At 35.5% G+C, this 72,089-nt stretch overlaps 4 protein-coding genes across 8 annotated transcripts; 1 reads left to right on the plus strand and 3 right to left on the minus strand.

Annotated features, from left to right (window-relative positions):
• The first annotated feature begins 10,056 nt into the window (after positions 1 to 10,056).
• LOC110704086 (MRN complex-interacting protein-like) lies at positions 10,057 to 11,716 on the plus strand. Its single transcript, XM_021881867.1, has 4 exons — positions 10,057 to 10,332; positions 10,424 to 10,730; positions 10,810 to 10,959; positions 11,106 to 11,716. The coding sequence occupies exons 1-4, from the start codon at positions 10,276 to 10,278 to the stop codon at positions 11,474 to 11,476; spliced, it is 885 nt and encodes a 294-aa protein (XP_021737559.1). The 5' UTR covers positions 10,057 to 10,275; the 3' UTR covers positions 11,477 to 11,716.
• Positions 11,717 to 12,078: 362 nt separating this feature from the next.
• Positions 12,079 to 18,253, minus strand: LOC110704177 (polyadenylate-binding protein 5-like). The gene is made up of 7 exons (XM_021881962.1): positions 16,343 to 18,253; positions 14,650 to 15,422; positions 14,468 to 14,545; positions 14,265 to 14,354; positions 13,502 to 13,801; positions 13,181 to 13,405; positions 12,079 to 13,013 (listed from the first exon to the last, which is right to left on the minus strand). Exons 1-7 carry the CDS (start codon positions 16,611 to 16,613, stop codon positions 12,789 to 12,791), a joined length of 1,962 nt encoding a protein of 653 aa, XP_021737654.1. The 5' UTR covers positions 16,614 to 18,253; the 3' UTR covers positions 12,079 to 12,788.
• Positions 18,254 to 20,332: 2,079 nt separating this feature from the next.
• Positions 20,333 to 20,959, minus strand: LOC110704065. The gene is made up of 2 exons (XM_021881851.1): positions 20,525 to 20,959; positions 20,333 to 20,428 (listed from the first exon to the last, which is right to left on the minus strand). Exons 1-2 carry the CDS (start codon positions 20,957 to 20,959, stop codon positions 20,333 to 20,335), a joined length of 531 nt encoding a protein of 176 aa, XP_021737543.1.
• Positions 20,960 to 24,432: 3,473 nt separating this feature from the next.
• Positions 24,433 to 35,154, minus strand: LOC110704178. Of its 5 annotated transcripts, none has more exons than XM_021881965.1 (10): positions 34,805 to 35,139; positions 33,511 to 33,562; positions 32,406 to 32,479; positions 31,266 to 31,367; positions 30,475 to 30,615; positions 28,807 to 28,858; positions 28,241 to 28,314; positions 27,199 to 27,288; positions 25,671 to 25,710; positions 24,433 to 24,717 (listed from the first exon to the last, which is right to left on the minus strand). In XM_021881965.1, exons 1-9 carry the CDS (start codon positions 34,927 to 34,929, stop codon positions 25,692 to 25,694), a joined length of 729 nt encoding a protein of 242 aa, XP_021737657.1. In that variant the 5' UTR covers positions 34,930 to 35,139; the 3' UTR covers positions 24,433 to 24,717; positions 25,671 to 25,691. The 5 variants fall into 5 exon arrangements, with proteins under 5 accessions (XP_021737657.1, XP_021737656.1, XP_021737658.1 ...); XM_021881964.1 differs by having other exon boundaries at positions 24,433 to 24,722; XM_021881966.1 differs by lacking the exon at positions 25,671 to 25,710 and having other exon boundaries at positions 34,805 to 35,138.
• Between the last annotated feature and the right edge of the window lie 36,935 nt (positions 35,155 to 72,089).

Below are 72,089 nucleotides of genomic sequence, written 5' to 3' on the forward strand. Positions count from 1 at the left end.
AAAAGGAAGTGATGAGGAAGCCAATGGGGTGAAAGAGTGAATAAAAAGGCATTAACCTTTCCAAAAATCGCGCAATTGTCAGTGTAATGATGGCTTTTCACTTCCCAAAGTACAGTTGAGTGGACAATTAAGCTTTTCTTTTATTTTTTTAAAAAGGGAAATAAGAAGTAACCAGTTATAAGCAATTGCAACCGGATTGTTAACCTGGAATAGTGGGTTCATTACCATCTTTGCAACTTTTGAAATGTAGTACTCTCTTTGCAACTTTTGGCAAACGTTAGTACCTTCAATTATATATTACTCGGAGCTATGCGTTAAGGGTTAATCCAGCACTGAATACCATAAACTTTGTGACCAATACTTTGGTCATGAGGAGAGAGAATAAAAGATTAGCATAAAAATATTGAAAACAAATATTAAAAAAAATGGGGGTTTTGGGTGATGACCAAGGCTTCCCCAGGACCATAACTGAATTGTTGGGCAAAGCATGGAAGAGTGCCACGTGGTAAAATAATTTCCATTGTGATGAGATTGAAGAGAGAGAATGTATGGTGGGATATGGTAAAAGTAGGAGAGAGAAAGTTCATGACCAAACTTTCTTGGGCAATCATTGGGATATTAAAATGTGTGTGGTCAGGAAATTTGGTCATTGATGAAATAGAATAGAGAATAATAATAAATAATTTGATGACCAAAATTTTTTTGTCATCCAATGACCTTGCTCTTAGGGGTGTAATTTGCTTGGTTACAATTAGGGTTGTTCATCGGTCCAAGACCAAATCGGATCGACCCAGATTGGACCAAAGATTGAAATTGGAATTTTAAATCAGATCGATTAAGTTAGGATCGAACCCGGACCAGACCGAAAGAATCCGTCCAAAACCCAGACCGGACCGTTTGGAATGATTTAAGATTTTCTTAAAAAAGAATACTAAATTTTTTTTAATAAAGTTATGGAAAACACGAAAAAACTATATTTTAACGTTATTTTTACTTTTTTTTTTGTATGTTTGGTAAAAAAAAACTTATGAAGTTAAAGTTTTCTAACCTTATATTTTAACCATTATTTAAAGTTTTACGCATATTTTTAGAAAAAAATTGGCCCGGTCCAAGACCAATTTTTATAGGGTTTTGGACCGACCCGGAAAAAGAATTTCAAGACCCGAAGACCGGACCGATTGTCCGGTATGGGTTCGGTCCAAGGTGGTCTGGTCCATTTTTTTGGTCCAAACCGATTTATGAACACCCTAGTTACAATATTTATGTTAGCTCAAAAAAAAAATGATAGGTGTTACTATTAATGAACGAACAAACCTTACAAAAATGTAGAGTAATATAGAACAATAGGTATCAAATAAAAAATACATGACTAAGGGGCTATTCTGATATACTAAATTGAGCCAAACTAAACTAAACTGAATTGAACTGAATTGATTGGAGCTGAACTGAATTGAACTGACTGAGCTGAATGAATTTTTTATAAGAGAAGGAAATTGGGAACTGAAATGAAATGAGCTGAAATGAATTGTTTACAAGAGAAGGAAATTAGGAACTGAATTGATCTGATTGGAGGTGAAATGAACAAAAATTAAGCTGAAGAGAATAGAGCTTAACATATATAGAAAGATATTTGGTTCATAGAAAGTGACTGTACATTATAGTTTTAACAGATTTTTTTACAATAAGAAAAATATTATCATTAATAAATAGTCATACGACATCTACAATAATAGTAAAGATTTGTAAACCACATATTTAGAGAAAATAACATAACTTTTACAATCAAATCATAACTATTTTGCATATCGGGCATAGCTCACACTCCACTACTTTAAACTTGACGCGAGTAGTGATTTTTGATGTCTTTGCATCTTTCCAATTAGAGACCTTCGTAGTCTACATTGATGTTTTGATCGTAGAGTTGATGACGAATCCTAAACCCATATGAATCCAAATCACCTTTTCAATTATTCCATCCGTCCTATAATACTTGGGACGTTGGGGTGGACACGCAGTTTAAGAAAATTACAAATGAGTCCATTTAAAACACTCGTTTTTATTATAAATGATTCTCTTTTTATATTTTAATATTATAAGAAAACAAAAAGTGGGAACGATGGGACCGTAGGGATAGTGAGGAGAGAAAATATGAGATTTAATTAGGTTTTGGGGTTTGTGGTCCCAAAAGAGAGTATAAGATTTTATTTATTTATTATTTATTAGTGGTCTCTTTCCAAATTTAATAACATGCCAAGTATGTTGGGATGTATAAAAATGAAAACTATGTCAAGTATTATGAGACGGAGGGAGTAAAATGGAAGGAGTACATTTGGTCATTTTGGATTTTGGGGTATTGCTAAGGCTACACATTAGTTTATTGAGTAAAATGGAAGGAGTACATTTGGCCATTTTGGATTTTGGGGTATTGCTAAGGCTACACATTAGTTTATTTTTTTTTTAATTTATTAATTTTTTTGGTGTGGATTAGAGTCGTTAGACTATCAGGATTCTGCAAATTTTAAAATGAACCATGGTGTACCTAGCATCACGCCTATGCTTTTGAACATTTAGTAAAAAAATCTAAACAATTGCAAATTTTGAACAAGTAGTAAAAACATACGAACATCGGAATTTTTGAACATTTAGTTTAAAAATCTGAACAATCGCAATGCATCACGCCTATACTTTTGAACATTTAGTAAAAAAATATGAATAATTGCGAATTTTGAACATTTTAGTAAAAAAAAATATGAACATTGCAAATTCCGAACACTTAGTATAAAATATTTGAACAATCGCAATGCACCACGCCTATACTTTTGAACATTTAGTACAAAAATATGAACAATAAATTTTTTTTAACATTTAATAAAAAAAATCTCAACAATTGCAAACTTTGAATTATTACGATGAGTAAGAAAAATTTTGAAAGAAGTTTGTCTTACTTGTAATAATTCAATTGTTTTGTAATATAAACTGAACATTTACTGTATATAAAATGAACATTTCCTTATAAAATAGGAAAAATACACTTTAATAATCCCAACTATGGGCGATTTACCTACATTAATCCCAACTAACGTTTAATAGGAAAAATACACTTTAATAATCCCAACTATGGGCGATTTACCTACATTAATCCCAACTAACGTTTATTCTACAATAATCCTAACTACTCCGTATTAGGCAAGTTTTCCTCCAACAGTCCCAAAAACCGGTTACCTACTGAAAAGGTAAACTTTTTTTTTGTTTTTTAAATGCCACATGTCAACACATGATTGGCTTAATTTAAAAAAAACAAAAGAAAAAAAAAAAGAAATCGATCCTCAGATTCAACCAACCCAGCCAACCGTTGCCGTTCCCAGCCACCCACAGCTGATCGACACCGGCCGACCACCTCCCTAACCTACCAAAAATGGTTGGCCGACACTCCCTCCCCTCGAAACACACACACCCGATCGACCCCAACCCCCTAAACCACTCTCCTCCCTTCCCTCCGCTTCGTCGGAAAATCGATTCAAACAAAAACACAAAACACTGCCCATTCCTCCACCACCAAAAATGTCCCTTCTCTGTTTCCCCACTCTCAAATTCGCCCGTTTCGGTGGTGAGAGAAGGGAGGAGGGGCAGTTATAGCAGCGGATTCAAGTAGGGGGCAGGTTTCGAGGGTTGTTGTAGCTTAGGTTGGTGGTTTTCGGGGTTGGTGTGAGCTAGGTTGGTGGTTTCGGAGGTCGGGGCTGGGGTGGGTTAGATGGGTGGTAGAGGGTTTCACGAGCAAGGGTTTCAGGGGTGCTGCGATGCGATTTGGGTGGTTTGGCCGGTTTCAGGGGTGTGGCTGGTCGTGGGAGACGTTTCCGGCTTGGGTGGCTGGAGAAGGTGGTGTTTTAGGGTTGGGCGGTAGGAGGTGGAGGTGGTGGTTAGGGTTGGCTGCCAGATTTTTTTTTTGTTTTATTTTTAAATTTTTTTTGAAACCACTCACACGCTGACACGTGTCAAACAACCTACAATAATAGGTTGTTGACTTTTGTTGACCGGTTTGGGACTACTGGAGGAAACTGACCTAATAGTTGTGATTATTGTAGAATAAACATTAGTTGGGATTATTGTAGGTTAATCGCCTATAGTTGGGATTATTAAAATGTATTTTTCCTATAAAATATGAACATAAAAATTACATGTTTGTATTCAATTTTTGTGACGTGTTCATATTTTTTTTTTTTACTAAATGTTCGTTTTTTGTAAAATGTTCAATTTTTTTACATAATGTTCAAAAGTATTAGATGTGGTGCACATAATACTAATTGATCAAGATTTGTTATAAAATAAAGGGGAAAGATGAGAGATTGAGAAAGAATTAATCTGTTCATATTATTCCATATGATAGGGGTATATATATACATAGAATATTATAAGTAGGGTTTGCTTAGATAAGAATAAACCCTAGATCTAGAATATTCTGGAAACATACAAAGAGGATAATGGATATCCATATAATATTTTCATAACACTCCCCCGTGAATGTCCATTATCGAAGATTGTGCCTCGTTAAAACCTTATTAGGAAAAACCCTGTGGGATAAAAACCTAATGAAGGAAAAAGATTACAACATTCTTCGTAACACGCTCGAAATGCTGCCTCGTTAAAACCCTTACCAGGAAAACCCAATATGGGACAAAAACCATGGTTAAGGGAAAAAGAGTGCAGCGCGTAGTTTCTCCCCCTGATGAATACATAGCTTGAGGTCTTCTAATGCAATGAATCCAATATAGTTGAGTGTCTTTACACATGACGCAGAATAGTATCATTCCTTGATTTTAATTTCGAGTCTTCCAAATCTTCAAATTTTTACTCAAACAAGTGAGTGTTCATATCACCAAACCTATAACAATAATACATGTGTTTGTCCACGTTTCATTCAAAATCTTTGTACAAAGTTGCCTTAGCTATTATACTTATGCCTTCTTCTGGAGGTCGTGAATAATCGAAATTGATGATCATATTTATAATTTGATTAAACATTCCTTAATAATAATATGGCAACCCATGATATTATTAATGTTGATTTTTCAATCTTGTATGAAATAATAATATAGCACATGTAATTATATACATTGATCATGGTTCTTCTAGACCATGATAAAACAGTCTCACACATAAGTATCTTGTTGATTCTTTAGAATATTTATAATTAACACGATAGTTCTCTTTCATATACAAATAGTAATTCTCATTACTAACACTTATATGCTCAAACTTCAGGTTGAGATGTCAATGATTTGGTCACATAGACTTTTCAAGAGTTTGATAGTAATTGCATTATTTAGGAGATAAACTTTGTAGGGCTTGATATTTAAATACGTCGTATATAAGTTATCAGCACCATACCTCTGATTTAAGCTCTAAACGACGTATCAATTAAGATTAAAATTTAATTTTAATCAAAATCAAAGGTGATTTTACCAAACGATTCAGAAGGAAAATAGTATCATATAATATACAATTGTTTCCATTAATTATGCCGATTTGGAGTATAAAGAATATTTCCAATGTATCTGTTTCGATGTTTTGCTAAGTGTTGAAACACACAAAAAAAAAATATATATATATATTTATATATATATATATGGATTTGGGGACCGCCAATGAATGTTATTATGCAAATCGTCAAGTCCTCTATAATACCCACCTATTGGGTTAGGTTTTAGTATGCAAATAACAATTGTGGGAGGCTGAATGATTAAATGGAGGAAATCAGGGAAGTTTTCCTATTGATGGAGGGCTCTAAAGGAGTAATCAAGTTCATGCAATAAATGATTAAATGGAGGAAATCAGGGAAGTTTTCCTTTAAATTTATATCATTGCTAATTTTCTTTTTATTTACATAATACGTTTATCCAATTAGTTGTGTGCCCCTAGTTAATTGTGCTTTATTATTAATTTGATGTTTTGTTCAGCAATGTGGGTATTAAGTTGAGTTAGTAGTTGTTGAGGTTAACTAGTATGTTAGTTTGACTTTCATGAGTTGCAAGTTAATCTGGAACATGCATATGCTAGTCCAATAATTAATTAGTCATGTTCTATATGAAATTATGAATTAATATGTATTATATTCAGTTTGATCATTGCTTGAGAACATGATTATAGTAAATTGTGAATAGGTCAGCTAGTCAGAGCCTCATAATTTTTGTTGAAGCTAGCTTACCGGTAATATGTTTATGACCATTTCTATATTACTTTAACCTTAAAAAAAAAAAAAAAAAAATCTCACTAATTATAGTAATTTGTGAATATGTACTCTAAATGTATTCTCATTTTGTTACTATCTACAACTGCATACCGTAATACCATGTCTAGCTTCAACCTACTTCTTCCATTTTATTGTTCCATTGATACATCGTATTTTATTATGGAATTTGTTATATGTACTACCGTTCATAACATATGGAGCTGGTTTTTGAAGTGATCAATTTACAAATTATATCTTCTGCACTAGTAAAGGTATGTCCAATATTATTACGGATTCAATAGTAATGCCAAATAATTATTTCCTATAATTTATAATAAATTTGAGTTTGATAAATGATAACATATTATTACTTTATTTTATTAATTTACCATGTGAATTTCTTTCAAACAAAGCATTAAGTTGATTGTTTATCGTATCTGACAATGGTTTGGCTTTAGATCCCACTTGGTCACTTGGCTTTAGTGAGTATAGTATGTAGTAGGCACTTTGTTACAATCGTGAAAGCAATTTTATATTTTGTTGATCAATTACCCTTCGTATACATCATATTTGGTTTTATGATTGAGGTTGTTTATGTTTTATTGATTAGCCAAGGGCAATTTTGTTTCAAGTACATAACATATATTGCTTTAAAGTGCTAAATGGTACAACTCTCAATTCATTATACCTTATTGTATTAATGCATTATTTGTATTGTATATGGTATGCATACATACATATTTTTTATTGTGTCAAATCTCGATTAACTTGACATTGAAAGCGAATTTAGAATTATGAATCAATGTTAATTTTGTTTACTTATTAATTTTAATTTGGCTAGTATAGCTGAGTGGATCGAATAAGGTATATTTTGATTAAAGCTCGAACTGATTATGTCATGTCTTATTTTTACCTTCTCTTTCTGAAAAATGTAGATGGATTGGTATATATTTTCGTACATATGAACTTGAAGTTCCTTAATTAATTAAATATATAGCAAAAAGTGTGTTATGAGTTCAAATAATTAAACATGACATTGGGAGAAACTATACATAATCAACGTTTTCTTATGCCCATAAATATAATAGGTTTTGTTTTTTTTAAGATGAATGTAATGGGGCATGAGGAACATGATAAGTGTTCTATAAGTATAATTTTATATAAGCATGTTTTTACTAAAAGGAACACGTTACTTGATACATGACATTGCCAAAAAGATTTATGGCTTAAAAGTTGCAAGGATTTTAAAGGTTGTTGGATTGATTCATTCCATACCCCCATATGCAAGGATTAGGGGGGGATTGTATGTAATCCTTGCATATAAATAATAAAATATATTGATGGTCAGTTTGATACATACAATAACTTAAATATCAACGATTTATTCAAAAGAAATGGCCACATGTTAATTAAATATTTTCAAATGATACCACCCTGAAGATGGATATAAACAAATGACATTTATCATATACTAGTTGTAAATGCTCTAATTTAAAATTGATGCCCTAAAAGTACAACATCAATTGTAGACGAACCTATAACATGCCTGAAGCGTGATAAATCAACAGGTTCTAAAGATAATTAAGTATATTTGAAAAGGAAAGGAGTCATTATTGACAATGACAAATTTGAGGAAGTGGTATATAACATTACATTTCTAGAATAAATCACTTTTAGTAAAGTTCATATGTTTCATGATTATATAAAAGACTCCAGAAGAGTATGAAATATCCAACAAGATTAACATGTATCAAGTTTATAGTTTAAACTCCAGTAGAGTATGAGTAATTATTGGATAAAATATTAATTGATTGTCTTGCCAATTGTATAAAGAAACACATGTTGGTGTTCTAAAATCACATGACATTCATGGCCATGCATATAGTAAGTTTAATAAAGTGATCACTAGTGTTGAAAACTGACCAGAGTTCAAATTTAGAGAAGTGATTGGATGTGATAATTAAATTAGGCCATCCGAGTTTAATAATAATTACCCGTATGGAAACCTGAAGTTTCATTTGATAATGTGCTGACGCTTTCTCAATGTTAAATATATTGAATGGCAGGACGTAACATTGAGATTGAGTTATATTTGGATTGTGAGTTATAATAATTTAAATTGATGAAATTTCAAGATTTAATATGCTTTGATTTTTTTTTATTTTTTTTATATAAAGGAATAATGGTTGATAAAGGAGTAATGGTTGACTAGAAGTTCACCAAAATAACTTATATATTATTGTCAACTATTAAGTGATCAGAAGCTCACCAAATACATTATTTAAGTTTTTAAAGATTCAAAAGATCATCACCTACTAGAATTACGAGCAAATGATTTATGTTTGTATAACAATTCTTTTGATTAGGGCTATTATATGTCAGCACATATGAAATAGGAGAAGAAAGAAAAACGTACAACTGCACAACATATGTCTCCCCATTGACATTGATCTCCAGAAGAGAAAATATTATTGAAAATTTAATAATAAATACATATGAAATATAAAGTTAATGAATAAATAATTCTTCATTGAAATTGTTCTCCAGAAGAGATAAATTTTGATTGTGATCCTCTGAATTTTATTAATGCAAATTTGTCTACTAAGTTGGTATATAATAAGATGACCCTATAAATGAGATATTTTACCAACTTAGGAGGAGAAGAACTAATTAGCAAAAGTTGAAAAAATTAATTAAAATAAATAAATAATAAATATGATCCCTATAATGGTAGTTTAAAAAGTTATATATATGCCAACTTTTGTATATACATTATCAAGATATGTTGCACATTTATAATTTGATTTGTATTCAGTATGACACATGTTGCATAGCGTTGAAGATACATTTTGGTCAGATTAATTATGTGTATACATTGAGATAAAATCTTGCCAATTGTACTTGAATCACTACACCTGAAGTGTAGGTTGTATATGATCGGTTCCAAAATAAAGATATGTTTAATAGATATGATATTTGGCAAGATAGTGCAGTTGACACTAATAGTGTAATAGTATATAAATACCATAGTGTATGAAATACCCTAAAAGTGGTATAGATATCTGAATTATTATAATAAATGGCCTATGATGTAAGAAAAATTATGATGGTACCAATGAGAAATGTATTCAGATATCATAGTAAAATAGCATGCGGAATGTAAGTTAAAGGAATTTTATGATACCGGTACATAATGAAACCGATGAATAATATGCATATGCATAATGGAATGGACTAATAAGTAAGGGATCTGAAATATATGTATATTTTGATGTCGACATAATGATAATGATCATAAGTTTATCATGGACCCGAAGCCTACTCATTGTATAATTTGTTTAATATGTTATTATGTTTTATATAACTCATATTGCATGAATTAATTTCTTACAATGTGGTGCTGATAACGTGTTATAAAATAAGGGGGAAAGATGAGAGATTGAGAGAGAATTAATCTGTTCATATTATTCCATATGATAGGGGTATTATTGAACTCTGCCATTTTCAGAACAGAGAAAAATAGAGAGATTTTAGAAAGAAGAGAGGAGAGCTTTCATTATGATTGAATAATGAAGATGAATACAGGAGCAGCTTATATACTACTGTTAGAAGATTCTTAGTAACAACTAACAAACTTATTACATGTCAGCATAGAGCTTATAACAAACTCTAACAACCTGTAACAAACTAATCCAGCGTGGCATTAGTTGTATTAGCAGCAATTACTCAGCAGTAGTAGCAACAGGTATATATATATACATAGAATATTAGAAGTAGAGTTTGCTTAGATAAGAATAAACCCTAGATCTAGAATATTGTGGAAACATACAAAGAGAATAATGGATATCCACACAATATTTTCATAACAAGATTCTAGATGTTAAATTATCAAAGCTGGCCAGGCCCCTTATAAAGTCCATTTTTCCCCAAACACCATTTTAAAAAAGGCGCCAAAAAATCTTCAAATAATCAGAGAAATTTCAAAAAACAACTCAATTATAAATTTCAATTTCAAAACTCCTCCAATCTTTGGCTTTGCCGCTGCCGCGATGTTCAAGTTGACGCTATTCATCGCCGTCAAATGCTGCCAATGCTCCACAATGCAGGTACTCTCTTGCTGTATTCTACATTTTTTTTAGATTATCAAATGCAGTCGACCCCACTTATGGGATTACGGCTTTGATTGATTGAAATTAGGTGAAACAGCAGAAGAAGAGCAGCAATAAATGGAATTGTGTGGTCTGCAATCAAAAGCAATCGGTAACGAAGATCTATGCTCAAAGTCACCAAGCCAAAGATGTTCGTAATGTTGTTCAATCATTCAATATGTCTCGTAAATTGGAGGATGAACTACAAGAAGTTCCTTCTTTGGGGCATTTCGTCGAACAGTTGGATGGTGTTCAGGAGGCGGGGCAGAATAAGGGGAAGCGTCGTACTGATTGGACAGAGTATATTGAAGATAAAGAGAATGTTGAACCTGCTTACTTGAGATCAAAATTAAGTGGTGAGAATAATTTGGATTTGGATTTTTATTTGGGTTATTAGATTTAATGTTTGAATTAATTGTTTGGTTGATCATGCAGAGGAAGGAATGGCAACTGAAGCGATAGTTGTGACTGAGTTTTCTGAGGATTTGATGTTCAAGAAGCCAAAACTGAAGGGTAAATTTGGTTCGAATACTTCGATTGGTTTAAACAAAAATCAATCTTTGAAGCCTAATTTTACTAAGAGAGGTATTGGAATTTAGAATTTAATTAAATTTGGATTTGATTAGTTGTTTGTTTGTCAGACTTGCATATTCTGAGATCAGGATATTTTCATTGTTTATTGTAATGCCTGTTTTAAACTCAATTACGCTCTTTAAATGTCGTTGAAGCAGTGCAGGATGAATGCATTTCTGATGGTAGTGGTCTGATCAACAATGTCAGAAGGTACAGTGAGGAACCGGAGCAAAACAAGGTCTTGGGAAAGATGAAGACAGGTTCTTCAAAGTGGCCTCGATACACAGCAAAAGATGATTTCACTGAAGGCATCGGAAGGAAGCAGCAGCAACCAAACAAGAGCAAGGGAATGATGAAAGCGAATTCTTCCAAATGGAGTGAGTATATGACAGAAGATGATGATGGCTGTGATGACAAAGAAGTGAGAGCAGGCTTTGCTGATGATATGAGACTGATGTGTGGGTATAAACTGGAGAATGATGGTTTCGATCAGCTGATTGAAGAAGACATCCACCCCGACTTCATGTAGTTCTTCAGTCGGTTTTAGGTGTATTAATGAAGATGCAGTATATAGTATGCTTGTTTCAGATGGTGAAGGTAACTTTCCAGATTTCAGAAATATGTTTATTTGGCTGTTACAGTTATATGCTGATAGATAATTTCCTGATTCAAGTATTTGTAGATAGGTATTTTGAAAAGTTTATAGAAAGAAATGTTATTGGGAGGTTTTTGAACTGTAAAACTTCCTGGTAGATCTAATTTCTGCTCGAAAATTTAGAGACTGCAGATATAATCAGCATTTTTGGCAAAAAAATTGCTTCTAAGCAACATGTGATTTTGATTGACAAATTTGTGCTTGAGTGCAAAGAATCATGCATCATGAAATAGGTGGATTGTTTACGAGTAAACTAGCAACATTTTTCCATAACCTAAAAACATGATATGAGCCTGCCCAATTAGAACCCTAAGCACAATTGTTTGATCCAATATCTGAAATAACTCAGAAAAGTGACAAAAAAAATGGATACATGTGACTTTTTTTGTGTCAAGTATGGCTAGAAAATGAGACGGAGGATATATTAAGAGTTTGGAATTAGGCAGCCCTTTTACCAATCAATGTTACCTTTGCTGCTTTGCATAGAAAGCGTCTTGTCAAAATGCTTTGACTGTGACAAATACGAGTTTTTTGCACATTCCTTGTCAACATAATCTAATTGCATATAACGAAGAAAGCGCATATTCAACGACAATTGATTAAATAATTCCATCCCCTTCCTCTTCTTAGAAAACACATAGGCCTGATCAACCTATACAAACTCATCATCAGATCATAAAGGCCTTATGCCTCCATGGAGAAATTATAAGGCTCTCAAGTCACAACCATGCATAAAGCAGAGGGTATTAGCAAACTTCACACGAAAGCGTCAAAATTAAAAAAATATTGCAACTCTTAAACAGCATTTAGTAAAATCCTGAAATCCCATCACTAAAATGAATCAATAAAAATAATCCAAAACCCCAATAATGATATCCTTATATCAAACATTCAAAATGACCATGAGGAAACCTAAACTGATATGCCCATGAAACTAAAATAACAATATCCAAAAATCCCAAAGTATAATAACTAGAATAACCTTCTGTCAACTGTTGTCTGAAAATAACAGTTTAAAAGAAGCAAATCCTGCGCTATAATGATTTAAGCAACCTAAATGAAATCCTAATTAATCTAACATCTCAAAGATATTCTTAAAGTACAGCCCATGAATGACAGTTGAACCTGCCCTCAAAAATATGGGCCTTCCCAGCAAAAGAGTATCAATGAGAAGATTATGAATGGATCAATCAGTAAGTGAAAGTGAGCCAAGCTGTTCACCGGCTTCAGAACCTAAGGTAGATGAGTGGAGAACATCCATGGCCTCAGAAACTTTCTTCTTGAGAGCATCAGGAGACTCAATAAGGTGCAGTACTTCTGTCTGGTCCATCTCTAACAGCATGCCAGTGACTTTTCCTGCATTATCATGCTCAAGACGATCCACCAATGGATACAGTTGTTCCCCTAGCATCTGTGACGATGTTAAAGCAACTTTATAAACAAAGAATACAATGTAAAAGTTTGAAGCAAACTCATGTAAAAGTTCAATGGAAGAAAGTGATAATGACTTTAGGAGGAAAGATGTGCCAATAGAAAATATCATTAAACTCGAACATTAGCAGTTATTTAGAAGCATACCATGCGCTGACTGTCAGGAGATGCAGCAGCCAGGGCAGAAGCAAGTGTTGGCACTGACAGTGGGCCAGATCTTGCAACATCAGCAGCAGTCAAGGGCACTCCAGAAACATCCAAGGTCATTGGCACCAATGGCCTTCCCAGACCTTGAGGAGCCACAGGCGAATCAAGGCCATTTCGTCCATTAGCCATATATCTGAAACTCTGACCACCATTGCGATTTGCAGTCTACATTCACCCAGATATAATGGGGTAAACTAATGCCTTCCAAAAGACTGAAGAATGACATGATTAAAGTGAGAAAGAAAGAAGGGATAAAAGCACCTGTTGCTCTTGCCGCAACTGATGAGCATTACCGCCTCTCCTTCCACCTACACGTCCAGGTTGCCCATGTCTCTGGACGGGGAAAGGCATCACAAAGTTTGGGGGAACTCCTGGACGGATCCCTGACAAGATTTGCTGCTGGAAGCCATATCCTGCAGGGTGAGGGGAAAGCATACCTGGAGCACCTTGGCCAAAATAAAGCTGTTGAGGAGCAAGTCTAGGTGACCCAGGATAGAATCCATGCATCCCAGTCGGCAGGGGTGCCATTCCTCCGTGCAGGTGAGCTTGAGCAAAGTGAGCCTGAAAAAGGACAGGTGAGTTAATTCTGATGCCAATTTAAAGGGATATATATTGAACTAATTTTAGTATAAACATAATAACTTAATAAGCGGGTCAACTAAAAATGCTTAACTTAAACAGAGAATAGGGAGAACGGCCAGAGAAGTATATGCAAATCCAAGATAATTACTAAGCTCATTTAAAGTATAAGCAACTGCTGCACTAGCAGTAATTCTAGCTAACGGGAATACAGTACTTGTGTACAAAAAAGTATTGCCTTTCTATAAGCTCTAAACAGTTTGTCTCAAACCATCTCTCCTAAGAATAAAGAAATTTCAGCATCCTCGAGCACAGATCAAATAATGTATGGGCTAGAGTCACAGAATCTCAAAAACGAGATAATATGTTAATTTAAAACGATTTTGGACCAAAAACAAAGATGTTCATTGAAAATTTCAAGCAAGGATTCATGCAAAAGATTTACCTGCAACCTTGCTTTCCGTTCTTCTTTGCGTTGGGCAATAGCAACAAATATAGGCTTCTTTCCTATCATCTTACCATTCATTTCATTTAACTGAAAAGATTAGAAAAAACATGTTAAATATCCGGAGCCTTGGGTAGAGAACTGAGTTTAAATATCCAAACTCCTAAAATCAAACTGAGTGAAATGAAAGATGAGATGAATACTGCTTTTGTTGCTTCCTCTGGGGTTGAGAACGAAATAAAACCAGAGCCCTTGCTAACACCATGAGGATTAAGCATGATCTACAGCAATAACAGTATAAAACTGAAAATTAGCAAACTCATACTTTATAAAACATAAACAAAAGGAGAAATATTAACAATATATAACTATAGCTTAGAGATACCTTGCATGATGTTATAGTTCCAAATTCAGAAAACAATTCCTTCAGGTTTTCTTCATTTATGCTATCATCAAGATTTTTCAAATACAAATTAGCAGCCTGCAGCTTTTCATAGCGACTGATTCTTTCTTGTTCGAATTTAGCTTTCAAGTCTGCTTCCCTCTCTGATTTCCTTTGAGCTCTCCCTACATACCAAGTCTTGTCATCCTGAACTGTTCCATTCAACTTTTCAACAGCAGTTGCTGCAGATTCAGGACTTTGGAAGTTGACAAAACCGAAACATCTGGATTTTCCACTCGAATCCTTCATCACAACAGCACTTGTGATGGAACCAAATGGGCTGAAAGCTTTCATAAGGTCCTCATCAGTATAATTTTCAGATAAATTCTTCACATAAACATTAGTAAATTTTTGTGATCCATCTCCGTTTCTTTCCTGACGCCGAACAAAAGATCCAACATACACTTGTTTGTCATTCAACAACATGCCATTCAAACTATTGATTGCCTTCTGTGCAGCTTCCTCTCGGTCAAATTGTACAAATCCATATCCTCTAGATTGACCACTGCTATCAATAGCTACCTTGCAGGAAAGTATGGCACCAAAAGCAGCAAATGTGTCATGCAGTGCTTTGTTATCAATAGAAGAATCCAAATTCTTGATAAAAACATTAGCAAATCCACTCTTTCGCAGGCTAGGATCTCGATGAGAATACATAATCCGAATAGGCCTGCCATTTACAGGCGTGAAATTCAAAATCTCCATTGCACTTGCAGCTGCAAAAAGAAATTCCAAATGAAGCAACAGAGAAGAAAAAATAGCAACATCATTTTGTTTATTTTGTTCATCAACATTATATTTTTGTCTTGAGGAGGGGGGAAAGGGAGGGATATAAGTACATAACATAATAAAGTAGCTCAATTTAATAACAATGATTTGAAGCATCTACAAGACTACAATACACTTTCCTACTGCCTTTTCTGGCTTTCTACATAGCATATAGTTTCACATAGTTTATTATAATAAGAATCGCGGAAGTGAGTTAAAGTAAAGGAATGTCAGGCTTGATTTGGGCAGTGATGATAAACAATGATACGGCCGCATTGTTGGAGAAAGACAAATCAGGGACAGGACAGGACCACAGGAAAAGTTAGATGGGCATAAGGAGAATTGGAAAACTTTAGAAATAGACATTTCTTATAAACAATATAATTCTCTTTAAAAAAAAAAAAGTAATGAGAATGATAATCATACAAATCATCTAATTTTCTCCTCTACTAAATGTTTACAATAGTACATTATAAAATTTGGTCTTTTTGATTTGGATCCCTTATCATCTAATCTAGTTTTTGTCACTTTTCGGATGCCATGATCTACATTCAACAAGTATACTGTGAAATTAAAGAAACAACATTAAAGCTAGAGCTAACAGAATGAATAAAGGAATTCGATTTAACTTTTATACTTACCCTTAAAAGGATAAAATTTTAATCAATCCAACAAAATCAAAACAGAGAATTTTATCACATTGTATCAATAATCCTTACTAACACAATTTATATAATCCAAATCATAAATTCATGATAAAAATCAAAATTCAATCAACCACAAGATAATTAAAAAACACACAATTTAAAAAAAAAAAAAAATTGGTAAAATTAAGGCCAATGTAAACAAGAGATTAAGATAAACAAACCATCTTGAGGCGAAGCGAAATTGACATAAGCATAACCAAGTGATGATCGTTTGTTCTGATCCCTACAAACCCTTACAGACACAATAGGAGCAACATGATTAAACAGTTCATACAACTGACTTTCATTCACAGTTGCATCCAAGTCACCTACATACAATGACAGATTCCCAAACACTCCCCCAACCTCGGTATTTGCTACCGGGGTTGTTCCCTGACCGGCTACGACCACAGGTGATGAGGGTTGGTTTTGGGTTCCTACTGCCGTCTCCATCAAAATTATATAAAATCACTTACAATACAAAAAAAATATAATGATCAAATAAAATTTAACAAGAATTTTAGAACTATGAGTCAGGGTTTTCTGATATATGGCTGAAAATTTTTCTGGGGTTTGGATCAGTTAATTAAGGAATGATGGAAGATTAAAGAAAGAATTTTTCTTCCATCAATTTTTTTGGTTTTTTTTATTAAAAAAAAAAAGGAAAAAAAAGGAGGAAGAAATAAAACAGAAGGTGGAATTAGTCAGGAAAACTTGAGTCTAATTTATAGTATTGAGCTTTACCATACGAAACGTGGGCGTTTCGAATTAGGGGATATATTTTTTTAAAAAGAAAAAGTAATTTTTTGTTTTTTTTTCTAATAATCATTTGATTATTTTTTGAGATTTTAAGAATGATGACGTGGCGTATCTTTGCGTTTTGTTTGGTCTCTTGACTGAAAATAATGTTAAAAAGTGTGTGAGAGAGAGAAAGAGAGAGAGAGTGTGACGTACACTCAACAAGTAACGAACAGAAATGGCAGTTACAATCCGTTTTGTTGGGAAATTTTGGATCTGTTTCCTTTTTTATTGCTGCTTTCTCTTTTCAATTTAATTGAGGTAACAAATCAACGAATTTATTTTTAATTTGATTCTGATTTTTTTCCTTTCTTTCTTAATTATTTTTTAATTTGTTAAGGTTGACATGTTTTGGTGTTAGTAAAAAAGGTCACGATTTTTGTTATTGTTCTTATATGATTTGTTTTTTTGATATCTTTGTGGATTCTATTACAATTTACAATTCTTTTTTTCTTACAATTTACAAATTTACAATAAAGTCTAATACTATCTTGATATGAGATCTTGTTTGATTTGAACACCTAATACTTCGTATTATCTTGACATGAGTTATTGTTTGATTAGAAAGTTGTAATCTCTCTTTTACCATAATACCTTTAAACTCATAATAATTATGGAGTACTGTACATCTTTTTAAAATATAAACCCAACATTTTAACATTCAAAAAAAAAAAAAAAAAAAAAAAAAATTGTGTATTGCATGGGCATTAATCTAGTATTGAAATTACCAAGCTAAGTTTGGTCTAGTGATATTGATTGAACCTTCCAACATTGAAATTGGGGGTTTAATCTCCATTAGAGACACTTTTAGGGTGGGGATCTCTTACCCTTCCCCACCACTCTCAAACTATTTTACCCGCAAATATCGGATCAAAAAAATCGTGAGGGTTAAAGTATGGTTAGGGTCCTCCAACATTATAAAATTAATCACACTTATGCAGTTAATATCTAGTAAGATTGAGTATAAGACAAGAGAAAAAATAAAATTTTGAAACGAAGTATTGAATAAGTCTTGTGTACATTGGGTGTACATTAATTTTATTGTGAAACAGCCAGTCTGAGCGTAAATTTAACTATTTTTATGGCAAATTTAGTTTTTTTTTTTGTTGAAAGAAAGACAATGTATTAATTAATGGACAAATTAAAGCGTCCGAGAGTACATAAGGAGACACTTCCTACGGACAATGGTTCATCCATAATTGTTCTACACCAAATTTAACCACTTAAAGGACAACTTTTAATTTATCGTTGGTTTGAATTATATTTTAATGTTTAATTTCTTATAGATACTTGATTACATAATATAAAGACTAATATGATTAATCTAATACATTATAAGTTTTTTGTAAGATAAAATTTATTAGTTGAAAAATAATAATATTTGCAGTATAAACAGTAACTTTAAATACTTTTAGCATAACTTTAATCCATAAATACTTTTAACATAATTTTAACCCATTTAACTGTAAATTTACGTACACCCGCCTTTTTGAAGAATTTGTGCGAAGTATTTGGTACACTAATCCATCATAATGACTAGTGTAAAGTTTTCCAACCTTGAGATTAAGAGTTCAATTTCCACTACACTTTGAGGACAGGGATTTCCCTTATCTTTCTGACTTTCTCCCTTACTAACTCTCAAATAGCGGAGAAGAGTCTGTTAAAAAAAATTTTTTGGGGGGGGGGGGAGGGAAGGGTAAAGAAAATCCCTACCATCAAAGTGTCAGATTGACATGTGAGAGATTTAAGTCTTATAGAGAAAGTGAATTTATGATGAAATATTCATGATATTAATTAAAAATTCTCCTTCTATTTTTAAGTAAAATGTTTCTTTTGTGCTTGTATGCCAATGCAAAACTTTGAGAACAATAATATCTTTAATTATCAATAAATAAAATTATAACAATTAAATATTAATAAACTATTAATTAAGATAATTCCAACAAGTACTTACGATACTCTGTAACATTTTTTAAATCATAACATTACATTAGTCAAATACAAGTAGATTAGATGAATAATGCAAAAAGTTAAAATAGTTCACTTAAAAAATCGAGGAGAGTATTGTACTTTATTCTTTTTTAACTTGCAACATTTTTACCTTTACATTATTCTTATACTTTTTTTTAAGGAAACTGAGCTAATGCATTAATTAATGGACAAAGTATTCGAGAGTACATAAGGGGAAACCGTTGCCGGAGAATGGTTGACCCAAACCTGTTCTACACCAAAAGGCATTAGCTTAGCAAGGTGATGAGTAACAAAATTGCCATCCCTTTTAACATGAGACCAAGAGCAAGACATAAAATTACTACACAACGTTAAAATATTATCAAGAACTCCATCTAAATCAGACAGGAACACAACATGCTTTGCGAGGTGATTAATAAGGACTTGGCTATCCGACTCTAGGTTCACATTGTCGAGCCCATACTTATGCGCAAGTTTCACAGCTAGCAAGAGAGCCTTCCCTTCTGCAATCTCAGGGCACCACCAAGCTCGGACTCTTCGTGTCGCAGCAAACAAAACCTTCCCCTCATGGTTGCGAGCAACCACACCCAAACCCACCCATCCTTCATCATCAAAGAGGTGTCGGAGTTAATTTTAATTACTCCTACAGGTGGAGCAACCCACGTTTTGTTACTGGGTTTCGGTTTTCTAGCGCCAATCGCATAAACCTTTTTATTATAAAGTCCAAACTCTTCCACAACTTTGTATACTCTCATAAGCAGAATTTCGTTTGGGATAATTTTGTTAGAGAAAACTTTGTCATTCCTCTTTGCCCAAATTACCCAAGCAAGTATTGAAGCTCGTTCCTAGATCTTCCTTCCAAGTGTCCCCCACCTCACCAACAAGTCGCACATCTCCTCGTTCTCCAATGGTTTGGCAGCATCACACTCACTATCCAACCAAAGATCATGTACACGAGTGCACTCAAACAGGGCATGAGAAGCATTTCCGTCTTTCACTCCACACAATCAAGTGCCGAGCAACAAGTCCCTCACAGCCTCACAGGTAAGGTGTTTGTACAGCAGCGCCACACAAAGTGCTTCACCTTCGGTGAGACATCTAGGCCCCATAATTCGACCCAAGCTTTATGAAGTAGATCGAAATTACACCCTTTACCAAGCATGTAGGCGATTTTCGTTGAGTACATCCCATCTTTCGAGAAAGCCCAAGTAATAACATCCTTCGAAGCATATTCATTAAGAGGAATAGAAAGGATACATTTTCTATCTTTCTCATTAAAAATCGGAGTTATCACCTCCTCCTTCCATTCCATTTTCCCGAAATCCAACAAATCACTCACATTGGTTAATCCCTCAACCTCCATACTCGTAATGAACCTACCTTCCTCATCCGCCACCCAAGGGTCACTCCAAATGTTCACCATTGTGCCATTGCCAATTCGCCAAATCAATCCTTCTTTCAACAATGTTTTTGCACTCCAAATACTCCTCCACAAATAGCTGCTCGCCAAACCCAAAGAAGAATCAAGAAAATTACAATTAGGGAAATACTTAGCTTTCATGACTCAGACTATAGAGAGAATTCTCCTTATAAACCAATATCCAAGCTTGTTTGCCCAACAAAGCAACATTGAAAACCTCCAAATCTTTAAACCCCATACCCTCAAGACACTTGGGCGTACTCATAGCTTCCCACGATTTCCAATGAATTTTCCTTTGGGAGCCAGTGTGACCCCAAAAGAATTTTTCCATGGCCAATTGAATACTCCGTATCATCGAGCTTGGAAATTTGTACATTCCCATCAAGTAAGTCGGGATGGCTTGAATCACCGCTTTTAAAAGTACCTCTTTCCCGGCTCTCGAAAGCAATTTTTCTTTCCAACCTTGGAACTTCTTCCATACCCTGTCTAATATAGCTCTAAAAATGTCTTTCTTCGATCTCCTCGCTATCGTGGGAATTCCCAAATATTTGCAGTGATTGTCAACAGTGCGCATATGAAGGAAATCCACCAACTCCTCTTGTTGCTCCATGCTCACTCCCTTGCTAAACGACACCTCCGACTTCTCATAATTAATTTTCTATCTGGATGTTACTTCATATTTGTTGAGTATATCAACTATGACTTCACAATCCTGTTGAGTCACTCTAGTAAAAAGTAAGTTGTCATCTGCAAATAAGAGATGAGAGATAACGGGACCACTTCTACTTGCTTTTTCCCCATGAAGTTCACCAGCTTGAAAAAAGCATCAGCCACCAGAATAAAGAGATAAGGGGAGAGTGGGTCTCCTTGTCTCAAGCCCCTAGAAGGAACCACCTTACCACATACATTCCCATTTATGATAAAGGAATATGTGACCGAAGACACGCAATGCATCACCAAATTAACCCACCTTCCATCAAAACTCATCGTCAGAAGCAATATTCTCAGAAAAACCCCATTCAACTCTGTCATAAGCCTTACTCATGTCAAGTTTCAAAGCAATTGTGCCCTTTTTACCCCGACTCCTATTATTCATCGTATGAAACACTTCTAGAGCAATAAGAGCATTATCAGTTATGAAACGACCCGGCACAAAAGCACTATGATTTTCTGTAATAACTCCCAGCAGAATAGATTTCAATCCGAGCACAATCACTTTAGAAACAAGTTTGTACAAAACACATTACAAAGGTTAATAGGTCGGAACTCTGACATACTAGTAGTTGACTTAACTTTCGGAATAAGAGCGATGTTAGTATTATTTATGTGGTTTAGCGGGGTGATTCCACATAAAATATTACTAACAAAATTAAACACATCATCACCAACAATATGCCAATATTTTTGGTAAAAGATAGCATCATACCATCCATCCCGGGGGATTTACAAGGGTGCATTTGTTGAAGAGCCATAAACACTACTTGTTTTGTGTAGGGACGGAGAAGAGCATCATTGTTTTCCTTCCCTATAATCGGTTTCACATGCTTTTAAACCTCCTGAATACTATCACTTTGTGGGTCAGAGGTAGAAAATAAGGTGGAATAAAATCCACTCACAATATGCTCAAAGAGATCAAACCCCATCTTCGTCATATAACCCTTCGATAGCATTTCTTTTCCTTCGATGAGAAGCTTTATGGTGGTAGTAGCTCGTATTCTTATCTCCATCTCGAACCTCAAGAACCCGAGATCTTAAGTACCAATAGGCTTCATGTTTTCGGTGCAAATCATCCAAAGTCTGCTCAAGCTGTGCATTTTTCTCACAAGTTGCGGTTGTGATTCTCTCTTCTTGTAGCAGCTTTAATGCCCACTCCACCTCTTCAATTTGCTGGCCCAACTTATCAAACTTCTCCTTAATCCAAGTCTTCAAGTTACCGCTTGTCGCCCCAAGCTTCCCAAAAACATCCTGATCACAAGCTGACTGCCAAGCATTCCTTACCACCATTTCACATGACTCGTCAAATAGCCATGCTGTCTCAAACTTAAAGCTCTTGGACCTCTTGCGCCGCTTCCTTGATTTTGGGAATAATCTCAAGACAATATGAGCGTGATCGGAGCAGATTTTCAACAAATGTTCAACCGAGGCACTTGGATAGATTCGGCTCCAAGAGGAAGAAGCAGTAAATCTGTCAAGTCTTTCTCGCACCCTCGTTCGCACCGTGTTTCCTTGCTCTTGAGTCCACCATTGAACTTTAAAACCAAGGTCTTGATGGTCACAAACATCCAACACATCTCTAAATCCCCCTATTTCCCTCCTATCTCTGTCCACAACCCCTTCTATCTCATTGTAAGGTAAAATTTCGTTAAAATGACCACCAAAAACAATCGGAACATCTGTCTAATCACATAGATGTTGAATTAGCTTCCAAGTTTGGTGCTTGTTACCCGCCTCCGGCCATCCATACATACCTACAAATCTCCATCTCACATCCCCTTTCACTACATCACCGCAAATATGATTTTGGGAAAAGGATACAAGTGAGAAATCATCATCCTCTTTATTCCAAAACACGCATAAACCTCCAGCTTTGCCTCTACTAGCCACTTCAAATGCATTAGAGTAGCCAATTCTTTCTTTAATATTTTCTACAGCATCTTTACTTATTTTAGTTTGCGAAATGAAAACTAAGTCCGGCTCACCGCTCTACTCCATTTACGGAGCCTTCGAACTGTCCAAGGGTTGCCCACACCCCGACAATTCCAACATAGGAGACTCACTGTAGCGACAGGGTTGGAACTCGCCAACCTCCGTCAAGAAATCAGATGACATCGGTGTTTCGGAACTACTCCTCCTTCGTTTCTCAACTCCTGCATTGTCTTCTGCAATATTATCATAAATCACATCCCCACTCCTTTTCTGTCCCCCATTAATACACTGCCCCCCCTCATCCACCTCCATAGCTCCCTCCCCTTCCCCTCTAACTACTCTTTTCCAACCTTTTTTGCCCCTCTTTTTCCCCTCCACACCAAAAGTAAAAGGATCTCTAAGAATTCGCCAAGGTTCGCTGTTAGGGCTTTAACATAGGCATTAGTCCTACAATTAAAAGGCAAATTAAGGACTCTAATCTAGAACAGGGATCGGGTTAAATCAACATTGTCAGGCTGTTCATTCCCCTCAATCTCATTCAGCACAATAAAGTTATTCTCCCAACACCAAGGCCTTCCCTTCCACACTTTCTCTTTGTCCTTCCAATGAAAGAATTGGAATGCGTACAAATTCAGGCTAATCACCCTAATCATCAAATCATTAGTCGGGCCCACACCTTCAGCATAGTTCTTTTGAAGGCTTCGACATTATAGGATCTAGACGTACACAAACACCCAGTCAGCAAAAGGTCGATGTTTTCATTGGATTCTGCACATTCTACATCACCTAAATCGATTAACCCTCCTTCATCATCAGTAATCCGGAGGGTCGAGCACTTCTCAGCCAAGTCATCGGTCATCACCAGAGTCAACGCAACCATAACGGAGGAAAGCCGCTCGCAGCAGAGATACGTTTTCTTTCGAGGAGGGAAACCTTTTCTTTCGAGGGAGTTTTTATGACTTAATTGTCTTTAGCATATTTGAGTTCTTTTTTACATTATTCTTATACTTTATTTTGACCAGATTGGATAATTTTATAAAAAAAAAAAGTCATATATTTTGCTAGATCCATCTCGATTTGTTCTATCTTAATATCAAATGCTTACAATTTTACAAATTGGTAGTTATAGTTATAAACACTTGAAATTATGCGTTGCAGAAACCAACGTGAAATAAAAAGTTTTTTATATAAAAAAAACCGCCAAAGAAATTATTTCTTGTGTAGGACTGTAGGGGATAATATGGTACAAGGTTAATTTACACTTGAGCTATTATTTTAAATATTTGATCAATTTTATTTCAAGTTATTAGGTGTTAGGTCATCACATATTTGAACAAATTTAGAATCAACTCAAATTCAGATCGGGCCAACTTCGTGTTGAGTTGATTTCAAGTTTTTGACTGAGTTGGATTCAACCTAAGTTAGGTTAATTCAAGGTTTAGATTGAATTCAAGTTATCATTTTTGGGTGAAAATCAAATCTCGAGTTAAGTCATACAGGCTGGCTCTATATTTTGGAACCAACTTTTCACTCCAACATCCCCTTCACTAATATAATAGAGATACATATTTAAAATTTGAGTATCACACTTTGGAATACAAATGAAAATCTGAGAGAATTCAAAGTCTTTCAGAATATTGGTGCTCCGTAGCAGTTAAGGTGGGTAGAAAAGCTTGCCTGTAACTTTGATTTACCATACTGTTGTCGTCTCATATCTGCTTTCTGCCCTGCCACAAATAACTTCAACACAGTAAGGAGTTCTGTTTATTGTTGGTTAAAGTGAAGATGAATAACATTACTGAAAATTTGACAGGAAGAAATCATGGGAAAGACACAGACGCGAGCAATACATCAAGAGGAGTATCAATAGTATTGTTCAAATACTAGTTATAGCTGATTTATGGATAAAGGAAACAGAAGGCTGGGAGCGATTTGCTCAAGACCACATACTTAGCTGTAATTTAAATAATTTCCTGTATTTCATGTCTTGTTACTTGTTAGGCAACATAAGGGATCAGTTTTCATCAAAGGATGCCTAAAAAATTTCTGTTTCTTGATTCTCATCGAATTGAAATCCCTTCTGACTTCTTGCAGCAAATCTTCATGAAAGAACCTAATGACAGTAGCGTACATATTTTCCTTTCAATCTTCAACCCTCTTCACCTTGAACCATGCAGAGAGCTTAATTTACCTTGTATTTCCCTACTTGGCTACTTATGATCAAGTTTGCATAAATCACCAATTTACAGCTAACCAAGTTACATCATAGTTCATACAATGAAACAGTAATAACGTCTGTAGCCAGATTTTACCAGGCATGAAAACAAGCAGTTTGTTCAGATCATAGTTATCTAATTCAATACTATCCACCAGAAAACAGCTTGTTTGAGTTTTCATGTAGTTTTTGCTTTTTAGAAATCCCCAATTGGATAAAGATCATAGGCAGGGCATGCACCTAACCACCTATGCTGTTACCTTACATCCCCTTCCATGTTCTCTAGAACTTTAACCTTTTTCAATTTGTTCTGTATAGTTGATGTTATAGAGTGCATTACACAGACATAGCTCTTAGCTTTCCATAACTACTTCAATCTCCCACCAGTGAGAAACAAAGTAAAAAGGAGAGTTTGAAACTAGTATCTGCTTTTGGGATTAATACGTGAGTAAAAATATACCTCAGAAAAATACAAGAACCCTTATTCCTTGCGCAAAAGCCTAAAACACAGCAGAAGAATTGAAGGTAGTATAAATATTAGGCTGCCTATTGAAACACTTTCCAACCTTAATTAAACATAAATAATATACACCACTTGAAAGAATGAGTATTTACTAGTGTTTGCACATGTGTTTTTTTTTTTTTTTTTTTCCCTCTGAAACCATCGATTCTATAAGTTTCTCATATAAACTGAAAATTTTCCAACATGAATTGGCAGATAAGTGATCCAGATTGTTTGTAGAGACAGTGGTGTAGAGATAAAATAATCCAATAATGCAGCAATTTAACATAAAACATTATCTTTGTTCTGCAGTTTTCTCTTTTCAGTATTTGGCAATACTAATACAAGCTCAAAGGTATCTCAAACCCAGAGCATACCCCATCCGTTTGTCAAACATTTGAGAAGCATAAACAAGGACCAGCATGTATTCAAGACGTTACCATAGACATTTAAAATATATATATATATATATATATATATATATATATATATATATATATATATATATATGTAGCTTCTAGTATCCAAGCTATTCCTTATATCTAGTGGCCATTATGTTTATTAAATGAATGAATTTCTTTGACGAAAACAGTTCCAAAATATAAAACCATTTTATCCAGTAAGATATGTATAGTAGCACTTCCAAATGCATTGCATTGTTGAACTTGCATCTTGTTCATGACTTCATGTAAGCAAGTTTTCTACTATCAAGAAAAAGTAAATATAGAACATGAACAGAAAGGCTAACAGCTGTTTTCAAACTTGGTTGCTAAATGAAACACTTCATTACTAGATGTAGATGTCAGAATTCAAAGAGTTCTAAATAACAATGAAACAAGTGATAAAAATATATATGGATAGCAAATAGTGAAAATTTTCAATAAAATTTGCTAAGCAAACAGGGGTATAATGAATTTAGCAAATTTTGGGACAGATGGGCAATCTTTTAGAACCCAGCCTCAGGTAGAAGCTTGATTGATTCATTCAGGATAATTTATGAAAGGAGAGCAGATTACCAGAGTACGATCCTTTCGATCATCATTGGGCTGAAAGAATAGGCCGAAGTATGCACATGAACCAGGTTCTAACACTATCCACTCAATTCAAATGATTTACTCCATATTATGCCAATGGCAAAAGTATTTGACAAAACAAATTAGCAAAGGTCCAGAACATTCGATATATAACTCTGACAAGTATTCATAGAGAGATATAATCAGAAAAGTTCCATTCCTCTTTAATTGCTATTTGTCTAGTATATTATTGCAACCTTTGATACTAAATAGTCTTTTTGTAAATCAGATTAAATAGAATGACAAAGGAAGTTTCCAGCTTGCTTGTCCTACCATCACACCCAAAAACATTTTGGATGATTTCAACAGTAACAATAGAATATAGTATAAAGACAGCAGATTTTACAAAGTTCTCGCCAGCACATCAATAAGATATATTGGAAGAAAATATGAAAAATATACATTAGACTTGCCTATGAAGGTTGTTCAACAGAACAAGGTACAAGGGATCATATGGAGAGAGCAGAAAAAATTGCCGCACGACATATCCACAGGTCGAAATGCTGAAAAGCAGGAAGATGTAATAAGTTGCTTAAAATTAGAAAAAAAAAAAATATATAGCACATGTTCACATTTAAGTATAAAGTTATCAAGGTTCCTCAACTTGTTTAACAACAAAGAAGCAAGAGGTACAATGCAAGAGGGTGTTTACTTGAATTAGAGATTATTTATGATTATTTGAGTTGGAGATTGTTTTAAGATAAAGCAAGGGAACTACAAAAATCGATTGAGTTCTTCCCTTGCTTTATCTTAAAATAGTGTACCTCTAGTTGTGACAAAATTAGCGTGACAAAGATTGAATGATCTTATGCAACACTGAACACCCCCTCACCTCAAAATAGAACAGGAGTATGTATATGGGCATGGTCCATGGAACACAGGGCAGAACATAATAACCAATTATCAGGCTTGTACATTTACATAGAAAGAAGAATAGGCTTGTCATATATAAGGAGAAAGATATTCAAGGTGAGAGCCAGGTGAATAAAAATAGCAGACTCTAACCAATGTACACATTTTCTAAACCAGGGAGAAATCAAGCAATTAACCATACAAAACAAGAAACAACTAGGGAGCTTTAGCAATACAAGATATGGAACAATCGATTGTCTTTTCTTGATTATCTATGCCAACATCAGATGGTGTATATCAATTTATACATAAGAATTTGTTAGCTCTTGTTGGGAGAAGTTTCGCAGCAGCACTTATTATGTAAAAAACAGAACAGGCCTTTCTGCTAATATTTATGCTACTGATTAAAATTGAAGTGAGTAATGATGTGAATCACCATGTATCATAGAAAATGCTAAAAAAGAAAAAATCAGCTTAATCCATAAGAATATGCAATGCTAAAGGTTGCACGAAAAACCCACACAGAATACAACAGCGAGGCAGTTTAGGTAATGTAAACCGTAGCTACAAGTGTAAGGAAACAAGAAGCTTAAGAGAATTTACCTGCCAAAACATATCAACAAAGTAATCCAGATGACTGCATTTAACCAGCTTGATTCCTTGTAGCCAACCCAAATCTGCAATCACATGAAACAGAAGTGGCAGTCATGTTTCTGCATAAAAAAAATTGCTATTGACCAATGGCATCAGCTTTGGTTATATCCAGGGACAATATGAGAGAACATTTGGAAGAAAAGGACATGTATATTATTAATTTCAGTTCCTAGTCTTCCTACGGAGGAGTACCAAGACCTATTGCCACTTTGCCAGTGATGATTGGAAACATTTCAAGACCTATGCAAGTGTCAAGCACTCAAGCCACTCAATTAGGCTATAATAAAAATGGCATAATTTCCATTCATATGCAATCATCAGTTAAATACCCAACTGACTTATAGCATCAATCTAACAGTTGGAGAAAATCAGTCCCTTAATGACGGGAAGCATCATTAAGCACAAGATCATTGGACAATTATATTATATCTAAAAGAAATATTTAAGATAAAGCAAGAGAAGAACAAAAACCAATTAAATGTTTGACATTTACAAAGGAGATGAAGAAACAGTACCGATAAAACTGCAACATTGATGTAGAAATCAATGAGCGTTGCTACCATCCATCTGCATATATATAAAAATTCTACATTCAGAATACAATAGCAATTGGTTACAAAAAAAAAAAAATATTTCGATAAATTTTTTATTATAAATATGAAAAACCAAATAGCCAACACAACTTTCAGGTTTTACACGGTATTCCTTAAAGTTATCCTTAGGACAAAGTAAAGAGGCTATATAAGCAAAACTTTCGAGGATGAGGTGTTGACAATTTGGACATTGCCAAAATAATGAACCTATGAGCTATTTACTTCCATTCCTTCAACACTTCTAACACAAAGATCCCTTTAAAGACAGGGCAATGACAAATTAGTCAACCTATGAGCTATTTACTTACATTCCTTCAACAGTTCTAACACAAAGATCCTTTTACAGACAAAGTGTTGACAGAGTTTCAAAGCTACATAAGAAACAAAACTTGAGAAGATGTTTTAGCGTGACAATTAAGAACCACTAACTTGAAAGTGATAATCGGTGCGACTGGGGTGCAAATAGTTTTCACCGATTTGTTTCCTAAGGTCCACACAACACACTCTCACAGTCTCACACAAGCAATTTTGGGTGAGTGTTTTAAGTCACACAAATTTATGCCCAAAATATTACAAAGGAGAAGAATGAGAATAATAGTAGAAAGGAGATTGAATTGTGTACATATTTCTAGTCTGAAAATCAGATGATATATTGGAAAACTCTGATGTGCCAACTAATTTGAGAGGAATATAAAAAGATTAATTCTTTTGTAAGCAACATACACAAGAATACATGCTAAACGTAATTGCAATAATTAATTATACATAACCTATTATTCATAATGAGACAGAGAAAATAACCATACAAAAGGAAGTAACCTACTAACCTCCATCAAAAGAAATGTTAATTAATATGATTATCAGAATGTTCATAAAGAGGGAGATATGAAGACAATTCAAGAAAAATAGATTTATCAACCAAAACGGGATTCCAGCGCACAAAAAGGGAGCTCACAAGTGAGTTGGGCTGCAAGCTCCACACCCAACCCATGGTCAAGAGAAAGATAGGCAGCTGACTCCACGACCAACCTGCGACCTCTATCACACAGCCACACACCACACCTAACCCGTAGGAAAGCGGGAACTCCAAGAAAAAAATGACATTGCTTAAAACTTATATATATTCAACAAAAGGAACAATAACTTCTACCACACATACTATTCTATTGCCAAAATTATTCCACTGAAGAAATAACTCAGCCAAAAATATTTGCACTGGTAATTAGTAACTCCAATATCTCACTTTAACCTTTGTCATCTGATGCATTATTTTAACATGGGTCCATAGAAAACAATGCCTCTCATACCAAAGTGATCAATGAATTGGTCAAACGAATGACTCATTAAGCTGATATTAGTTTATATTAGATACAGTAAAGAAAATGAGTTTAGTCAAATGGTAAGCAGAAATAAGTCACTGCTCTATTCCCAAAAGCTGAGAAGAAAGCACAGAGGCAAGTTACAGTACGTCAAGACACCTCATAATAGAGTTAAGTATTTCTATTAAAATTTTCATATTACTTATTCAGATTAAATATAAGTTAGGAAAATCCAATTAGAGAATATATTGGCAGAATGAGAGAAGCTTACGGTACAAGAAGCTCCTTCTTGAAAGGTGAACCATTAGTTATAAGAGTGTAAACCAAGGTTCCAAGCATAAGGAAGCCTAGAGCACTGAAAATAACTTTTGCAGCGATCAAATGAAGTGCGCTTCCACTAAATGCATCTTTCCTGTTGAGGAAGATACCCGTATATAGAGAGTTAGTTTTTTGTTCTCAGACAATAGCTGGGGAAAAAAAAAAGCCACAACTTCAATTCACATAGGAGTATTGATTGCAACTCCACCTGTTTCATAACGTATAATCTCTCCTTAAATGGTTTCACAGAAATTTTATCAAAGATTAAACTGTTAGGCTGTTAGCTACCTTAAGTGGGGACTGATATTTATTATTGAAGATGGAAAAGGAAAGATTTAGGGGGGTATAATAACAGAGAAAAGGGAGATGGTGAAGAATAAGAACAGATTTAACACAGAAAACACAAGGAGATACGAATGAATTGAGGTGCAGATAGGAAGAAGCCACACTGATATCAGATGTCCATATTCAATTTAATACTAGCTGCCTGAAAATAACCCTTAACATCAAATCAAATAGGGGCAATAACTACAGCCAAGCACAGAATAAAATTCATATGTTAAAAGAACTATCGAAATTTTCCCCATAGCCAAGGTTAATTTTAGTGGCTGCAGGATCAAAATCTGACATATTTGATATTTCTATGGATTCTGGCAATGAAATGAAAATGAAACCCGCAAAGTAAAGGGAAAAAAAAAAAGTAATAATACTATTTTCTTTATAAGAAAAGAAGAATTAGCTCACTTGTCTTGCTGTCGCAATAAAAGATGATACATAGGATCATGAGCAGATTCTTCAGCTGAAAGCTTGAATAATTGAATGGCAATGTATGTACAAGTAGTAATGCTGAAAAGGGAAAAAAATAACACAACAACATATTATTTTTTATTTATTTATTTATTTCTCTAGAAGAGAATTGATCTACAAGAGAAATACGAGTATGAGACAACTACGCTACAACCAAACTTAATATATCAACTTAACAGTTAACATAAAAGCCAAATATTTTTTGACAGATTTTTAAGTGGACTTTAAATAAGGGATGAAGGGAGTAATGAATTTTTCCAGCCGCATTAAATAAGGGGACTAGGTTCTCTATGTAAATTCTTGGGTCTTTTTGTTTTAGCATTCTCAATATATCAACTCTTGCCATAAAATAATTGCAACCCTACAACCTCACCAACCAAAACAATAACTTTTGTAAATGGGAACTGTACAAAACAATTGAAGTGGCAAGGTATAATAAAGGTAAGATATTTGAAATTGGATGGAAGGCGTACACAGGCCCGTCCCAATAATAACGGGGGCCCTGTCCTATGGCAAGAAATTAGGTATTGGTCCATAAATAAATAATAAAAATAAATGTAACTACATTTTATTTTAGTTTTTGCTTTTTTTTATAGACGTATTAGAACAATGCTACTAATTAGACCCTCGATCTATTTCTCATTTTAAAAAATGAAATGAGCAATATTAACATATTTATGTTAAATATTGAAACTTGAAAAAAAAAAAAAAAAGGGTAGAATTCTAAAATTCTTTACTTGATTATTTGGGATAGGTTCTCTTTTAGAACAAGAAGGGTGAAAAAAGGAAAAAAACTTTTTTTTTTTTTAAAAATAAATAAATAAATAAATGATAGCAATAAAAAATTGAACCCTTGACCACCTAAGCATTAGATTTTGGTTTTACATTTTAAAACCACTAGGCTACTACCAAAAATACGATACAATATTGCCACAAATATTCCTTATTAGATACATCAAAGCCTTTAATTTGGAGCCCCATTTTGTTAGGTGCCCTGTTACATGTCCCACGTTGGACATGCAGAGGGCCGGGCCTGGGCATACAATATATGAGAAGAACAGATAAACCAAGACATACCTTCCAAAACAAACCAGAAGTATGACCCAGATTACTGATGTGAGCCAACTTGATTCCTTGTAGATAACCCATACCTAATTCAACAAAGAGCAATAGAGCATGGAGTTTTAGCAGCTGTCAATCATGAAAAGGAAAATAAAGTTACACTTACACAGATATCAAGCAGAAATGAAAAACAGGTTACACAGTTGTCACTCTTAGACCAAGGAGAAAATTAAAAAAAGAAGTGCATTGACAAGGAAAATCTAGTTACACAGATTATAAACTTGCCCAAAATTAGTCTGATGTTGCACTCTAAGTGTTGAATATAAGGGGCATAAAAAAGAAGCTTTTTGTTGATAATGTAGAGGCTTGTTGACAATGGTCTAGATGACCAGAACGAAAACACCACCTTAACACACCGCCACCCCGGTAGCAGAATTTGATCCAAAAACCCTATTACTGGAGGCAGGAGGGTGAACTTCAAACAATTGGGGGCCTTTGGGGCACTTCTTATTTCTTACCAAACTAAGCATTTGCTAACAACAAAGTTTGATGGGATGGCGTTTCAGGAGTGAAGGTCATATAATCCCCCCCCCCCCCAACACACACACATTAAAAAAACAAAACTACCTGCCAAATCCCGGAACAAGAAAAAACAGTATTAAGGTTCTTCTAATAAAGTGTATGTTGCCATTCATAAAGCATGTGTACAATCTGCACAGATTAATGCTTATGTAGAGTACAATATTATTAAACATTTCAAATCCCAATGCAAATTGTTATACAATGTTTGCATATTAGTTGAGAATACTACCAGATTTTTTGCAGTAATCTAGAATTTCACGTTTATTTAGAATAAATCATTAACGGATGATGGAAATCCCGAACCTTTAGAAATCTTATTACTTTTTTGTTACAGCAATCAAGCCCCTTTGGCCCTTTCAACATAAAATCATTCAAACCGAAAGTAACTGGTACCATCTGGTGAAAGGTTGGCTAAACATGACAATGAAAATAACAGAAATCTTACTTGAAGATCTCATGTGCAACTGTAATAATTAATGAGGAATAGCTTGGGGTTTTAGCCTATTTAACAGTAAATGATGAGATGTACATATCATACCGCCAAAACAAAAATATTGATATAGAAGTCCACCAAAGTTGCTGCCATCCATCTGCAGAAGATCACAAAAAAAGATTATTAGCAATCATCACCAGCCAAAGTTTAATCAATGGAAAAATAAAGGGGGAAAAAAGAATACAACCGCACAGGATATTTAAACAAAAACAATGAAGTAAAGGCAGGGAAATCAAGCATCTGAGGCAAATGCCCACCTTCTGTAACATATTTGTTCTGCTGCATCTCATAAAAGCTAACAACAACAATATTAACCCAACACAGCTAAAAAAGCTCCCACCCTAGGCATGGGAAATGCAGCTCAATGTCTAAAACGAATGGTCCATCGAAGGCAGTGTTAGGTTCCCCCTAGGTTCCTATCAACATCATTTTCTGACATTTCCATAGACAAGCAACCAATAGCTCTTGGCCAGTAATATCAAGTTTCTTAAAACCCAATCATTTACTAATTAGAAAAAAGAGAAGGCCATCTCCAAATGCCTCCATTAAGACGTTATTTGATGTCTAATTCCATTATAATTACAAAGCAACTCTCTACGACAATCACAATGCATTACAAATCAACATTGGTTTTCCCAATAGTTGGATCTAGAATTTTCCACCCAAAGTAACTTTCTTTTACCTCAAATTTCAACATAAAAGATCTTTACGACGAAGTTTAAGCAAAATTTATTACTCAACTAGGAGAGTGCTATTGTAACGAACGAACCTTAGCAATTTAGCATATGAAATGAAGAATTCTGACTACAAACTCATAAACTTACACTAGAACTTTCAACACTATACCCCCAACCTTCCATTTTTTGCTGAAAAGGCCAATTACAAAGCCGCCCGCAACCTATTCAATTTGGCTCCCTAAGCCATTTACTGGACATACTTTTCAGCTATTTGATTACACCAATTGAACAAAAGCCACTTTCCAAACAATGCCAATGATTCTGCAAAAATTAACTACTGAATTACATCCCTATTGAAGATGCTACTGATCATTATTGCTACACAATACAACACGCCTACGCCGTCTCAATTCAGTTGTCATATTACTAGTTCAAATTACACGAACATCATCATAACAATCATTTAAATTCTCCAATACAATCATAAATACACAAATATGCAGTAAAAACTGTCATCAAAATTCAAAATTGCTGGAAAACTAAGTAACCACAAAATACACAGAAATAAAACAATCATCATGAAATCAACTGAAAAACAAAGTGTCAATTGCAATAACAAATTCAAAGTTATAAAAAAAAAAAAAAGAAAAAAAGAAAATTACGGGAAAAGGAGGTCTTTACGAAACGGAAGACCATCAATGGCGATAGTATAGATAAGAGTAGCAACCATAACGCTTCCCAATGCGATGAAGACTGCTTTCAACAACGTGACTGTAGAATTCGCCATTGCTGAAGCTCGAGAAAGTTTTCGCCATTATTGGTGATTAAGGTGCTATATATGTTACGGATATGTTGGAAATGAGTCTTGTACATCATTTTTATTACGACTTGTATGAGAGGATACGGTGATGCCACGCTTGCTAATTTTGACGCAGATGCCGACCTGTCCGACTGATTTCCCCACTCACAATTGAATTTTCAGTTTTCAACCCAATTGTCTTTCAAAATAAATATTCCCTCATTTTCTTTTTATTTGCACCATGAGTCCATGACTCGATGAGGCATGAGCCTACTTTTGGAGTAATTTTCATCAATATTATATTTCCTTCATACTCCGTATATAATACTAATTGGTTAGAAAAGTCATAAATTTCAAGATTATGTTAGTTTTTTAGACATGGGCAATAACATCCTCATCCTCTAATATACTCTATCTTTTACTCTTATTTTAACACTTTATTTTCTGTTTTATATATCCCACTTTCCACTAACTTCATCCTTTTAACTATTTTTCATCCTCTATTTTCCCCACATCAATTAAGGTTCTCATCTTCCTCTTCTCTCTCTCCTACTTTTTACAAAATAGCATTGCCAAGTGTCAAATAATTATAGGTGCATGTTTATGTTTTTTTTTTAAAAAAAAAATCCCTTATCTCTCCTCACGTGTCACCCACCCCACAATTCCACCAAAAACTTGGCTCTTGAGCCAATGCACCTTCATCCTCCATTTATAGAGGATCCACCATCATCCTCTTTAATTGAGGATCCTCTTAAAAGGTTATACAACAATCCTAATCCTTTAACTTCACAAAAAACATAAAAAAGATGAGGATCATATACCCCATTGTGGGTGCTCTTAGATTTTACCTACATATCGTCACTATAAAAATTAAATTTTAGGGCTTTTCTAAGCTATGCCCTCCAAGTTGTTCGATTTCTAAGTTGTATTCATGCTTTTTCAAAGTTATAAGCCGTGCCCCCTACCTCACGATATTTTATCAACAATACTCTTTGATAGTCATATCCGTTAACGAAAGTTAAGTTATTTTATCAATAATGATATTGTGGCGTTATTAATTTGACACGTGTCCCGTTCTTATAAGTTTAACACTTTAAAAAAAATTAAAAAATCATATAATACAATAATAATAAAAAAAAAGTTATTGTTAAAGTCAAATGTTATTATTAATAATTAGTGAGGTTGAGGGCACAGCTTAGACGTTTGAAAAAGCTTGAGCATAGCTTAGTAAATGAAGATGTTTGGGGGCATAACTTAGAAAAACCCTAAATTTTATTTTTGTTAAAAAAGTAAAAACGCTAATTAAACGCTTGTTTGACATTGTTTTTTATTTTCAATTTTCTGTTTTTTTTTTTTTGAACAAAAAACCAAAAATAGGAAACGAAAAAGATGTTTCCACTTTTCTTGTCACTTTTAAAATCTTATATATATATATTTCATATACGGCTAGTCGTACGGTGCGACCCACCATAATTTTTTTTTTTTTTTAATTCTTCTTCTCTCTCCTCTTTTCTTCTTCCATCACCATTATAATTTCCAGATCTGGTTTACTATTGGAAATTACTATTGGAAATTTATATTCTACAATATTTTCCTTTTTTCCCTCAATTTTATTTCTCTCTCCTCTTTTTTCTTCAAACTTCATTAATGCTGTCGTCTTCTTAGCCCAAATTTCTCAAACTTCATTAATGGTTTACTATTGGAAATTTATGTTCTACGAAATTTATGTTGAATTCAAGCTTATTTGCTGAATATTTGATTATATAACTTGTAAGTTGTTCAATTTTATTACTTAATTTTTTGTTAAATTGAAGAACGAAGAACAAATTGTTTTCGTGGATAGTGGTGGTTTCGTGGGTGGGTAGTGGTGGTTTGGTGGTTCTGGGTTCTAGATCTGGTTTCGTTGGTGGTTTAGGATGGTAGTGGTTTGTTGTTGGTGGTAGTTTTTTTTTTTTTTTTTTTTTTTTTTTTTTTTTTTTTATGGTAGTGGGTAAGGGGTTACTAGATCCGGTCAGGGGTTACTAGTTCGGTTATGGGTTACTAGGGGTTACTAGGTCGGGGGTTACTAGGTCTGTTAGGGGTTACTAGGTCGGCGGTCAGGGGTTACTAGGTTGGTTATGGGTTACTAGGGGTTACTAGGTAGGTTAGGGGTTACTAGGTCAGTCAGGGGTTACTTGGTCAAGGGTTACTAAGTCAGTCAGAGGTTACTTTTGTCTTGGGGTTACTTTGTCGGGGGATACTTTGTCATTTGCTGATTTGGTACTCTGCCGCATGCACTAGAAACGCACTACACACACACACACATATATACTTCCTCCGTTATGTTAATATTGCAACAAGGAGGAAATTACGCATCCCAAAACACATTTTATATGCTAAATATCTATAATTGTGTAAGAGTAAAAATTATAAAAAGTTGATATTGTGAAAGTATTATATGAGACGAATCCAACAAGATCCCACTTGACTATATTTTACTTAATGTATAATTCATATTATATGGTCAAACAAGAGTGATGAATAGTGCAAAAAGTCCATTGTTGCAATATTAATAGAACGGAGGAAGTATATATTTAAGACCGGGTTATAATGAGAACCTATTCTAGAATAGGAACCAGGAACAAATCTGGACCGTCAGATGTAGGAGAAAGAGGCACGCGATCTGACGACCCATATTTGTTCAGACAAATTAAATGAAAAATTCAATTCAGGCGCCTTTTCTCTCTCCTCTCTCTCTCTTTCCGCAATTTTCTCTATCTTTCCGCGATTTTTTCTCTCTTACTCGCCATTTTCAACTGCAAAAACCTTCGAAAACCGTCATAACCATCAAACCAACGGCTCAATTTTACTATAAAATAACAATTTCATGTTTTACTGTCTACATTTTTCAATTTCGGAACAAAAATTTTCGATAATTGGCTAAAATTGACGAATATAAGGTATTTTATCATAACTTCGAAGTTCATACTATTTTGTTTATTTTTTTTTTTTGCAATTTTTTACTTATATTTGTGTTTTTTGCTTGATTATGTTGGAATTGAAGTAGCAGAACTTGAATCGGAGAAATTCGAAGTTCAATTTTAGTGTTTTCAGTTCAAATTCTTCATAATTAGGTATTATCGCAAATTAGTTCATTTTTGTTCAAATTATGATTAATTTACTTATCGTTTCAGTGCAAATTTGTTGTAATTTAGGTTAAAATCGACATGCATGAGAAAATTATTCAAAGTTTTACCTATATTTGTGTTTTTTTTTTTTTTTTTTGCTTGATTATCTTGGAATTGAAGTAGCAGAACTTGAATTGGAGAAATTCGAAGTTCAATTTTAGTGTTTTCAATTCGATTTCTTCATAATCATATATTATGGCAAATTAGTTAATTTTTGTTCAAATTATGATTAATTTACTTATCGTTTCTGTGCAAATTTGTTGTAATTTACGCTAAATTTGACATGGATGAGAAAATTATTCAAAGTTTTACATAAATTAATATTAGGTTTTTCATAAATTTTGGTATAAAATTATAATAAAGTGTTTTTGAAATAATATTTGAAAAACTCTATCTGTTTTATATTTATGAACTTAAGTAATTTTACTTCAGCTCATACTAATTTAGAATAATTTTGGTTAATTTATGAGTAATTTTTGAGTGCATTATTGTTGCTATAGTACTTCTGTTCTACTGAGTGTCAGAAACTTGCTAAAAGTAGATAAAAGATTATTAAAAGTAGATAGAAATTAACTAAAAGTAAATTAAAAGTAGTTGTTTGAGTTTCTATAGTTTTGAGTGCATAATTTTTTAGAAGTAGATAGAAATTTGTTAAAAGTGTAGATAGAAATTTGTTAAAAGTAGACAGAAATAGCCTAAAAGTAAATTGATTAATTGTTACTGAATTACTATGAAATCTATAGCTATTGTAGCTTGTGTATAAATCAATAAATTGATGTGACTTTTGTATTATGGCTTGTGTATAACATATCAAAAATGATGATAATCCTTGCTCATTACATTACCCTATACATTATTCTTGGTCATCTCAAATTTGTTTTGAATTGTTCACATATTTAAATGGCCAAAACTACAAAGAAAAAACCCGCAACAAAACCAGATCCAGCAAAGGATATTGCTGCAGCAAAGAAGGCTGCTGCAAGTAAAAAAGTTACCGTGGTCAAGAAATCTCATGCAACCAAAAAATCTCATGCGGCCAAAATGACTCCTAAAGCCAAGAAAGTTCTTGCATACAAAGCAATCTCCAATTAAAGGTATATAATATAAAGTAAATGGAGATTGTTATAAAGTAAATAGAAACACTTATAAAGTAAACATTTATCTGTATAAGTCTGTGTTTCAAATTTAAAGATGCATACTATTACATAATTGAATATAAAAAGTAAATGGTTAGCGTAGTAACGTAAATAAAAAAGCGTATAAAGTAAATATATATGTTTTAAAAGTTTTTTTAATATGTCTATACTTATAAACTGATTGTGTAAACTAAACGTAATATGTGCTAAGCTTCAAAGGATTTCAAAAAAGCAAATATTGGAAAGAGAAGGATTAAGGAACTAGAAGCATCAAAAGGTTCATAAAAGTATATAAAATTAAATTCATATGTTATGTATTATATTTATGTAGTAAGGAATCTATTACACCAAGGTATTACATAAAAGTTTATAAAGTAAATGGAGATTGTTATAAAGTAAGTACAAATTGTTATAAAGTAAATAGAAACTCTTCTAAAGTAAATGAAAATTGTTATAAAGTAAATTGTTATGAAGTGAACTATTTACTATTATATGTCTATGATGTTTATTGATAACTTTAATAAAGTTAACAAAAATGCTTATAAAGTAAATATAAATGTTTTCAAAGTTGGTTAACATGTTTTAACAATTTATAGGAACAAAGAAAAGGCTAAAATCTGAAGAAGATCAAAATGAGGATTCTGATGGTTCATCAGAAGAAGACAGAAAAAAGGGAAAAGCCCATTTAAAGAAAAAAATGAAGCTTGACAATTCTGACCTTGATGTACATGAAGTTGTTGATGTTAATGATGATGATTATTGTAATCTGGAAATCAAGAAAACACACTGCAGACCTAATGCAGTTGTTGATTTAATCAAGGATTTTAGTGAGAGGCAAAAAAAGATGTCATAAGTATTGGAGGACTGCTTGAACTAAAATTAACAAGAATTTCAAAAAAGATGCTTCCATGGCTTTGTCACCATTTCAATGAAAGCAGATGCATGTTCAAGATTGACATGTTGAAAGAATTTTCAGTGAATTCCTACGATGTTGAAAATATATTCTTGCTTCCACATGTAACTGAGAACAAAGTGAGTTTTCAGTTAAGGAAGCAACCTCTATCAAACTTGCTGATTCAAAAAGAATGGAAGAAGAAGCTAGGAATTCCAGAAGATGATGAGATAATTGTGAATAATTTGGAGAACAAATTAAAGACTCTAAAGGAAGGAGGGGAGGATTTTAAAAGATTCTTTGTGATGTATGTTTGCAGCTGTAGGCGTCGCTCGAAGTGCGCCTACGTAAAAAGCATGTTGTGAATATGCTTGGCACTCATAGGAAGTGGGAATTGACATGATACGATTAGGGACAAGGAAAGTAGGGAGCCGCCAACAAGTTTTTAAGGAACTTGTAAACCGTTCACGGATCATAAAAGGCAACCACGATAAGGGTCAACGAAGGCAACAACGATTGACCCGTGAAGGTTACACCCCATTCATAATCCATGAGATTATTAACTCCATATGGTTCGGAACCACGAAAGGAGGATCGGGGACGATGGTACGAAGTGAGTCATGGAGTCACATTCGCCCGTATTGGCCTCTACTCGATTCTTATATTGAAAGCATTCATGTGATCTCAAAGGCATACAAACAATAATTCAATTCGCTCCAAACTATTATTTAACTAAATTGGTTCAAAATTAATGCACACATAATTCTAAAAATTTGGTGATCACTTCAATTAATAATAAGATTAAAAAGGATCCTAAACCGGTTGTCCAAATTATCTTATTAGGCGTGATTTTCAATTACATATTCCCTTTAACATGCAATATGGTGATCATAATAACAATAGAATAAACATTAATATTAAAACCAATTTAATCACAATTCCAACAACATAAAAATCGTTAGAAAAAATAATAATAATAATAAAAAAAGCATGATCCTTACTTTGAATATGTTTGCTTGCAACTACAAAATAATAAACGAGTTAGTAACTTCAAGGAAATAATAAAACAATAACTAAATTAAATAAAATAAAATAAGGTTGATTTTGGGGCCAAACCCTCAAACGATTCTACCTTTCACACCTTGGCTTAAGGACAGAACCTCGAGTAAAATATGGACTCCTTTGAGTGCTTGAAGAAGGAATTTTGAAGTGAAAAGGGTAGGCTAGTGTTTAGGTTAATAGCATAGAAGAGAGAAAATAAGAATAATAGAATTCTGGTTGCCCCGTACATCAGAAATGAGGGGGTATTTACAGGGAAATGTGCTGAGGGAGCACACGGAACCCTAAAATGATAAAAAACCTAAAAAATTATCCCGTGACACGGTCAGACTGTACCGTCAGACGGTACACTTTCCCGTGACACGGTCAGTTTTGGAGTGACGCGGGAAATTTTCAGAAAACGGTATGAAAAACGCGTTAAGGGTTTACGCGGAAAGGACACGGAACATCCCGTGTCACGGCTGACCTCCCATGTCACGGGAAGTCCCACCGTCAGACGGGAAGGGTTCCCGATTCACGGTCAGTTCCAGTCCATTTTTCCGTCTAAATTCATTTTTAACCCTAATTTCTTTCGGCTTTTTAATTGCCGATTGATAATTTCGGGCTTTTTTCTGACTTTTATTATTCGGGCTAAAATAAGAAAATAATAAAATAAAAATAAATAAAATATTTGGGCCAAAAATAAATAATAAAACAATAAAATAAAAAAAGGTTTGGGCTAAAAATTAATTAATAAGTTTGGGCTAAAATAAAAACTATGCTTTTACCAAACATCAAGACTAATCCATGGACCTTTCAAAAGTATGAATTTAATAAAATACGATTTTTTTAAGCACTCTCGGGATTAGATACTAAACCCGACCAATAGTGGCGGTGAAAGGTTATTTATCATCGGGTTTGATTTTGGGGAGACATTTTTAGGTGTCTACAGAAGCCCCCACTTTGACTGAGTTTGTAGAAACGTTAGTTTCGAAAACGATAGTCAAAGTAGTCGATAGGGACAGAGAATGATTTAAGACGTTCTGCGATCCTAAATCACTCTGTATACGTCGATACCTGCAGAAAAATGTTAGTTCTACAGATAAAAGAGTAAAGGGATAGAATACGTATCTGGCACCAGTGTGTCGGTGACAAACGAATTTGGCAGCTTCCTTAGCTTGAAGGTATCCACCGAGTGACATTTGTTGAAACGCTTCCCATGCTTGAGGAAAGCCGATTGAAGAGTTTGGTACCTTTCTAAGCCTGAAGAAAGCTACCGGATAATACTTTCCATGCCTGAGGAAAGTCGACGAACGAATTTGGTGTCATTCTATGCTTGAAGAAATCCACCGCTAATGCCTTCCATACTTGAGGAAAGCCGACAAAGGAATTTTGTGGTTTTCTACACTTGAAGAAAAATCCACTGATGATGCTTTCCATGCTTGACGAAAGCCGACTTGGCGGTTTTCTATACTTGAAGAAAAATCCACCGATAACGCTTTCCAAGCCTGAGGAAAGCCGACTTGGAAGTTTTCTATACTTGAAGAAAAATCCACCGATAATGCTTTCCAAGCCTGAGGAAAGCCGACTTGGCGGTTTTCTATACTTGAAGAAAAATACGATAACTTAAGAAAAATCCACCGATAACGCTTTCCAAGCCTGAGGAAAGCCGACTTGGCGGTTTTCTATACTTGAAGAAAAATCCACCGATAACGCTTTCCAAGCCTGAGGAAAGCCGACTTGCGGTTTTCTATACTTGAAGAAAAATCCACCGATAACGCTTTCCAAGCCTGAGGAAAGCCGACGATTGCTGAAAATTGATAAGTGTATGGTGGTTCGATTATCCCCGAGCGCGGGCCGCAGATGATTCACAATTTTAAGCCGATTATCCGACCATATTAAATGTCGAAAAATAGGCTTTGACGCTTGCCAGGGGTAAAATGGTAATTTTAGTCCCCCTTAAATATCAGTTTTTTCGCGTAACTGTAGAGAAAAATAATCCCCAATAAGCTCGGAAAGTCAGTCAAACTGGTCAAAAAGCCAAGAATATTCCCTGACCAAATGCAGTTTTGCCGTGCCACGTCAGCAAGTTCCCGTGACACGGTCAGGGATTCCCGTCAGACGGGACTAGTATCCCGTGTCACGGGACTCCTATTTTTTCTTTTTTCTTTTTTTTTTCCTTTTTGCTGTTTGAACCAGTCAAAGCAACGATCACTTTTCTTTTTGTCCTTTTCTGTCTTTAAATTCGCACACTTGCTTTCACACTTCACCATTTCACATTTCTTCTTCATACTTGCTTTCACACTTCACCATTTTTGCTTCTTGCTTACCAAAAATTGCCGCGCCACGCTTGAGGTTAACCGCCGGTCGTCGAAGCTCACCGTGACACGGTAACGGCGACCGTGACACGGTTAGTCCACAGATCTGATTTTTTCCTTCTTTCTTTTTTTTTTGTTTTGCTGCGGTTTGTTGCTGCTGCTGTCTGCCGTTGCTGTTGCTGTTTCTGTTTCTTTCCCGGAGCTTCCACCCAAATCGTCGGAGCTCCGTCAGCCTTGAAGGTCGCCGTGACATGGGACTGCTTCTCCGTGTCACGGTTAGTGCTGACCGTGTCGCGGCAGTCGCGCTGGTGGCTTGAAATTTTTTCGAGTTTTGGAGTTCGAATTTCATCAATTTTGCTGTAATTTCTCGATCTTCTCCTCATTTTCGACCCTCTCCAAACATTCATGTAAGTTTCCTTTAATTTTTGCTTTGAATTTGCTTCACATAAACAATTTCATGACAAACCCTAAAAATCAATTTGGGGTTTTTTTTTTATTATTTTGAAGCTTTATGTTGAAATTCTTGCCATGATCTTATTTGTATATGTATACATGTGTGTTTGTGAGAAATTTGAGACAAAAACTGCATGAGTTGATGGAGAATTGAGCAAATCACCATTTTTGGGTGCTACTTTGTGAAATAATGTTCATGTTTTGTTCTTGAAATGGTGAAAAGATGGTGGTGAATCTTGTGAAATGATGTGTTGATTCATATTTTGCATATATACTATATTGTCATGGAGAACATAGTATCATGCAGTAGGAGAATTGTAGTATTAGTTTGTCATGGAGAAACTAAGTACCATAATTTTGCCGATTTTTAGCCTTGAGGTAAAAATTTAGCATATAATTCAATAAACAACTAAATAACTTAGGAAATGATGCTAAGTATTTAGATATTTATTATGATAAATACGCAATATAAAATGTTTAGGAAATGATGCTAAACACTTAGATTTTAATATATATTTCTATAAACAACTAAATAACTTAGGAAATGATGCTAAGTATTTAGATATTTATTTTTTATTATAAATATGCAACTTAAAAATGTTTAGGAAATGATGCTAAACATTTAGATTTTTATAATAGCATGCCTAGACGACGAGATTGCGACCTTTCTACCCGCGGCCGGCGTCGGGCTTTTCGGGAGGACACTCCCACTGTCCCTGAGGGCGTGGACGACGACGTCTTGGAGTCCGAGCCTCGGACTTCTACGAGTAGGGGTAAGTGGGTTCCACCTCCGTGGACCCCAGACCAGTTGGTTTTCTGCCGTGAAAACCACGTCTCTCACCGCGCACTCTCCGGCATAGTCGATGGCACACTTCGCCAGCATGGTTCCGGGGCCGGTGATTTGATCCCTCGACTTTACCAGGTCATTACGGGGGATCCTGCTACGAGCGCCCTATGGGAATCGTCTAGCTTGGTCGATTTCTACGCGGCGGTTGTAGGGTTTCGCAGCCCCTGGGGTTGCGGCGCGACGGTCGTTCGCGCATTGTTGGAGTATTTATGGGATACTACCAACACGTTTCACTTTGCTTTGGGGGAGATGACGGTGACCCCCCTGGACTTCAGCATGATCAGCGGGCTGCGCTTTACTGACCGGGCAGTAGGCCAGATGTCTGATCTATCTTGGACATCGGCTGAGGTAGCTGATTTGTTGGGTCCGATCGTTCAGCACATCAGGACCCGACCGGTGTCTCGAGGTGGTCCTAGGAGTGGACGATCGGAGTCGGCTTCAGTTCTTGCTCACGGCTTCGAGATGGAGGATACGAAGGCCGAGCAGCGGGTGCGGATCTTCATCTTGATCCTGATCTCTATGACCCTCTCTCCCGACAAGAGTTCACGCGTGCTCCTCTGCTACCTCCCCTCTTTGGCCAGGATCCCCGAGATAGGATCCTACAGCTGGGCCAGTCTTGGGTACGCGGATCTTCTTCTATCTCTACGTCATGGCTACCGTCAGCTAAATGACGAGTCCCTTGTCACCGTTTACGGCCTGTGGAGAGTCGTAGAGGTGATGATCTTTTCCCTTCTTGTTTCATTTTAGCTTGTTCGACTCGTGTGCTGAATATTATTTTTGTTGCAGCTATGGTTCTACGAGTACTTCCCAGGCTTGGCTCCTCGCCGGCGTCGGGGAGCGGTCCACGACTTTCCTGTCGGGGCCAGCTGGCGCGACCGAGGAGAGTCGCGGGTGGAGTCTGTTCTGGCGCTTCGTGGGCTACTATGCCGAGGCACCTCTTCCGTTGGCGTAAGGATTAGTTTTGTTGCGTTTTTCCTTCTGATGTTGCTTCCGTTGTTTCACGCCTAACTTTTTATGGTTTCTAGGTTCCCATCGATGTCCAATACCGTCCTTGGGCCGAGATGACTGATCTACCCGAGGCCCTACGTCTTTCAGTGTACCGTACCATTTTGGTTGGTACTGGGCGCTTCGTTTGGTATTTGGGGGAGCGAGTCGTCCGTCAGCATAGCGACGATCGCTTTGTGGTGCCTTCATCCCCGCCAGAGTCTATGCTGGACTCCCGGTTGATCAGAGGGTTGATCAACAGGGGGGAGCGCTACACTCTTCCGTGGCAGGAGCTCGTTCACATGGAGAGCGACTATGCGCGGTATTTGCTCCCTCTATGGCTCCTCCACCCCGTCTTCCCGAGGTATGATTTCTTTCGAGAATCTTCTTTGCTAGTCTCTGTTTTAAATAGTCGAATAACTTGATTATTCGATCATATTTTCAGACGACCATCCACCCTTTGGGGAGGATTCAGATTCCTCCTCAGTCTGTCCGCTACCCTGGGCCGATCGGTATCACGGAGGACCATATTGCTGACGCACCGGAGGGTTATAAACAGGCGCAAGAGTCAGTGCCCGAGGTTTTTGAGCCGGTGAGTTTTCTTCGACGCATTATCCACTCTTTTAATGCTGCTTATTACTGATTTTTCTTTGTTTTATCCTCAGCCTAACCGCTCCGAGGTGATGGGAATTATGAAGCTGGTGGACGCGCTGAAGTATTGCATCATCAAGCTTCGGCGTGGTGCGAGTTGTCGGAGCTCTAGCGACGTTCTTGAGGTATCACTTATTTTTTCATTTATGCCATTTGTTTTATTTTGCATCATTGACACCTTTTGATTTTGTGTTTTTCAGGAGCGACGGAGGTCCCGCTCGCGCTCGAGGCCCAGAGGCTCGGACGAGGAGGAGCTTGGTCGTGGTAGACGATCTCCTGAGGCTCACCGGCGTTTTCAGCGAGAGCCTCAGACTTCTCAGCCATTCCAGGAGGCTCAGTGGCAGCAGGGTCAGTCTTCTCAGCGTCCGTCATTTTCACAGCCTCCAGTTCCCGAGTTTGGGTCTCCTTTGGATCCTAGTTCATTCTCGGCTCCATTATCCGGGATTCCTCCACCGCTGTCGGGCTTGTTCTCGATTCCGATGTATGGGACGATGCCTTCGCCGACGATTCCAATATCTTTGGGCCAGTCTACTCCATTTTCCGGTTGGACGGGTCCTGCCTTGAGCTTAGCTACTGTCAGTCCTACGGGGACTAGTAGGGACGCTACTCCCCGTACTCGGATGGTCGAGGGTCTCTTCGGTTCGCCGTTCCCATACACACAGGGTGAACCACATGCACAGGGTCAAGATGAGACTGATTCTGATTCTAGAGATTTTTGTCCGAGGGTTTTTGTACATACTGTGATGACACTTGACACATTTATGTATTAAGACTCTTTGTACATTACTTACAATTTATATATCTACTATTGTGTGTGTTAGTGTGTGTTTGAGACTGTTTGTGTGTGATTGTGTATTTATTAACGACACGACGAAAAACATAAGTGGAGTAATGGAGGGTACCGACCTTCCCCAAAAGAAAAGAAAGAAAAAAAAAGACACTCAAAATGAAATTACTTTCCCCGAAAGAAAAGAAAAGAAAAGAAATAAAAATCAAATGATGAATATAAAAAATATCTTCCCCAAAATAAAATCTTAAAATAAAAAAAAGATAAAAATAAAAAAGGTGAGAATTTTATTAGAAATAAAACTCTCAGAGAAAACTGAAAAATAAACGCTAAAGATAAGAAAATATAAAAAATCCGGACAGATACGGAAAAGATGAAAAAATAAAGTGAGTAAAGTGCCGTGACACGGCACTGTTCACCGTGGCACGACAAAACCTGCCGTGGCACGGCAAAACCTGCCGTGTCACGGCAAAGGTTCCCGTGACAAGGAGGAATTTCCCGTGTCACGGGACGCGTATTATTCAGCGGTTTGTTTTACGCGTGGGAAAAGATAAATTCTGGGCAGTTTCGAGCGCGTTTGCTATAAAATAAGACCAGATTATTCACGATATGCATAATTACGAAACACAAAATAATTTAGAATTTCAATAATCATGTCTCAGAATTTTGATAATACATTGCGCGACTGGTCTTATTCTTTGACCAATGCTGATAAAAGAGTGTTAGAATTATTTCATGTCAGGGGTTTTCTAGCCCTGCGACACGTGGCCATTGAACATGATTTTCTAAGGACAGCATTAGATTATTGGAGTCCAGCAACGCACTGTTTCAAATTTGATTATGATGAAATCTGTCCTCTGCCGGAGGAATTTGGTGCAATTTTTGGATTTCCTGCTAGAAATCTTATTGCCATGCCTACCTTACGTGAATATTATTACCAAGACTTTGAACGCTATCTGAATCTAACAGATCCAGATTTAAATAGAATTGTTTGTGGTAATGAAGTAGACTTAGAAAAACTTGCTAATTTATATTTTAATCGCCCTATTTCTAAGTCTTATCATGTATATCGTAGAAGGGCATATATTTTTTTGCATGTTTAGCAAGCTACTATTTGCAAACGGTAGGGTAGGACATGCTTGTCTAGCGTATGTGCTTGAGCATGTTGAATCCGGAAGATCTCCTATGCCGACGTGCCTTGGAGAAACATTTCGTGGCCTTGACGAGGCGAAAGCTGACCGAAAAGCCATCAGGAAGGGCTCTCTGGTACTATTACAGGTAAAAATACGCTCCGAATAGCCCCCGTGACACAAAACAGGCACCGTGTCACGGTTGGGGTTTGCCGTGACATGGTTAAAACTGCCGTGTCACGGGAATCTGCAGTTTTTTTTTTCTTTTTTTTTTTTTTTTTTTTTTTTTTTGCAGATTTGGTTGATGGAGCGTTTGGAATTATTTGAAGCCCCCGACGATATTGAAAAATATGGCCCCAACGACTTAGTCCGTAGGAAGAAGAATTACTCTGCGAATATGTCGTATGAAGATTGGAAAAATTTCTTTACAAAGAGGGAATTTTCCATTCGTTTGGTGGTGCCTTGGTGGAGGCTTACTAGGATGGTTGGCACGAATGAAACTCCATATTGTCGCGTTCCTAGTATCTCCAAATTGACCTTTTACTATCCCTCTCAATTGATGCGGCAGTATGGACTTGAACAAGTAATTCCACGCTATAATGATAGTCCTCGTGAAGTATCGTTGCATGAAAGTAACGTTCACAAGTACGAGGCTTATTGGATTGGAAGACCTTTGTGGACCGTTTCTGCAAGTGACCAAGCTCCTCCTCCTTTATCTAGTGCATACAAGGCATGGTTGAACCCTAGAAGTAGGAGGGAACGATTTAGATCATGCAAGTCTGATGTGAAGAGTCGTCTTGGAGATAAGAAAGCTCCTCTTAAAGATCGTCTAGGTCCGAGAACACAAGAAATTGAGTTTAAGACTCCTAAGATGCCAAGAAAAAAGACCTATGTGAAAGGAAAGGGTAAAGAAAAGATGGTGTATAGGGAGAAACAACCGAAAAAGTTCAAGAAAGGTGGAAGGGGTGAAAGTTCGACTAGGGGTGTGACGGTTCGGGCTACAAAAGACACACTAATGGTGAAAACCGACCTAATTGAGCAAGAAAAGGATGTTCCTAAAGAGAAGAGGGATTAGATCAATAGTGCTTTGCATTTTATAATTTATAATTTTTATTTAAAATAAGGCATTTGATGCCAATATTTGTAGTCGCGTTTATTTTAATAATAGCATATTTATTTCAGCCTTAAAATAAAAATTACAATGACATTTATCTATTATTTATTTATCCGAGTCAAGGAGTCATACGCAATGGAAGAACGAAAATAAAAACTCGAACAATTAATTCGCGACGAATGCGCAAAAAAAATAAAAACGGGAAAACTGGAAATCCACCGTGTCACGGTGAAAGGGTCCCGTGACACGGTACACATTCCCGCGTCACGGCAAACTTTTAATTTTTTTAATTTATTTATTTTTATTTTTTATTTTTGATTGACAGGGATGACGTGGCACAGAACAATTCTCCCGTCAGACGGGAACAAATCCCGTGTCACGGGAGGCACCCTGTCCTTTTTTCCGTTCAGAGGTTGCCGTGACACGGGAATTTCTCCCTTCAGACGGGAAGAAATCCCGTGTCGCGGCATTTCCCCCCCCCCCCCTTTTTTTTTTTTTGGCCGTGACGCAATGCTGAACCGACGCGCATATTAGATCAACAGAGGGAGGATTTTTTATTTTAAAGTGGTCGGGCCCCCTTGAGGGGTTGCCTACGTATCCTAAAAAGGAATCAGGCCAGACGTAGCTCTATTGGGTCATGAACCCATGCGACTAGGCGTAGAATTTCTTGAGTTGATCCAAGTTGGTTAAATTATGGAAGCCATTACCGTCCATGTCTACCAATTGTGCCGCTCCGCCATACAGGATGGCTTTAACAATGTACGGGCCTGACCAGTTCGGTCTGAATTTTCCTTTTGGATCTAACACATTTTTACGAAGTGCCTTAAGCACTAGGTCACCCTCTTTGATGTTCCTGGTCTTGACTTTTTTATTAAAATGTCGTGCCATACGCTGTTTGTAGGTTTGGACATGATGCAAAGCTGCCAAGCGTTTTTCATCAAGCAAGACCAGTTCGTCGTATCTTGCTCTAATCCAGTCGACTTCATCTAGTTGGCTTTCCAATGCGATTCGGAGAGAAGGTATCTCGAGCTCGATTGGTTGTACAACTTCGACGCCATAGTCTAAAGAGAAAGGGGTAGCCCCTGTCGATGTACGAACAGAGGTTTGATAACCCCAAAGGGCGAAATGTAGCTTACTTGGCCAATCCTTATAATTTTCCGTCATCTTTTCGATGATGGTCTTCACATTTTTGTTGGCCGATTTGACTGCTTCGTTCGTTTGTGGTCTGTAAGGTGATGATCGATGATGTTTGATATGATATTTCTGCAACAATTCCGTGCATTCGGCTTGGAAATGTGTTCCATTGTCACTGATCATCCCATGAAGTACCCCATAGCGGCATATAATATTTTTATCAATGAATTGAGCTACATGTTTTGCCGTCAGCTTGGCATATGAGGCTGCCTCGACCCATTTGGTGAAGTAGTCGATTGCTACGAGAATGAATTCGTGCCCCCTTTGTCCTGGTGGTGTGATTTTTCCAATGATGTCAATGCCCCAAGTAGAGAAAGGCCATGGAGAAGTATACGTGTAGAGAAGCGAAGGTGGAACATGCTGTAAGTTTGCATAGATTTGATACTTCATACATTTATTGACGTACTCGTGACAATCTCTCTCCATAGTAGTCCAATAGTAACCTTGTCGTTGGATCATTTGGACTAGCATCTTTGCATTCATGTGAGTTCCATATACATAAGCATGAAGGATTTCCATGGTTTTATGTGCTTCTTTCTTGGCTATACATAAGAGATTCCTTCCTATTGCGGTTCTCTTGTGGAGTTCTCCCCTGATGAGCACATACTGTGAGGCCAGGAGCCTCAAAGCACGGCGTGCCCTTTTATCAGTATTAGGAGGGTATTATGCTTTTGTCACATAATTAAGGATGTCTGTATACCATGGTTCTTCATCTTCTTCCTGTGGTTCTTGTTCATCATCAAGTGCATGAACATAAGCTGGTTCATATCTTCTCTCTATGGTCAGTGGCATTCTGATCGTGTCAGCTGGAATTCGCACCATTGATGCTAACTTAGCTAGTGCGTCGGCGAACTAGTTTTCTTCTCTTGGCAAATACGTATATTCCACTTCATCTAGTTTCTCCGTGAGAGTTTCCAGATGAGCTTGATACGTAGCGAGACTTTCACTTCTCACTTTCCATCTCTTGGAGATTTGGTTAATGATTAGTGAAGAGTCACCGTAGATTCTGAGTTTCTTGATTCCCAAGGCGACAACTGTTTCTAATCCCAAAATGCATGCTTCATATTCTGCGGCATTGTTGGTGATATCAAAGTCGAGCTTCATTGAAATTGGGATGTGTTCTTCATTGGGCGATACGAGCAAGACTCCCACACCACATCCTTTTTGGTTTGAAGCTCCATCGAAATAGAGCGTCCAACTATCGTCTTCGGTTATGAGTAAATCTTCGTCAGGGAAATCGTACTCATCTTCTTCTTTTTCAGCTTCTTCTAGCGGAAAGTCTGCTAAGAAGTCAGAAACTGCAGAACCTTTGATGGCCTTTTGTGGCACAAATCTCAAGTCAAATTGAGCTAGATTGACTATCTACCTTGATAATCTGCTGTTGAGTGTTGCTTTCTCGAACAGGTATTTGAGAGGATCCATCTTAGACACGACATGGACTGTATGAGTGAGCATGTAATGCCTTAGTTTCTGTGCGGCCCATACAAGTGCGAGACATAACTTCTCGAGTGGCGTGTATCGTGTCTCATATCCTTGGAGTTTCTTGCTCAGGTAATAGATTGCATTCTCCTTGCTTTTGATCTCTTGTGCTAGCATTGCCCCCATCGTTTCTCTTGTGACCATAAGGTAGAGTCGAAGAGGAAAGTCAGGTATTGCTGGCGCTAGCACAGGTGGGTTTGCCAAATACTCTTTGATTTTGTCGAAAGCCTTTTGGCAATCATCATCCCATGTGACTGGGACATTCTTCTTAAGATTCTTGAATATAGGTTCACATATTGCTGTGAGCTTTGATATGAACCTACTTATATACTGCAACCTTTCAATGAATCCTCGAATCTCCTTCTCATTTTTGGGTGGTGGCATGGCCATGATCGCTTTTACTTTTGAAGGATCTATTTCAATCCCTCAGGAACTGATCACATATCCAAGTAATTTTCCTGACGTGACTCCGAATGCACATTTTGCTGGATTTAATCTCATGTTGTACTTACGGAGTCTTTTAAAAAACTTGCGAAGTGCGACGATATGGCCTGGGCGATCCTTAGACTTGACAATCATATCATCGACATAGACCTCCACCTCTTTGTGCATCATGTCATGTAACAATGCTGTAGCTGCTCTTTGGTACGTGGCACCCGCGTTTTTCAACCCGAATGGCATTACCGTATAGCAATATGTACCCCACTGTGTGATGAATGTGGTTTTCTCCATGTCTTCTTCGACCATCAATACCTGATTATATCCGGCGTAACCATCTATGAATGACAGGAGTGCATGGTTTGCTGTATTATCGACCAGAATGTCAATGTGAGGTAGAGGGAACCCATCTTTTGGGCTTGCTTTATTGAGATCCCTGTAATTAATACACATTCTGACCCTTCCATCCTTCTTTGGAACTGGAACCACATTTTCTATCCATTCCGGATACTTGGATACTTTGATGAAACCTGCGGCCCATTGCTTTTTGATTTCTTCCTTGATTTTAAGAGCCACATCTGGTTTCATTCGGCGCAGCTTTTGTTTGACAGGCTTCATACCTGGAATGAGTGGTATCGTATGCTGAGCTATATCCCTGTCAATTCCTGGCATATCTTGGTATGACCAAGCAAATACATCAACAAATTCACTAAGCAAGTTAATTAGCTCTTTGCGTTCATCTTGACTTAGTGTTAATCCAATTTTTACTTCTTTAACAGTCGTATCATTGGAAATGTTAACTGTTTCTGTATCTTCAATAATGCTATTTTATTTTCGTGTTCTTCCATTGCTTTTATTATTTCTTTGTCATTTTTATCATTAGCAAAGCGATATTGATCAGGGCTAGGGGAATGGCACACATCGTAAGCAAAGGTACTCATTTTATTGAATTCACTGGCTAATACATCAAGAGAGGCAAGGTCAGCTGCGACCTCACCAGAATTACTAGGACTAGAAGGATAGGACTCAACAAGAGACTCAGGGTTGAACTCTATAGCAGAAAGAGGGTCGGCCTCAGACTTTAAGGACTCATCTACAGACTTAGACTCAGACTCGGACTCGGACCCAGACGATTCGGACTCATCAAACATAGGACCCTCGCCAGCGGTTATTTCCAACTTCTCTCCACTCGGCGTAGTGATCCTCAATGTCTTGCGCCATCCCCTTGAAATGTTGTCAGCTTGGATGATTAACTCGGAGGGGTCGAAATCCTTGTTCTCTATGACGGCTTGAACGAGCTTGGAGTTATCATTGCAAACCGGCTTGGATTCATTTTTCTCCATTCCAAAAAGAAGATTGATTCCCAAATCATCAGAGTTCAGGCTATCTGACTTGTCGGCTGTGGAGAGCTCTTCATCGATGAAGTCACAATCGTGGAACACCTCGAATCCCGGTTCACGGATCCCATTATGGACAAATGGTTCAGGGAATTCATAGCATGGGAAGTTTTCCCCTTCTTTGATGTACTGGCCGTTGAGGGTGAACGGATATGGATCCGTGGCCATTTTCGTCTCCGTGATTTAAGCGTTGTTGCAAGCCTTCATTTTCAATGCAGCTTGCTTCAAATATTCCTTTGTTGGCTCGAATCCTAAGCCGAAAGTATCCTTCTTGAGCGCACCGGGATGACCCCAAGATTTAGCCATTTTCTTCTTGAGCCCAAGGGTCATTCCAGGGAAGTGACCTTGCTTCTTTAGAATGGCATTGATACTGGTATTTGAGTAGGGATCGAAGTCGAGATGGCACTTTTCCTCTTCTTCGATCACAAGAACATCATCTAGTGAAAACCCCCAAAGATCTTCATCTTCTTCGTCATGTTCAACATGGACGATAGGAGTATCAATAACTTGAATACGCATAGGAGAAGCATCGATAGTAATCGGAACCCCTCCAACTATGGCTTTCACTTTCTGGTGGAGCGATGACGGAATCGCCTTTAGCTCATGAAGCTAATTGCGTCCTAATAACAGATTGAAAGAGGCCTTAATGTCCACCACCTGAAATTTGGTGCGACGTTCAATGGCCCCAGTAGTTATATTCAATATGATAGTACCCACGGCTTGACGGCGAGTATTATTGTAAGCTCGAATCCCTTGAGTGGAAGGAGTCAATTCTTCATTCTTTATACCCAACTCTTTGCAGTACGGAGTGGGCACACATTGATTGCAGAGCCATTATCAACCAGGCTCATAGGAACATTCATCTGCCTACACACTACAGTGAGGTGTAAGGCCTTATTATGTTGGTCCCCTTTCGGGGGGAGATCCTTATCAGAAAAGGAAATTAGATTGCTAGTACTCGGCAGTTCAATAGTGAGAAAGTTGACCAACCTTTGAGGAGTCATGTCATCATCAACTCCTATCTTCACCAGAGCATTCATTACAGCCTTTCGATGCTCGTGAGAAGTGGCCAAAAGCTTTCATACATTCATCTCCACCTTGGTCTTTTGCAGCTGTTTGACCACATCGCTATTCACAGGGTCGATGGGATCAACTATTGGATTTGATTGTGGTGGAGGTGGAGGTGGGTTAGGTTGTTGCAACCGTCCACTTTTGGTGAGAACCTTGACCTCAAGGTCCCCCCAAACATCTTCACTGGTGCTGAGAGATGAACAGGCTATGTCTCTGAGATAGACGTCTTCATTATCGCTATCCCAGATCCCATTCACTTCTTCAGTGCTTGAGATAAACACAACTTCCGGCAGAGGTTCATTCACAGATTGAATGAGTATTGACGGATCAAAGGAGACTTCATCTCCCATGATAGCCAGAGCATCAGAAAGAGGACCTGTTTGAATGTTAGGCTTCTTGCCCCCTGGAGGGACAGGAAGTTGATTAGCATCAATCAGGTCTTGGATTGCGTCTTTCAACCTCCAACACTTCTCAGTGTTATGACCCTTGCCTTGATGATACTTGCAATAAGCATTGGGGTCATAGTTAGCGGTCCTATTCTCGGGTCGAGGTTCTGGAAATGGTCCGATTGGCATAATCAGTCCTTGACCATGAATACGGTCATAAGCAGCATCATAAGTCATTCCCAAAGGCGTATAAACCCTCCTTTGCCTTTGGAATCTTTGAGGAGGAACATTAAGGGCCAGCACATCATTGATGTTGATATTGTTGGTAGCATTATTGGGCTTAGAAGACGAAGAAGAAGGAGTGTCGTTCTTCTTGTTTTTCCAAGTGTTGTTTTTATTGTTGCTACCAACAGACTTCATCAGTTCGTCTTTGATATTGATTCCAATATCGTATACAGCATTAAAGGTACTTAGAGGCAGAAACTTCAGGTGTTGCTTGTACTTATGAGTCAGGTTGGCAATGGACAAGCGAACCATTTCCTTCTCCTTGGGAGGATCCACCAAGAGCGCAGCTGTTTCTCTCCACCTGATTAAGTAAGTGGTGAAGCCTTCATTCTCTTTCTGCTTGAGAATGGAGAGTTCACGTTCAGAAGTCTTGGCCTGGATGTTACACTTGTACCGATTCATAAAGCTTTCAGTAACATCTTCCCAGGTCGCGACGTGCTTGGATTCCAGAGAATAGAACCACTGTTGACAGGCATGTTCTAAGGAAAGAGGAAACACCGTAGAGAAGAGTGTCACATCTACTCCCTTAAGATCCATAGTTGCAGAAAAAGCCTTCAAATGGAAAAGTGGATTATCAGTAGGCTTGAACTTGGGAATATCAGCAATGGAAAACTTCTCAGGAAGCTTTTTCTCTTATAGACGAGGAGGTGATAGGCTGTTCCACATAAGTGAACTCTTCGGAAATCTTGCTCATTTGTTCCTTGATCTTGTCCATCGCAGCAGTAGTGACACTGTTTTGCTTGTCTTGCTCTACAGTGCTGACTCTAATAGTGAGTATCTGCATCATGTCAGACAATCTTTCGATTGTCCTGTTGAGGTTCTCGATGTCTTCCTTAGTGGCCATTGGTTGAAAGTAGACTGGAGATGGATCTTGTGGAGATGACTGAGGTGGTTTCCTTGTACGCCTCTTTGGTATAAGAGGTTGTTGAGGTATGGACTCGAACCGTAACAATCTACCCTTGCTTCTTGCCCAAGTGCTGTGACACCGAAACAAACACTTTTAATGACCAAACTTGACCTTAACCTATCCGGATTAAACAAAAGGAATTTTTTTTTTACTTATTTTATTGAAGCTCTACTTAAAAAGAAAAACATGGGAGGATACCATCCGACTTACTCCGAAAAAAAAACGACACAAAACAAGACTTCCCTAAAATACAGTCAAAAGTGGTGCACGACTAAAAAAAAGTGTGTGGACATAATATGTGAGTGATTAGGTGAGGTTATAGACACGTGTTTTGACCGTATAGCTAGACACGACTCAATACTGGACACAAAAATCGAGAAAAAAGACTGACGGGATACTTTCCTGGGCACCGTGTCACGGTGCAGACTGTCGTGACACGGTACAGTCTACCGTCAGACGGTAGACTTTCCCGTGTCACGGCACTGTTCACCGTGACAGGGCAGAACATGCCGTGACACGGTGCGCAGTTCCAGGTCAGTTTTGTATTTTTTCAAATTTTAATCGATTTTAAGTCCGTACTAATTACTATGTGAGAATAAAAACCCTCGGTTATGGGTTAAACAAAAAGAGCAAACGCATGAGGGTTAGCACCAAATAACCACATAGTATTTAGGCACGATGATGTAAAAAAGTTCGCAACCTAAAGTCAAGATCTATGTTCAACTATTGGTCAAGCTTTTGGGTTTCAAAAGGGTACCATGGTTAAGAGTTTGGACGCGTTAGCAAGGCAGCCTCCCTTGAGGGTGTATGCCAACGGGCGGCTCCGCGAGTTCGTGATGAAATCGAACTCGATTCCACGGTTTGGGTGGATTTAATGAATCGGATGAACCCTTATTGCCATGAGCGTTTTTGGGTCGATAGAGCTTAAATCCCCCGGGGCTAAGACGCATGTAGAACACATACGTTTTTTCAGAAAAATCGAAGGAAGTTGACTATGAGAAAAGAAAATAAGCCACCGGTTAGATTTTAGGACTGCCGTTACACGGCAAAAGTTCCCGTGTCACGGTACAGTGTACCGTCACCGTCAGACGGTACACTGTACCGTGACACGGCAGTCAGACTATCTGACTGGTGCCCTGTTTGCTTTTGCGCGCAACCGAGTTATCCAAATTTTCCTTCGGGACAGACCTGAATGCGACGTTAAAACGTCTATGCAGATGAAAAAAATGCCAAATTAATCACAGGAATATTTTTTCAAGAATCTTTCAAGTCTCATCCACTCATCTTAATTAAATACCGATCACTTAAATCGATAAATAATTAAGAATCCTCCCCAGTGGAGTCGCCAAATTGTAGGCGTCGCTCGAAGTGCGCCAACATAAAAAGCATGTTGTGAATATGCTTGGCACTCATAGGAAGTGGGAATTGATATGATACGATTAGGGACAAGGAAAGTAGGGAGCCGCCAACAAGTTTTTAAGGAACTTGTAAACCGTTCACGGATCATAAAAGGCAACCACGATAAGGGTCAACGAAGGCAACAACGATTGACCCTTGAAGGTTACACCCTATTCATAATCCATGAGATTATTAACTCCATATGGTTCGGAACCAGGAAAGGAGGATCGGGGACGATGGTACGAAGTGAGTCATGGAGTCACATTCGCCCGTATTGGCCTCTACTCGATTCTTATATTGAAAAGCATTCCTGTGATCTCAAAGGCATACAAACAATAATTCAATTCGCTCCAAACTATTATTTAACTAAATTGGTTCAAAATTAATGCACACATAATTCTAAAAATTTGGTGATCACTTCAATTAATAATAAGATTAAAAAGGATCCTAAACCGGTTGTCCAAATTATCTTATTAGGCGTGATTTTCAATTACATATTCCCTTTAACATGCAATATGGTGATCGTAATAACAATAGAATAAACATTAATATTAAAACCAATTTAATCACAATTCCAACAACATAAAAATCGTTAGAAATAATAATAATAATAATAAAAAGAGCATGATCCTTACTTTGAATATGTTTGCTTGCAACTACAAAATAATAAACGAGTTAGTAACTTCAAGGAAATAATAAAACAATAACTAAATTAAATTAAATAAAATAAGGTTGATTTTGGGGCCAAACCCTCAAACGATTCTACCTTTCACACCTTGGCTTAAGGACAGAACCTCGAGTAAAATATGGACTCCTTTGAGTGCTTGAAGAAGGAATTTTGAAGTGAAAAGGGTAGGCTAGTGTTTAGGTTAATAGCATAGAAGAGAGAAAATAAGAATAATAGAATTCTGGTTGCCCCGTACATCAGAAATGAGGGGGTATTTATAGGGAAATGTGCTGAGGGAGCACATGGAACCCTAAAATGATAAAAAACCTAAAAAAGTATCCCGTGACACGGTCAGACTGTACCGTGACACGGTCAGTTTTGGAGTGACGCGGGAAATTTTCAGAAAACGGAATGAAAAACGCGTTAAGGGTTTACGCGGAAAGGACACGGAACATCCCGTGGCACGGCAGACCTCCCATGTCACGGGAAGTCCCACCGTCAGACGGGAAGGGTTCCCGTGACACGGTCAGACTGTACCGTGACACGGTCAGTTCCAGTCCATTTTTCCGTCTAAATTCATTTTTAACCCTAATTTCTTTCGGCTTTTTCAGTGCCGATTGATAATTTCGGGCTTTTTTCTGACTTTTATTATTCGGGCTAAAATAAGAAAATAATAAAATAAAAATAAATAAAATATTTGGGCCAAAAATAAATAATAAAACAATAAAATAAAAAAAGGTTTGGGCTAAAAATTAATTAATAAGTTTGGGCTAAAATAAAAACTATGCTTTTACCAAACATCAAGACTAATCCATGGACCTTTCAAAAGTATGAATTTAATAAAATACGATTTTTTTAAGCACTCTCGGGATTAGATACTAAACCCGACCAATAGTGGCGGTGAAAGGTTATTTATCATCGGGTTTGATTTTGGGGAGACATTTTTAGGTGTCTACAACAGCACATTCTTGGCCCCTGTTGCTGTAACACCCTAGAAATTTCTTTCATTTAAAATACCTGTTTTTTGCCCTTTTTAAAAATTTAAATAGGAATATTTAAGATATTACCGCCACCGTGAAAACGGCTAAGGCAACCATCAAAGACACACAGCGAAAGACTAATTTCAAAACCATTCAAAACAAGTCAACTTGAAAAGTCAATCAACGAAAGTAAAGTCAAAACCAAAGTCAAACGAAGTAAAATAAAACCATCCTACAACTTGGAACCATTGTAGGCCCTTATTAAAACCAAACCAACTTTAAAACTTTTGCGTTAGTCATGCATGATAATAATATCATAAATAATTAAAGCATTAAACACATCATAAACTTATAGAAACTAGCATGATTCGCTCTTCACTCATGCCCATTCATGAATATGCTTCATCACCTGAAAACCTCCTTTCTACTTGTCTTCACTACTCGCCATTAGAAAATGGGTCGTCGTAGGGCCAAAGTAAAGACATGGTCAAACACACAAACACACACAATCAGCAAAGCTGAGTACATAAGCGTAATTAAACACACTAACATGCTTTCACCTATCAACACACACTTACCTCATTGCACTTGTTTACAAGCACACACAACAATCAACAAGACACATTAACTAGACACTAAATAATTCATTTAGCGTTGATTACGCATCGAACGGGTTTCCAACTATACCTCCCCCAAATAAATTGAGGTTAATTGACACGGGAGCTAACCGTGCCAGCGACAAAACCACTCAAAGGTGGCGGAATTCCTGTGCATAATAATAAATAAAAAGGAATGTACAGCGTCCTATACTCCATTAGAAGTTATGGTTAAATATAAAACCCCATAACTCCCCCCATTGTTCATACTCAAGGTATATACGTTCCAAGAGTTTTGGTGCGTAATCTCTTTCACTTTACGTTATTTACCTTTTATTGGACTTGGTGATGACTCTCAAAGCATCATAAAACAATCAACCAATAATTATTCAATCAACCAAACATACCAAATTAATTGTTGAATAACTAGTGACCACATATTATTTAATATTGAACCCTTTTTAATTCTACCTCGGTGTCAAAGACACCTTAAACGCATAATGCGCCAAAAATCCTATCCCTCGGTGTTAAAAACACCTTAAGTGCACAAAGGCACCAACATACAATTTATTCCTTGTGTACATAGACACTTATTTAGCTCCTTCCTCATGCTTAAAGCATCAATAAAAGTTATTTGAACCATAATAAAATTCCTTTTCAATATTCCAAACATAATTAAACATGTAGTTTAATTAATCATGCCTTATAACATGCCATAAATAAAAAATGTGGTTCAAACACAACATGCCCAAAATATAATTTTCCAATCCATAACCATCACAAATAATTTATGCTTCACAGTTCAATCACCAACACCATTAATTCACAATTCCATACATGATTCTACTTCATCAAAATATGCTAAGTACGCGTACGTACCTCAAATAAGCTCTTAAAATAACCGAGTACTCTACAATAATTCTCGAACCAAGTCTCCTACATAAAGGGACAATAATACTATATTAATTACCCTTGTATACACAATTTCCAACAACTAAAACTCACTTTAAATAACTTATAATAATCTGAAAATTATTTAAAAACCCCTAATTAAACTCCTTTTTAATGGATAATCACACCCTTTTATTAAAAATAACAATTATACTACTTTAAATAAAATTCCAACATTTTAAACTAATCAAAAATCCTTTAAAACTTCATCAAAATACATATTTATACTTAAATTATCCATAGAAACATTAAATTATCTCTTACCCCTTTTTAAACTCAAGGATAAAATTTAAATCATAAAAAAAACTTCGTTAAAAATCAAAAACTGCTCGAAAATCGTATTTAGAGGCTGAATTTGTGCCACGAGAGGGTGGTGCTCACTACCAAAGGTAGTGGTTCTTTCTTAAAACGTTGTTTTCACTCGAAAAACACTACTTTTTTTTTTATCAAAATCGGAGGAGTTTAGAACCTGATCGGGATTAAAACGGGATTAATATTAACGAACGAAAATCTAATAATTAAAACATGAATTTACGTGTTCAAAATAATCTGGAATTAAGTTAAACTAATAAGTTGTTATAATCACCAAAATTTCAAAACATCATTACTATAAAAGCCCTAAATCAATTATTCATAAAAACCCTAAAATCATGATTTTCAATAATTAAAAACCCTAGGTTATAAAATTTACAAAATCTGAAAATTATAAAGTTTAATCATCAAAATACAATTTGATACTAATTAAATTAATTTCAAACAATAAAATCAAAACCCATAAATCAATAATTATAATTACACAAATTAATAAAACAAAGGAGAGAGAAAATAAGACTAACCTTTTTGTGTGGGAAATTTTTGGGGATTCATGAGGTATTTATAGAGTAGAGAGTGTAGGGTTAAATTTGGGCTTATAAATATGTGGGCTTGAGTTATGGGATAGGGCTTAAGTTATGGGTTTTGGAATGGGTTATTCCAATAAGAGTATGTAGGAATAATTTACATTGCCCAATAATTAATAAACGTTTGGCCAAAAACATATTTTACTTTTATAAAATTTTATATTTAAAATACTTTAACCCTTTAAAATATTTAATTAAAATACTAGAGCCCTTGACAATACATTTTATTAATACATAAATACTTTATAAAAATACATAAAAATACGGGGTATTACAGTTGCAAACAGAGTGATTGATTACAAGATAATCAATTATGCAGACAATGCGAAAGAAATACATAACCTAGATTGGTGTGGTTATGTGATGAATAACCTGTGCAAATCAGTGGGGAGCTTCAAGAACAATAAAAACAAGGAATCAAGATCAAGAATCAGTGGATGTGTCCTGATTCTTCAACTTGTCTACTTTCATCATCTAACATTCAGAGGGCAGCCTGAACCTACAACACTGCCATTGATCCAACATTGGTTAGATGAGAAAGTCAAAGAAAGAATTGCAAAAGAGGCAGAGACATCTTTTGGTCAAGGAGAACTTTAAAAAGATGACTATCCAGTTTGTAGAAAAAAAAGGAAAGCAAGCATTCTTGGGAGACGTAATTGAGAATGCTTATAGAAATTTTACTGATAGAGAGAGAAGATTGGTGTCATTCAACCTACCAGAAGGTGTGATGATAGATAGTGAAATACATGAAGCTGCAAAAGATGTAAGTAATTTTTTTTTTTAGTTACAATGATTTCTTGTATATCCTTTAAAATGAAATGTAGTTACTTTTATCTCATATTTGTTTACTTTTATTATATTGAATTGCTCTGCTTCTAGTAGTAATAATATACAGTAAATGATAAACATAAAGTAAATAATGTTGACTTAAAAGTAAACAAATTAACTTTAAAAGTAAATATTATTTGTGTTAAAAAATAATGTACTAATAAATTGTTGTTATTTATTTTGAAGGAAATTGAAGAAGAATTGCATTTGTTGACTAGAGATTCACAACTCTTTGCATTGATACATGCTGAGCGTATAGCTGCCTAAGGAGAGAAGATGAAAAAGCAACAAATGAATGTGTCTACATCTAATTCTCAATAGGTTTCTGAAACACAAAGGCTGATGGAAGATCCTAGAGTACAAAGGGTTATGGATGAAATAGTCAAGCTTTATGATGATCTAAGAAATGTTTCTAGTGTGATTCTGTCAAGATGGGAGGAGCAACATAAAACTGAAACAGATCCTATAACTATTGATGAAGATGCAGTTGATCCTAAAATTGTCCATTTGGATGTTGATGATGAATATTTTGAAATAGAGGATCTGGATGATGGAAAAAAAGAGAAGGATGACAAAAAAGAAGAGAATGAAAACAAAAGGCAGGAGGAGAAAGAACATGATGAGGAGGAAGAAGACAAGGAGGAGGAGGAAGAAAAGGAGAAAATTAAGGAGGAGGAGGAAGAAAAGGATAAAAAGAAGGAGGAGGAGGAGGAGGATGAGGAGGAGGAAGAAAAAGAAAAGGAACAAAAAGAAGATGATGACAAAAATGAAAAGGAGGAGGAAGAAAATAAGGAAAACAAAGAACAAAAAAACTAAGAGGTGGAGCAAAAAAAGAATAATAAAAAGAAAGAAGAGAAGAATGAAGAGAAAGGAGAGAAAGATGCTGATAATCAGAATGTTGATGCTGATAATCAGGGAGAGAAAGATGCTAAAAACTAGGGTGTTGATGCTGATATTAGTAAGGTAGTACACTCAGTTACTGAGAGTATCCTAAATCAGCCAACACTTACAAAGGAAGCAACACAAAAAACAATTGAAGGTAAGTTGTCAACTTTAGAAAATATTTAATCAATCCATAGTCAATAGTGTATCATTATTTTGAAACTATATCTGCTATTTTATTACAATTGTTGCTGAAAAACAACTTCAGGCAGAAACAACCACAATTGAGTTTAAGGACATTCACATGGAGATAGTTTCAAAAGTTAAAATCAATTTAGATTGGGGAGAGAAAGATGTTGACAATGCTTTTGTTTCTAAGACATTGAAAGGAAACAAATCAAGAATGAATGAAATGCCAGAGCTTTATCAAGTAGTGACTGAAAACTGCTTTGTGAAGTACAACCCATTCAAACAGTAAGTTATATATTATTTAATTTCAAACATATTATATCTACTTTAAATTATATTTAGTTTACTTTAAATAATATATTATTTACTATAAATATTTAATTTTGTACAGTGAAGTGATTGTGAAATTTGAAGGTCCTCTCATGATAACAAGAGATGACACAACATCCCTAGCTCCAACAACCCTTGCTCAAATGATAAAATCTAATATAGTTCAATGTTGGTCATTTCTAATGAATGATTCTCGATTGAAAGAAGATCCTTCATGCTTTTTCTTTGGCATTGATCACAGTGTGAGGGTTAAAAAAACTATTAAGCTCAATCATAATTAAATATGTATGATCTCATAAAGTAATATGTTGTATGTTCTCATTAATTCACAGAGATCTCTAGAGCTGTCTCTCAGGTCACAAGATGCTTCCCAGCCAACAGATAAAAAAAATAGAGGTGAAGTCTCCTTCAGTACACTCACAAGAATTGAATCAGGCATGGTACGATTGGATATGCCTATGTGATGCAAAAGAGAAAATTATGACTGCTCAGTTGGTATGTCTTATTATTCATGTTTATTAAACTACATTGTATGGAATAATGATTTTGAATTTGTAGACTAATAACTGTAATTTTAATGACAGATTTTTGTTTCAATCTGTATGAGTAACCACTATAGTTTGATAGTGGTTAACTTTATGAATCAGACCATTCAATATTTGGATAACAGGGAGTATGATGACAGGCACAAGCCTTTCTATAGAATTCTTGGATCTATTGTGATAAGATTTTTTTTTGGTTTATAAAAAGTAAATTATTAAAGTAAATAAGAGTACTATTAAAGTAAATGAAAATGTATTAAAAGTATAGATTATAATGACAGTTAAAAAATAAGATAAAATATAAAGTAAAATATGTTCTGATTAAAGTAAATAATATTTTTATTAAAGTAAAAGAATATCTATTAAAAGTACACATTATATTACCTATAAAAATATAAAGTAAAAGATGTTCTGATTAAAATAAATCATATGTTTATTAAAGTAATTTATACTATAAATTTGTTTTACTTATATATTGCTTTACAAATGTTAAAGGTGGAGAAAATGTCAAACTTTCTAAAGAGAATTAATCATGAAAAAGCTGATGAAATTCTTGAATATGAGTTTGATGAAGTTAACTTCAAGTGGAAGACACCAAGATATACTCTTGATTGTGGTGTTTTTGCAATGATCCATATGATGTGTTTTTCTGGAGAGACTTTTGATTCTGACCTTGATTTAGCAAATAGGAGAAAGGTGTATTATGCAGAAATATGTGCTACTCTTGCTTTGGCAGACATAAACACCAAAAGAAAACAACTTGAGAGAAAAATTTCAAGGTTTAGGGTGGTTAGAAAACTAGAGAAGGAGAAAGGGGTAGAAGATATGATTTGTGTTTCCGATTTCTTGAAGAAACACAAGGAAGTAATGGATAACATGAGTTTGCAATGCTACCAAGTGATTAACTACTTAGCAATCAATGATGGTGAAAACTTTCCAAACAAGAGGTATGTTTTAGACTTCCTAAAAAACAAATAATCATATTGCATTATATATAAAATTTTTTGGCATAAGTTTAACTTTAACTTTAATTCTACATTACAGCGAAGTAGTTGGCTGGTTTATAGATTCAATTGAAATAGGAAGGCAAGATTGTAACGCTTTGCTCAATGAATGGAAAGTATCAAGTAATGTGATCACTGCTTGGTCAAACCACCTGAATAACATTGAAATGGAAAAAGACAGGTCTGAAAATGACTTGGTCAGATACTTTTTTGGATTTAACTTCGTGGTAAGTTTTTCAAATTAACTTTTATAATTTAAAGTTCTGCATTAAATAAATATTAGAAATAATAATTGGTTTTTTTTTTTTTTGGAAGGATGCTTTAACAATGTGTTTGAATGCTCATGGAAAAAATGGAGTAACAAGTCTGCAAAAACTATGGATTGATTGGAACACTTCACAATCATTAGACTTGGATGCAGCTGAATGTGTAAGACTGAATTAATATTAAAGTAGAACAATATATGTTTAAAGTAATTAAAAACAAGTTTAAAGTAAATATGTGTAAAACAAATTTATATGCAGGTATTTATATCTCTGAAGTTAGAAGATCATTATTTTCTTGCTGTGATAAACTTCAAAGATGAAACAATTGATCATCTGGACATCACTTTCTATGAGACAAATGAAGAATATGAGCCTATACAGAGTTTTATCTTAGAACCGGTAAAGAATCAATAGATTAAAAAATCATCTTTAAATTCATTTTTCAATATCTTATATTATACTAATATTCATTGCATTGCAGGTGATACAAGTACAGAAGTTGTTTAAAAAAAGGAAGCATCCACAGGCAAATGATATGCTGTCCTACAAGCTGAGAATAATTGAACTTCCATTCCAAAAAGAAAGAGAAGATAATTTCTCAGCAAGCTATCTACTGCTGCATATGAAGGTTTATGATGGTGCAAACGACATAGGATTAGGAACAATAGCAGAGGTAAGTTACCATACTTTTTTTTTGAAGTCGTTACACTCTAGAACTAATCTATACTTAGAGTATAATTTATTTATAATTTATTATTTTTATAGGAATTTGCAAGACTGAATCACCATCATATAAGAACAGTGCTTGACCTACTTCTCAATGGAAGACATAAAATGAAACAGAAACTGCTAACAAATGTTGAGGATTGGGAATATAAGAAAGAATCTGAACAATTGTAAATGATATCAGTAGACTTGAATATATCATAGATATTAGAGTACTTGAAGTTGTGTAGTATTAATGCAAAACTTTTGTTAAGTAGTGGTTGAAGATAAGTTACTGGTGCAGCTTCAAGTTCTGCAACTTCTAGTTCTGCTGCTGTAGCTTCTACTTCTGCGACTGCAACTTCAAACAGTGCCGCTAATGCTACAGTAGCTAATGCTATGTCTATGTAGTTTTATGTGCTTTTTTGTGATGGATGAAAATAGCTTTTGGGTTAGTGTAGGTTTAGGGAAATGAATTTCAGGGACTGTTGTATAGCAATTTGGTAGTTCTAGTATAATATTAGGCCTTATTTTGGTTAGCATCAATTATAAATGTAAAAATTATGTGATGCTATTTGTAATTAAATCTATGGCTTTAGCCACTTAATATAATATTTCCAATTTGTGTTAAAAAAAGAATACATATTATATATCTAAGTTAAATTACTAGGATTGTTCTTTCTCAAAAATGATGGTAGATATAAAAGTAAATGTAAATGGTGTTAAAGTAAATAACAATGTGTTTAAAGTAAATGAAAAAAGTTTTAAAAAAAAATCTTTCTGAAATGTGGTGTTCGATTTTAAAGTAGAGAAAAATACTTTTAAAGTAATAAAAAATGAATCAAAAGTAGAGATGGAGATGGGAAAAAGTATTAAATTCAAAAACATGTTATTTGATTATAAGTAAATGAAAATAATGTTTAAGTAAATAATACTATGTTTAAAGTAAAAGGAAAAATGTTTTAAAAAAAAACTTTATGAAATAAGGTGTTCAATTTTAAAGTACAAAAAAATACTGTTAAATTAATAGAAAATGGATATAAAGTAAAGGGTGAAATGGGAAAAAGTATTCAAGTCAAAATCGTTGACCCGACCCGAATGACCCGATGCATGACCCAAAATTGACTGAATATCATTGACCCGAAAAATGACCCAAAACCCAAAATTAACCCAACCCAATCCATACCCGACCCGAAAATGGAGTTGACCTAATCCTGACCAGACTCCCAAGCTCACCCAACTGGAAGTTAACTAACTCGAATTTGACCTGAAGAGTTTGACATGAAGTGTTTAACCAACCCAAATATGATCCGAAGTGTTTGACCCGAAGTGTTTAACCAACTCGAACGTGATCATACACCAAACTGGCCTGGGGTTGGGTCAAGTCTCCTACTTCATTTGCCTCACTGATATCCATAGGTGGAGGTGGTTAATCGAATTAATACCATAACCTATGTTGATCGAATTACAACCGGCCTTACATCTTATTAGATTTGGTACAAGTTTAGGTGAGTTTAATGACCGGTCAAATTACATTTAAGTAAAGTCAATAATTAATGGTTAGAAAATTAACTCATTCTAGAATTTTAGTCAAATTTGGTTCAAGTCAATAATTTTACGGGTTATAATAAAGTTGAAATCACCAAGTCAATAATATATGGGTTACATTTGGGTCGGGTCATTTACACGTCAATTCATGTTCAAAATCGGTATCAAATACCCTTGTCAACTTGGGTTCCATGAAAAATGTGACAAGTATTTTAGAACAAAAAATGGATATGGTAACAAGTATTCTAGGACAAAGGGAATAATACAAGAAATTATCTTTAATTTTGTAAATAAGAACATTATATAAATCAAATAATTCATATGATATAAAATGTGATAAAAGTAAATGAAATATTTCATAAAGTTAATGTATAATAGCTAAAAGTAAGTAAACTAAACCTAAGTTCTGTAGTACAATTACTAATACTAAAAGTAAATATATTACAATAATAAAAATAATAAAAAATATTTGTTCATTAAATCTTGATCTTGATCTTCCAAAACATCTTCTAATTTCCAGGTTTATTATAATAATTGCACAAAAATAAACATCAGTTATTTGTCACAAATTAAAGTAAATAAATTAGAATGTAAAGTAAATAAAATTACAACTTAAAGTAAATAGAAAACGTAAAGAAGAAAAATACCAAATAAAAAAATACCAAGTATAATAACACCTGCACAAAATAAAAAGTAAATGAAGTTACTGTTAAAGTAAATAACTAGAAGTTTAAAGTAAATGGAACACACTTAAAAGTAAAAAACCTAAAAGACTACTTGTTTGGACAGTTTCTACTGTCATGGGAAACACCAGATTGCCCACAAGCTCTACAAGTTCTGCCTTTTTTAGATTTTTCTTCAGTAGCTATTTCTTTTGCACTCTTCAACCTCTTTGAACTTCTGGCAGAACCTTTACTAAGACACTAATTTGGAGGCAAAATATTTACATCAACTTCATTTGACCCAACCAAAACCTGAATATCAGCATCTTTCACCTCTTTTGCACTAGGTGCATTTTCAGGATTATTCTTTGATATAATTGCTCCTCAAATGAAGATAATGTCCTAATAAGCTCAGATAAATCATCCTCAGATTGGTCAGTTAAACTCACACAACTGAAAATCTTGGACCATACATCATTGACCAATTGCTTCTTCTTATCATACTTAGAAGCATCATCCAGAGCAACATCTATGGCATAAGCTTTCTTCAGAACATCTTTTCTCCAACGATTCAAGATATAAGCATCAGGAATTTCACGTATACACTTGCCTTTCATAACAAACAAAATGTGTCTACATAAAACACCTTGACTCTCAAACATTCTACAAGTACAACTTGACTCATATGTTGCCAAGTCAAAATTTACATCAAAATTTTTCCTTTTCTCATGATCAACAATAACAGAAAAATCCACACCATCTCCATACAGAGAACTACAACTTTCAACACCACATGAAAAATAGGATCCCTAGCATTCTTCTTGAAAATCATAAAATATGGCACGAGTGTAAACAACAGCAACATGCTTTTCCAAGTGTAAATTAGTAACCAATTGAGGCTCAAGTTTATTAAGCCTGTACAACTCATCCTGTTCATGCCTTTGAGCATCAAGAGCAGTTTCATAACGAACAAAGAATTTAACACAGGTCACATGAGGGTTTGTAAAATTACAAAAGAAATTGTTTTCACCTTCCGACCTAGATGTAGAACGTAGTAGCCCACCCATAAATAAGTCCCTAAAATATGCAGGAATCCAAAGATGTTTAATCTTGAACATGTATGCAAACCACTCATGATTAACAAGATTAAACTCGTCCATTACACTATTCCAGCCATCAACAAATACACGAGGATCAATCTCTCTATCCCAAACTACTGAACTTAGCTTTTTTAGGAAATCATTTTCATTACAAAAAGAAGTTCCAACCTTTTCAAGTACCTTCCTCATTATGTGCCACATACATAGCCTATGTTTAGTCTTGGTAAAAACCTTTTCTATGGAAATACCCATTACAGGATCTTGATCAGTGATAATACAAGAGGGTTCTCTTCCCATGCACTTCAAAAAAGTTTGAAATAGCCACACAAAAGAATCTATGTCTTCTTTAGATAATAGAGCAGCACAAAATGTAACATATCTCTTGTGATTATCAACATCAGTAAAAAGGACAGAAAATCAATGAATATTTATTTGTATCATAGGTAGAATCAAAAGATAAAGAGTCCCCAAATAATTGATAATCTCTTCTACCAATAGCATCAGCCCAAAAGACACGGGTCAAATGCCTAATTTCATCAACATAGTAATCAAAATAATAACCCCCTTTACTGGTTTTCACTTTTTGTTCAAGGTTCTGAACAAACATTGCACCATCAGCATTAGAGATATAAACTTTCAAGTCCCTAAATCTTTTTTTGAAATCATTTTTACTGCCCCTGACATTTAGAAACCCATCACAAAGTTCTTTCATGATCCTATAAAACATAACATCCCCTATATTTAACTTTGAGTTGTCAAAAATAAACTTCTTATGAGCAAAATTTAAACCAACTTCATGTTTAGTAACCTGCCTAGTAATAGGTGTAGAAAAAGGGTGCGAATAAGATTCATAAAAACAATACACCATATACTTCCCACTAGTACAAAACCTAAATTTTATCTTAGCAGGACAACCAACTCTCTTCATAGTCTTTCTCTTTAAACAAGCACCTTCAACTTGTTTACCAGATTTCTTGTTATTTGTCACATACCCTTCTTTGCTACATAATAAATATTTAATTACAGTAACTCCTCTACCAGTAGCATCATTCTTATTCTTTTGTGATTTAGTAGTACTAGAACGGACTTTAAATCCACACTCATTATCATATTTGTAATAAAAGGCAATACCATCTTGAAGGGTATCAAATATCATTCCAACAAAAGGTTTGTTTTCAGAAGAACAACATGACATATACTCTTTATCACCTCCAGAATTATAATATATTTTAGGAAGCAAAGGCTGAGTGGGTGTTTTGAAAATTCTTACATTGTTATCTTCAGTAGTGACAGAAGAAGAACAATGCTCTATGCTTTCAGACATGTTCCTGAAAATTAAATGAATAGAAGGAAAAAGTAAATAAACAATAAATAAAAGTAAATAAACTATAACTAAAAGTAAACAATATTTTTTTAAAATATGCTCTACGCTTTCAGACATGTTCCTGAAAAGTAATTGAATAGAAGGAAAAAGTAAATAAACAATAAATAAAAGTAAATAAACTATAAGTAAAAGTAAACAATATTTTTAAAAAATATACTAATAAAAACTATTAGAGATATACTAAAAAGTAGATGACTCAAAGCATAAAGTAAATAAAAAAAAATTAAAAAACTTGAAGAAACTAAAAAACATGAAGTTATAAGAATTAAGTAAAACTAATAATGAAAAGTTAATGACTGAATGCAAAAAGTAAATTTAAAACAACAACAAATTATACTACTAGATTAATAACAGCAAGCAATATAGCAACTATATGCAGAAAACAAATACATTGAATCCGTGAGTGTAAAACCATAAAATAGGAATTAAAAACCAATATCGTAAAAATAAAACCTAAAATCAAACACTAAATTATATAGAATAATTCAAAGAACAATTAATAAGCAAAAATTAAGAAAAAATACAATAAAAAACCCTAAATCG

Source organism: Chenopodium quinoa, unplaced genomic scaffold, assembly GCF_001683475.1.
Source record: "Chenopodium quinoa cultivar QQ74 unplaced genomic scaffold, ASM168347v1, whole genome shotgun sequence".
Classification (NCBI taxonomy): Eukaryota; Viridiplantae; Streptophyta; class Magnoliopsida; order Caryophyllales; family Amaranthaceae; genus Chenopodium; species Chenopodium quinoa.

Bases quoted from the DNA above. Each gene is read 5' to 3' on its own strand.
- LOC110704178 (XM_021881963.1), bottom strand. From the start codon at position 34,929: ATGGCGAATTCTACAGTCACGTTGTTGAAAGCAGTCTTCATCGCATTG. The intron at 33,563-34,804 runs GTAATTTTCTTT...GATCTTCTGCAG, and splicing joins CGTAAAGACCTCCTTTTCCC to ATGGATGGCAGCAACTTTGG. The intron at 31,368-32,405 runs GTATGTCTTGGT...TTCCCTTTTCAG, and splicing joins CTTCTGGTTTGTTTTGGAAG to CATTACTACTTGTACATACA.
- LOC110704177 (XM_021881962.1), bottom strand. From the start codon at position 16,613: ATGGAGACGGCAGTAGGAACCCAAAACCAACCCTCATCACCTGTGGTC. The intron at 15,423-16,342 runs GTTTGTTTATCT...TTCTTTTTGCAG, and splicing joins TTTCGCTTCGCCTCAAGATG to CTGCAAGTGCAATGGAGATT. The intron at 14,355-14,467 runs GTATTCATCTCA...TAATCTTTTCAG, and splicing joins CAGAGGAAGCAACAAAAGCA to TTAAATGAAATGAATGGTAA.
- LOC110704086 (XM_021881867.1), top strand. From the start codon at position 10,276: ATGTTCAAGTTGACGCTATTCATCGCCGTCAAATGCTGCCAATGCTCC. The intron at 10,333-10,423 runs GTACTCTCTTGC...GATTGAAATTAG, and splicing joins GCCAATGCTCCACAATGCAG to GTGAAACAGCAGAAGAAGAG. The intron at 10,960-11,105 runs GTATTGGAATTT...TCGTTGAAGCAG, and splicing joins GCCTAATTTTACTAAGAGAG to TGCAGGATGAATGCATTTCT.
- LOC110704065 (XM_021881851.1), bottom strand. From the start codon at position 20,959: ATGGAGCAACAAGAGGAGTTGGTGGATTTCCTTCATATGCGCACTGTT. The intron at 20,429-20,524 runs GTTTATAAGGAG...TTTGGCGAGCAG, and splicing joins GCAAACAAGCTTGGATATTG to CTATTTGTGGAGGAGTATTT.